General features: G+C 44.0%; 1 protein-coding gene and 2 long non-coding RNA genes across 4 annotated transcripts; 1 reads left to right on the plus strand and 2 right to left on the minus strand.

The window, feature by feature from the left end:
* Window positions 1-32,961: 32,961 nt before the first annotated feature.
* On the minus strand, window positions 32,962-35,219 carry LOC123426679. 2 transcript variants are annotated; one of them, XR_006622293.1, is made up of 3 exons: window positions 35,129-35,219; window positions 34,570-35,037; window positions 32,962-33,461 (listed from the first exon to the last, which is right to left on the minus strand). It is a non-coding gene; the product is annotated as an uncharacterized LOC123426679 (long non-coding RNA). The 2 variants fall into 2 exon arrangements; XR_006622292.1 differs by lacking the exon at window positions 34,570-35,037 and having other exon boundaries at window positions 35,129-35,218.
* On the plus strand, window positions 34,905-35,866 carry LOC123426677 (protein GL2-INTERACTING REPRESSOR 1). The gene is made up of 2 exons (XM_045110545.1): window positions 34,905-34,991; window positions 35,118-35,866. The coding sequence occupies exon 2, from the start codon at window positions 35,137-35,139 to the stop codon at window positions 35,482-35,484; it is 348 nt and encodes a 115-aa protein (XP_044966480.1). The 5' UTR covers window positions 34,905-34,991; window positions 35,118-35,136; the 3' UTR covers window positions 35,485-35,866.
* On the minus strand, window positions 35,331-38,801 carry LOC123426678. The gene is made up of 3 exons (XR_006622291.1): window positions 38,579-38,801; window positions 36,463-38,243; window positions 35,331-35,418 (listed from the first exon to the last, which is right to left on the minus strand). It is a non-coding gene; the product is annotated as an uncharacterized LOC123426678 (long non-coding RNA).
* Window positions 38,802-72,089: the final 33,288 nt, after the last annotated feature.

Here is a 72,089-nt window from a genome sequence, read left to right on the forward strand (position 1 = left end):
TCGACGAAGGCGGTTCTTGTAGAAGGTTAAATAGAAACTTGCATATCACCGTTGTGGTTTTGCGTAGGTAAGAAGTGTTCTTGCTAGATACCCATAGCAACCGCGTAAAACATGCAACAACAAATTAGAGGACGTCTAACTTATTTTTGCAGGGTATGATGTGATATGATATGGCCAAAGAGATGATGTAGTATATTTGATGTATGAGATAATCATGTTGTAATAGTTAATATCAAATTGCATGTCGATGCATACGGCAACCGGCAGGAGCCATAGGGTTTTCTTTAATTATTGTATGACATGTGTGTCAATCATTAAGCGCTATGTAATGCTTTACTTTATCGCTAAATGGTAGTAACAGTAGTAGAAGCATGGTTGGCGTGACAACCCTGACGGCAACATGATGATGGAGATCATGGTGTCATGCCGGTGACGATGGAGATCATGTCGGTGCTTTGGAGATGGAGATCAAAAGCACAAGTTCATGGCCATATCATGTCACTTATGATTTGCATGTGATGTTAATCCTTTTATGCACCTTATTTTGCTTAGGACGATGCTAGCATTATAAGGTGATCCCTCGTTAAAATTTCAAGAAAAAATTGTGTTCTCCCCGAGTGTGCACCATTGTGAAAGCTTGTCGTTTCGAAGCACCACGTGATGATCGGGTGTGATAGACTCTAAGTTCGCATACAACGAGTGCAAGGCAGTTTTGCACATGCGGAACACTCCGGTTAAACTTGACAAGCCTAGCATGTACAGACATGGCCTCGGAGCACAAGCGATAGAAAGGTCGGACATGAGTCATATAGTAGATATGATCAACATACAGATGTTGACCATTGAAACCATCTCATCTCACGAGATGATCGGACTTGGGTTGGTGAATTTGGATCATGTAACACTCGAATGACTTCAGGGATGTCAATTTGAGTGGGAGTATTTAGTGATATGATTAACTAAATTCATTATCTTGAACAATAGTGTTAGTGCATATATCTCCATATGTGGTTTTGGTAATTGATGACAATTCCTATGGACTAATGGTTGCCTTAAGTTATATTTATAGGATTTGTCCATAGGCACTTCTTGAAGTCCATCTGTTGGGTTCAAGGAGTTTATATGATGACCAAGGTGGTATTCAAGGTATTATCCAAAGAATGGTCATAGAGACACAAGGTTGATCAAGATCGTCAGACAAAGAGTAAATCAAGATGATCAACACATAAAGCATACAAGATGTACCGAGAGGGATCAAGTGATCCCATGGTATGGTAAGCAGTGTCCAGTATGTATTTGTGTACTAACCCATGGTCTTTGTGAGAGTTCTATGTGGGGGTTAGGTGTGTTTCCATGGGCTTGCGTCTAGAGGAAGATCTCATACAACCCATGAAGGATGACGTCAAGTGGTGATCGTCATCAAGATTGTGGTGTGCAAGTTCAAGAGGATCAGCACGAATATATCGTGCTTGAAGCTTGCAGTCCATTGTGGTGGCAATGGACTTGTGAAGATATGCTGAAGAGTGGCTCACCCATAGTAAGTATGGGGGAGAAATCAACTAGTCTTCATCAAGACAACGCAATCAAGAAAGGTGGTCCATCTTGAGGAAGCCAAGATCATCATCATCTAGCTCAAGAGGACGAGGTGCAAGGTATAGGTTTGCCATTGATAGGTTTTCTGTTTAGGATAGATTGATGTACTATCAAGGGGGGCTCTCCAGTGAGTAGCTTGATCGTATCGTTCGTTGAGAGCTCAAACCATTTGCATCCTTGCATCATACTTCTTGGTTCTTGTTTGGTGTTTCTCTTTGTGAGTTTTAGAGCTTATGGTCATCTTCGTGACAAGCTCGAGTTCATCGAAAACGGAGTCCATATGCATCTACTATGATGTTTTCGATGTTGGAGTTTTTGCCGGTTCTTCATTCATAGAGGACTCACATCTCTATATCATTGGCATGTTCATATCAGCATGGTCTTAAGATTTCCAACAAGCTTGGGTTTGCTCGATTCAGAGCTCGTATGCGAAAGTTATGGCTGTTTCAGTGGCGAGCGGTAGTACCGTTGGACCTAGCGGTAGTACCACTGGACCTAGCGGTAGTACCGCTAGAGTTGGCGGTAGTACCGCTGGCCCTAGCGGTAGTACTGCGAGAGCTGGCGGTAGTACCGCTGTCCCAGCGGTAGTACCGCCCCTGGTCAGCGGTAGTACCGCTCCAAGATTTTAGTACCGTCATCTTTGCGGTTGTACTGCGTCGGACATTTTTGTGAAGACTTTCTCGGCGGTGGTTGGCCCGGTAGTATCTTTGCGCTACCATGGGCTCAGCGGTAGTACCGCTACAGCCAGCGGTAGTACCGCTGGAGGGTCAGCGGTAGTACCGCTGCAGCCAGCAGTAGTAGCGCCGGAGGGTCAGCGGTAGTACCGCTCGAGCCAGCGGTAGTACCGCTGGGCTCGAGCTGTAAGTGGGGGTAACGGTCGGATTCCTTCCCCCACTATATAAAGGGGGTCTTCTTCCCCCTTGGTCTTATCCATCCGTTGAGGTCTTGTTCTACCTCCATTGTTGACATTCTTAGAGCTTGCTAACTCTCAATCCCTCCAATGGTTCTTGCTTGTTCTTGAGGGAAAAGAGAGAGGAGATCTAGATCCACATCTCCACCAATCACTTTCTCCTCTATGTGAGGGGATCACCTTGGATCTAGATCTTGGAGTTCTTTGTGAGCTCCTTGTTCTTCCTCTCATATTTCTCCATAGCTTTTGTTGTTGTGGAGGGATTTGAGTGTGAGGGACTTGGCCACTTCGTGTGTTCTTGCCATTGCATTAGTTGCATCGGTTTGAGTTCTCCACGGTGATACGTGGAAGTGAGAAGTTGAGAAGCTTACTACCTTTGGTACTTAGTACCCTAGATATTGTTCTTCGTGGATGCTTTGGCATCCTAGAAGCTTGGTGGTGTCTCGGAGCTCAATCATTGTGGTGTGAAGCTCCGGGCAAGCGTCGGGGCCTCCAATTAGGTTGTGGAGATTGCCCCGAGAAATTTGTACGGGTACCGGTAACCGCCCCCAAGGGTTGCCACGTGTACGGGTTTGGTGAACGCCCCCAAGGGTTGCCATTTATACGGGTTCGGTGACCGCCCTCAAGGGTCCCTTAGTGGAATCACGGCATCTTGCATTGTGCGAGGGCGTGAGGAGATTACGGTGGCCTTAGTGGCATCTTGGGGAGCATTGTGCCTCCACACCGCTCCAACGGAGATTAGCATCCGCAAGGGTGTGAACTTCGGGATACATCATCGTCTCCGCGTGCCTCGGTTATCTCTTACCCGAACCCTTCACTTATGCACTTTACTTTGTGATAGCCATATTGTTTATTGTCATATATCTTGCTATCACTTAGTTGTTTATCTTGCTTAGCATAAGTTGTTGGTGCACATAGGTGAGCCTAGTTGTTGTAGGTTTTGTGCTTGACAAATTAAACGTTAGTTTTATTCCGCATTTGTTCAGGCCTAAACCGTAATTATTTTAAAGCGCCTATTCACCCCCCCCCCTCTAGGCGACATCCACGTCCTTTCAAATAGTCTAAGTAATCTTTGCAAATTATGTTGTAGATCAATGGATCACGCAGTAGCACCCCTGAATTTCAATGTATTCCTAGAGAAAGCCAAGCTGAAAGATGATGGAAGTAACTTTGTAGACTAGGACCGTAATATGAGGATTGTCCTCACGGTTTCCCAAAAGGCTTATGTCCTTGATGCACCGCTTGGTGAGGCACCCCCCCCCCCCAGTGTCGTATGAAGACGTTGTCAACATCTAGCACGCGCGTTCTGATGACTACTCAATAGTTTAGTGTGCAATCTTGTATGGCTTAGAACCGGGACTTCAAATACATTTTGAACACATGGAGCATATGCAATGTTCCAGGAGTTGAAGTTTATTTTTGAAAATAATGCCCGGATCGAGAGGTTGAAACCTCCAAGTTCTATGCTTGCAAGATGGAGAAGAACAGACATGTCAGTGGTCACATACTCAAAATGTCTGGGTATTCCAACTGTCTGGCTGAGTTGGGAATTGTTCTCCCGCCATAGGCGATCACTGGGAGAGTTCTTCAATCACTAACACCTAGCTACAAAAGCTTTGTGATGAACTATAACATGCAAGGGATGAATAAATCAGTCGCCGAGCTGTTTGTGATGCTGAAAGTCGCTGAGTCAGAAATTCAGAAGGAGCATCAAGTGTTGATGGTCAATAAAACCACTAGTTTCAAAAAGAATGGCAAGGGCAAGAAGGGTAACTCCAAGAAGAGTGGCAAAGCAGTTGCCTCTCCCGTGAAGAAACACAAGGCTGCACCCAAGCCGGAAACTGAGTGCTTTCCTTGCAAGGGGACTGGCCACTGGAAGCGGAACTGCCCCAAGTATCTAGCCAACAAGAAGGCAGCCAACACCAAACAAGGTATATATGATATACATGTTATTGATGTGTACCTTACCAACTCTTGTTGTAGTGCGTGGGTATTTGATACCGGTTCGGTTGCGCAAAGTTGCAACTCAAAACAGGAACTGCGGAATAGAAGGAGGTTGGCAAAGGACGAAGTGACGATGCACGTGGGAAATGGTTCCAAGGTTGATGTGATCGCCGTCGGCACGCTCTCTCTTCGATTACCATCGGGATTAGTGATGAACCTGAATAATTGTTATTTAGTGCATGTGTTGAGCATGAACATTATATTTGGATCTTGTTTAATGTGAGACGGTTACTCATTTAAATCATAGAATAATGTTTGTTCTATTTATATGAGTAATATCTCTTATGGTCATGCACCCAATGTGAGGGGTTTGTTCTTATTGAATCTCTATAGTGATAACACACAGGTTCATAACATCGATGCCAAAAGATGTAAAGTTAATAATGATAGTACCACTTTCTTGTGGCACTGCCACTTAGGTCATATTGGTGTAAATCGCATGAAGAAGCTCCATGTTGATGGACTTTTGGAGTCACTTGATTTTGAATCACTTGACACATGTGAACCATGCCTCATGGTCAAGATGACTAAGACCCCGTTCTCCAGAATAATGGAGCGGGCAAGTGACTTATTGGAAATCATACATACTAATGTGTGCGGTCCGATGAGCATTGAGGCATGCGGTGGATATAGTTATTTTCTCACCTTCACTGATGACTTAAGTAGATATGGGTATATTTACTTAATGAAACACAAGTCTGAAACATTTGAAAAATTCAAGCAATTTCAGAGTGAAGTTGAGAATCATCGTAACAAGAAGATTAAATTCCTATGATCTGATCGAGGAGGAAAATATCTGAGTTATGGGTTTGGCACTCACCTAAGACAATGTGGAGTTGTTTCACAGTTGACACCGCTTGGAACACCATAGCGTAATGGTGTGTCCGAATGTCGTAATCGTACTTTATTTGATATGGTGCGTGCTATGATGTCTCTTGCCGATTTGTCGTTATCATTTTGGGGTTATGCGTTAGACACAAATGCATTCACTTTAAATAGGGCACCATCTAAATCCGTTGAGACGATGTCGTATGAACTATGGTTTGGCAAGAAACCAAAGTTGTCATTTATTAAAGTTTGGGGATGCGATGCTTATGTCAAAAAGCTTCAGCCAGAAAAGCTCGAACCCAAAGCGGATAAATGCATGTTCGTACGATACCCAAAAGAGACAGTTGGGTATACCTTCTATCTCAGATCTGAAGGCAAAGTGTTTGTCGCTAAAAACGGAACATTTCTTGAGAAAGAGTTTCTATCGAGAGAATTGAGTGGGAGGAAGATAGAACTCATGAGGTTGTTGAACCTTTATTCAACCAGAGAGTAGCGCAACGCAGAAAGATGTTTCTATGGATCCTACATAAATTGAAGAGGAAGCTAATGATGATGATCATGGAGCTTCGGATCAAGTTGCTATCAAACCTCATAGGTCGACAAGTGCACGCACTACTCCTGAGTGGTACGGTAACCCTGTCTTAACAGTCATGTTTTTGGAAAACAATGAACCTACGAGCTATGGAGAAGCGGTGGTGGGCCCGGATTCCAACAAATGGTTAGAGGCCATGAAATCTGAAATAGGATCCATGTATGAAAACAAAGTGTGGACTTTGGAAGTATTACCTGAAGGCCAAAAGGCCATTCAATTGATCTTTAAGAAGAAGACGGACGCGGACGGTAATGTCACCGTATATAAAGCTCGACTTGTGGCAAAAGTTTTTTCACAAGTTCAAGGAGTTGACTATGATGAGACTTTCTCACCCATAGCGATGCTTAAGTTCGTCAGAAACATGTTGGCAATAGCTACATTTTTTGATTGTGAAATTTGGCAGATGGATGTCAAAACAGCGTTCCTTACCGGTTTCCGTAAGTAAGAGTTGTATATGATGCATCTGGAAGGTTTTGTCGATCGAGAGGATGCTGACAAAGTGTGCAAGCTCTAGGGATCCATTTATGGACTGGTGCAAGCATCTAGGAGTTGGAACCAGCGCTTTGATGAAGTGATCAAAGTGTTTGTGTTTATAAAAGTTTGTGGAGAAACTTGTATTTACAAAAAAGTGATTGGGAGCTCTATAGAGTTTCTAATATTATATGTGGATGACATATTGTTGATTCGAAACAATATAGAATTTTTGGGAAGCATAAAAGAATATTTGAACAAAAGTTTTTCAATGAAGGACCTAGGAGAAGCTGATTTCATATTAGGCATCAAGATATATAGAGATAGATCGAGACGCTTAATAGGACTTTCACAGAGCACATGCCTTGACAAAGTTTTGAAGAAGTTCAAAATGGATCAGTCCAAGAAAAAGTTCTTGCCTGTATTGCAAGGTGTGAAGTTGAGTAAGACTCAATGCCCAGTGACTGCAGAAGGTAAAGAAAAGATGAGTGCCGTCCCCTATTCTTCTGCCATAGACTCTATCATGTATGCAACGTTGTGCACAAGACCTGATGCCAGCCTTGCCATAAGTATGGCGGGAAGGTTTCAAAGTGATCCGGTAATGGAACACTAGATAGCGGTCAAGAATATCCTGAAGTATCTGAAAAGGACTAAGGAAATGTTTCTCATTTATGGAGGTGATCAAGAGCTCGTCGTAAATGGTTACGACAATGCAAGCTTTGACACTGATCGAGATGACTCTAAGTCTCAAACCGGATACGTATTTATTCTCAACGGGGCAGCAGTAAGCTGGTGTAGTTCCAAGTAAAGCGTGGTAGCTGATTCTACATGTGAAGCGGAGTACATAGCTACCTCGAAGGCAGCTAAAGAAGGTGTCTGGATGAAGGAGTTCACGACGGATCTTGGAGTTGTGCCGAGTGCACTGGATCCAGTGACTCTGTTCTGTGACAACACTGGTGGCATTGTTGTGGCCAAGGAACCAAGGTTTCACAAGAGGACCAGACACATAAAGTGATGCTTCAATTCCATCTACGGTTACATCAAGGAGGAGGACATAAATATTTGCAAAGTGCACACGGATATGAATGTCGCAGACCCATTGACTAAGCCTCTTCCATGAGCGAAACATTATCAACACCAGAACTGTACGGGTGTTAGATTCATTACTATGTAAATCGCACAGTGATGTGAGCTAGATTATTGACTCTAGTGCAAGTGGGAGACTGTTGGAAATATGCCCTAAAGTCAATAATAAAGTGGTTATTATTATATTTCCTGGTTCATGATAATCATTTATTATCCATGCTAGAATTGTATTGATTGGAAACTCAAATACATGTGTGGATACATAGACAACACACTGTCCCTAGTGAGCCTCTAATGGACTAGCTCGTTGATCAAAGATGGTCCACGTTTCCTAGCCATAGACATGAGTTTTCATTTGATAATGGGATTACATCAATTAGGAGAATGATGTGTTGGACAAGACTCAAACTATGAATGTAGCATATGATCGTGTCAGTTTATTGCTATTGTTTTCTGCATATCAAGTATCTATTCCTATGACCATGATATCATGTGAATCACTGACACCGGAGGAGTACCTTGTGTGTATCAAACATCACAATGTAACTGGGTGACTATAAAGGTGCTCTAGAGGTATCTGTGAGGGTGTCTGTTGAGTTGGCATGGATCAAGACTGGGATTTGTTACTCCGTGTGGCGGAGAGGTATCTCAAGGCCCACTCGGTAATACAACATCTAAATAAGCTTGCAAGCTATGTGACTAAAGAGTTAGACACGGGATCTTGTATTACGTAACGAGTAAAGAGACTTGCCGATAACGAGATTGAACTAGGTATAGAGATACCGACGATCGAATCTAGGGCAAGTAACATACCGATGGACAAAGGGAATTGTATAGGGATTGATTGAATCCTTGACATCATGGTTCGACCAATAAACATCTTCGTAGAATATGTAGGAGCCAATATGGGCATCCAGGTCACGCTATTGGTTATTGACCGGAGAGTGTCTCAGTCATGTCTACATAGTTCTTGAACCCGGAGGGTCTGCACACTTAAGGTTCGGTGATGATTTGGTATTAATGAGTTATGTGTGATGGTAACCAGAAGTTGTTCGGAGTCCCGGATGAGATCCTAGACATCACGAGGAGCTCCGGAATGACTGGGGGTAAAGATTGATATGTAGGAAGTTGGTATTCAAGGTTCGGAAAGGTTCCAGAACATGCCAGTTTTGTGATGGGGGTGGCGGAAGTGTTCCGGGGGTCCACCTGCCCCGGAGGGGCCCATGGGTTGTGAGAGGGTGCGCACCAGCCCCTCATGGGCTGGCCGCCCCTCCCACCAAGGCCCATCCAGCAGGAGGTGGAGGGCTAAGCCCACAAGGGGTCACCCACCCTTGCCTTGGGTGGCAAGGCACCCCTAGGGCTGCCGTCCCACCCCTTGGCCGCCGCCCCCCTTGAGGGGGGAACCCTATGACGAACCGATCCCCTCCTCTCCACTTATATATATGAGAGGGGAGGGAGGGCTGCAACACCTTAAGCCACGACACAGCCTCTCCCTCTCCCTCTAGATCAGTTTCTCCTCTAGATTTCCAGTAGTGCTTGGCAAAGCCTTGCCGGGACAACTACACCACCACCGGTGTCATGCTGTCATGCTACGGGGAACTCATCTACCACTCCAGCCTTGATAACCCACAAGTGTAGGGGATCGCAACAGTTTTCGAGGGTAGAGTATTCAACCCAAATTTATTGATTCGACACAAGGGGCAGCGAAAGAAGATTCTCAAGTATTAGCAGCTGAGTTGTCAATTCAACCACACCTGAAAGATTAGTTTCTGCAAGCAAAGTATCAATACCAAAGTACTATGATAGCAACGGTGCCAGAAAAAGATCTGTTAACGGCAGACTATTCCTAACTTGTTGTATCAATGGCGCCAGTAAATAGCACGTTGACGGGGGACTATTCTTCCCTGGCAACGGCTCCAGAAAAGTCTTGCAACAAGTAACAGCAAAGTAGCAGGTAACAGCAGTAGTGACAGCAGTAGCAAGTAATAGCAGTAGTGACAGCAGTAGCAAGGAACAACAGTAGTGACAGCAACAGCAGAGTAACAGTAGTAGCGACAAAGTAACGTAGCAAGGACCAGTAGTAAAAGACTCGTAGGCAGTGGATCGGTGATGGATGGGTATGACGGATGTGATTCATCATGTAACAGCTATACCACGGAGAGATAAGTGACTAGCTCCCGTTCGTCAATCTAATGTAGGCATGTATTCCGTATGTAGTCATACGTGCTTAGGGAAAAGAACTTGCATGACATCTATTTTCCATCCCTCCCGTGGCAGCGGGGTCCTAATGGAAACTATGGTATATTAAAGTTCTCCTTTTAATAAAGAACCGTACCAACGCATTAACACTTAGTGAATACATGAACTCCTCATACTATGGTCATCTCCGGGAGTGGTTCCGGCTATTGTCACTCCGGGGTTGCCGGGTCATAACACATAGTAGGTGACTACAACTTGCAAGATAGGATCAAGAACACACATATATTGGCGACAACATAATAGGTTCAGATCTGAAATCATGGCACTCGGGCCCTATTGACAAGCATTAAGCATGGCAAAGTAGTAGCAACATCAATCTCAGAACATAGTGGATACTAGGGATCAATCCCCGTCAAAACTAACTCGATTACATTATAGATCTCATCCAACCCATCACCATCCAGCAAGCCTACGATGAGATTACTCACGAACGGTGAAGAGCATCATGGAATTGGCGATGAAGGAAGGTTGGTGATGACGATGGCGACGATCTCCCCTCTCCGGAGCCCAGAACGGACTCCAGATCTGCCCTCCAGATGAAGAACAGGAGGTGGCGGCGCCTCCGTATCGTAAAACGCGATGAAATCTTCTCCTTGATTTTTTTCCGGACGAAACGAACTAAATAGAGCTAGATTTGGAGGCGGTGGAGCGTTGTGGGCCCCATAAGCCTGCCAGGCGCGGCCAGGGGGGTGCCTGGTGGGCTTGTGGGCTCACAGCTCCACTTCCTCCGCTGATTCTCACGCTAGTATTTTCAGGTCATTCCGAGAACTTCTATTTCTGCACAAAAACAACACCATGACAATTCTGCTGAAAACAACGTTAGTCCGGGTTAGTTCCATTCAAATCATGCAAATTAGAGTCCAAAACAAGGGCAAAAGAGTTCGGAAAAGTAGATACGACGGAGACGTATCAACTCCCCCAAGCTTAAAGCCTTGCTTGTCCTCAAGCAATTCAGTTAACAAACTGAAAGAGACAAAAGAAAAACTTTTACGAACTCTGTTTGATCTTGTTGTTGCAACTATGTCTAATTCATAACCAGAATTTCAGCAAGATCACAAGCAAACCACAAAAGCAAATGACATCTAGGTCTCACGGTAAACTCATATCAATGGCATAATCAACTAGCGAGCAAATAATAATAAGTCTCAAACGTCAACACCTCAATCAAAACAACATGAAGCAGTACGAACATATGGTATCTCGCTAGCTCTTTCTCGGACCGCAAAACATAAATGCAGAGCACCTTCAAAGACCAAGGGCTGACTAAACATTGTAATTCATGGCAAAGAAGATCCAGTCACAGTCATACTCAACACAGTTAAAAGCAAAGCATAAAAATGACAGAGGTGCTCTCTAATTGGTGCTTTTATAAGAGGAGGATGACTCAACAGGAACATAAATAGACAGGCCCTTCGCAGAGGGAAGCATTGATTTGCAGAGGTTCCAGAGCTCAAGCTTTGAAAACAGAGATAATAATTTTGGGTGGCATGCTTTCATTGTCAACGCAATGACTAAGAGTTCTCACCATCTTCCATGCTACACATGCTATAGGCAGTTCCCAAACAGAAAAGTAAAGTTTTGACTCCCCCACCACCAATCAATCACACTCCACGGCTAGCCGAATCCTCGGGTACCGTACATACCAACATCAATCCTGGGGGAGTTTTGTTTGCAATTATCTTTTCGATTTGAGCATGGAACTGGGAATTCCAATTACCAGCCCCTTTCTCGTGAATGATAGTGAATCAACACATATCGAGGATAACACGCCTAGCATGGAAGATACCGATAGCCCCATGTCACCACATGAGCGGTTCGGGCATGCAAAACAGATTATTTCTTGAAGGTTTAGAGAATGGCACATGCAAATTTACTTGGAACGGCAGGTAGATACCGCACATAGGTAGGTATGGTGGACTCATATGGAACAACTTTGGGTTTATAGAAGTGGATGCACAACTAGTATTCCCGCTTAGTACAAGTGAAGACTAGCAAAAGACTGGGAAGCGACCAACTAGAGAGCGACAACAGTCATCAAAATGCATTGAGATCAACTAATATTGAGTGCAAGCATGAGTAGGACATAAATCACCATGAACATGAATATCATAGAGGCTATGTTGATTTTTTTTCAACTACATGCATGAACATGCGCCAAGTCAAGCCACTTGAATCATTCAAAGGAGGATACCATCCTATCATACTACATCATAGTCATCTCAACATTCATGTGGGCAACCAAGACAAACCATTATAAGCTCCTAGCTAAGTAAGCATGGCATAAGAAACTATGATCTCTAAGTTGTCATTGCAAACATGTTTCTCTCACAACAAAGCTAAATCAGGCACGATGAGCTAGTCATATTTACAAAAACAAAATAGATCGAGTTCATACCAGCTTTTCCAGGCTCAGTCACTTCATCATATATCGTCATTATTGCCTTTCACTTGCACAACCAAATGATGTGAACAATAATAAGAGTGCTTGTGCATTGGACTACGCTGGAATCTGCAAGCAAACACAAAGGAGAAGACAAAGTAATATGGCTCTATGAAAGCTAAACAGGTATGCATGCAAGAGCCACTAAACATTGTAACCATTATCTTCTACCTTGACCCAAAGAAAAAGAAAACTATCTACACGGGAAATCTCCCAACAAACAAAAGAAGAAAAGAAAATATTTTTGGTTTTTCTCAAACTAGACAGACACACGAAAAGAAAACGAGAAAAAGAAAATAAACTAGCATGGATGATACAGTGGCAAAGTGTGAACACCAACTAACAAAGTGAAAGCATAAGCGAGAATGTAAAGTCGGTGAAAACACGTACTCCCCCAAGCTTAGGCTTTTGGCCTAAGTTGGTCTACTCCCAAGGAGGGAAATAACCAGCTTCGGGGTACTCCGGAGTGGACTGAGGATGCCACTGCTGTGTGAGCTCCTCTGGCTCCCACTGATAAATTGGCGTCTGGTACTCGACTGGTGGCTCGGGCACGGGCACCTATGGTTGGGCTAAGCCCCAATATGCATAGATGTCCGAGGGCATAATAATGTACCTGCCTGCATGAAGATTGAACAAAGAAGGAGCAGGCAAAGTAATAGTCTCACGAGTACCCTCACTAAATACCAGGTTATAAATCATCCTTCTATTTATATCTCTATCAAGAAAGTCATGGCGAACCATGCTATCATAATCTAGATATCTCTCGAGAAGAAGAATCTCTTCTTCCTCCTCCAGTCTAATAGGTATCTCAAAGTTTCTAGCAAGACGAGTAGCATAGATACCTCCATAGACAACACCTTTAGAACGGTTCAGGTTCAACCGTTGAGCTACTATAGCGCCCAAGCTATAAGTTTTATCGTTATAAAGGGCTTCGCGCAAGACCACAAGATCTGGGGAACTAAGGGACCCAGCTTTCCCACGGCCAATCAAACATTTTCCCATGAATAATGAGAAGTACCAAAGCACGGGAAAATGTATGCTAGCAGCTCTAGAGCAAGACACTCCTCTCTCCTCTCCTACCGCAATTGTATCGATGAAAGCTTCCAAGTCCCGTGGACGAGGTTCATGAATATCCCCAACAAAAGGCAATTTGCAAACATTGCAAAAATCCTGGAGTGACATGCGCTGGGGGATATCATAAAGTTTGAACTCAACCATAGGAGGATTCTTCCTCGGATAGAAGTTAAAGCTTTGTACGAAGATATTAGTGAGGAGGAGGTATTGCGGACACTTATCTTCAACGAAGGTGGTAAGGCCTGCATTCTCCACCAAGTGATAAAAGTCCTCATAAATTCCAGCGGCGCATAAGAACACGTCGCTTGGCCACTCGCACACTCGAACTTCTGCGACTCGAGGGACCAGATACTTGGGCTTCTTCTCACTCCCATCATCCTTGGGGTCACGGCTTGACGAGCCTCTTAAGAACCTCCTCATCTTTTCCCTTTTCTATCTCTGAAATTTTCTAAAAATTTTAGTGATTCTAAGGAAAAGTGAATAAAGCTCAACAAAACTCATAGCAACTACTCCCACAAGTGCCTAGAGGCCATATTACGCATCAAAACTACTTGGGACCAGCTAAAATCAGCATGCAAAGCTCAAGAACATGGTCACCAAGGCAGCAAAAATACACGGAGTATAAGGCACTAGAGCAAAAACTAATTGGACCAATGGAGGAATCACTTACCAAGGAGTAATTTCCCCAAAACAGTTCGGAGAATGGTGATTTGAGCAAAGAGATCGAAAATCCCAGCAATAGGAACAAGAACACGGGTTTGAGCTGCAAAACGATTTTTTCTGGAGGTAGGAGAACCAGATGAGAGCAAGAATGAGTGGACGGGGTGCCTGTGGGCCCCACAAGCCTGGGTGGCGCGGCCAGGGGGTGCCCGCGCCGTCAGCGCTTGTGGCCCACTGGTGCAGCCCCCACACAAGCTCTTTGTCTCAGTATTTTTCAAAAAATCCAGAAAAAAAATCATACTTGATTTTCAGGATGTTCGGAGAACTTTTATTTTCGGGGTACTTTTCCACCGGACGCTAAAACAGAAAACAGGGAAAACTAAACTAAATCTATCATTTTTCTTCTAAGCAACCTAAAGTGAAAGCTTGGAACAGAGGTTTGTGACTCCTCGATTCATCCATCTCATGGTCATCGAAAGAAATCCGTCAATGGGGTTGATCAAGTCTCCTCGACAAACCTTTTCGAATCGCAAAAGAAGATGGAGAATTTTCGAATAGTCACTAGGTTACCTCAATGGGGATGTGTATCTCCCCAACAAGCAAATCATACTTCATCTTGACATGAAGAATAGGGCATTCCAAGCTCCCAATAAGAATCGATGAAGTATTTTCGATAGCATTGATGCAATGTACTCGATATTGTTTCTTCGAAAAGTGCACCGTATGCTCATTACCGTTGACACGGAAAGTGACATTGCCTTTGTTGCAATCTATAACAGCCCCTGCGGTGTTTAAAAAGGGTCTTCCGAGGATGACATCCATGGCATCGTCCTCAGGAATATCCAAGATAACAAAGTCTGTTAAGATAGTGACATTAGCAACCACAACAGGCACATCTTCGCAAATGCCGATAGTGAAAGCAGTTGATTTGTCGGCCATTTGCAGAGAGATTTCAGTGGGCGTCAATTTATCCAGTTCAAGCCTACGATAAAGAGAGAGAGGCATAACACTAACACCGGCTCCAAGGTCGCAGAACGCAGTTCTAACGTAGTTGCCTTTAATGGAGCAAGGTATAGTGGGCACACCGGGATCACCTAGTTTCTTAGGAGTTCCACCCTTGAAGGTATAATTAGAAAGCATGGTGGAAATCTCAACCTCAGGTCTCCTCCTCTTATTAGTCACAATATCTTTCATGTACTTAGCATACGGAGACATCTTGAGCATGTCTGTCAAATGCATTTGCAGAAAGACAGGTCTGATCATTTCAACGAATCGCTCAAAATCCTCATCATCCTTTTTCTTGGATGGTTTGGGAGGAAAGGGCATAGGTTTCTGAACCCATGGTTCCCTTTCTTTACCATGCTTCCTAGCAGCGAAGTCATTCTCATCGTATCTCTTAGTCTTAGGTTGTGCGTTATCAAGATCAACACTAGGTTCAATCTCCACATCCTTATCATTGCTAGGTTGAGCATATTCATGAACATCACTATTGATGTTATCATTAGGCTCATGTTCATCACCACATTGTGTTTCAGCATCAGAGACAGAGACATTGTTTGGACTCTCAGGTGTAGCAGCAACAGGGTTGCTAGCGTGCAGGTTCCTATCATATTTCTTCTTCTTTCTAGGATGACTAGGTGCATCAGTTCTAACTCCTTGAGAATCTTGTTCAATTCTCTTCGGATGACCCTCAGGATACAAAGGTTCCTCGGTCATTCTACCGCCTCTAGTGACGACTCTGATAGAATTGTCATTCAACTCATTGAGCAAGTCATTTTGAGCTTTAAGTACTTGTTCTACTTGAGTAGTAACCATAGAGGCATGTTTACTCAGAAGTTTAAGATCATTGACGTTTCTGTCCACACAAGCACTTAAATGACTAAGCATACGAGCATTCTTTTCCAATTGTCTGCTAACATAATCATTGAAACTCTGTTGTTTGGCAACGAAGTTATCAAATTCATCCATGCATAAGCTAGCAGGTTTATCAAAAGGAATATCACTCTCATCAAACCTACGCAGAGAATTACTTCTACTACCTGTATCGGGTTATCAAGACCATGGATCTCTTTGATAGGTGGTAGATTTTTGACATCTTCAGATTTAATGCCTTTCTCTCGCATAGATTTCTTGGCTTCTTGCATATCTTCGGGACTGAGGAATAGAATACCTCTTTTCTTCGGAGTTGGCTTAGGAGGTGGTTCGGGAATAGTCCAAGCATTCTCATTGCACAAGATGTTATTCAATAGAATCTCAGCTTGTTCTATAGTTCGTTCCCTAAAAACACTACCGGCACAACTATCTAGGTGGTCTTTAGAAGCATCGGTAAGTCCATTATAGAAGATATCAAGTATTTCATTCTTCTCAAGAGGGTGATCAGGCAAAACATTCAGCAGCTGGATGAGCCTCCCCCAAGCTTGTGGGAGACTCTCTTCTTCAGCTTGAGCAAAGTTGTATATTTCCTGCAAGGCAGCTTGCTTATTATGGGCAGGGAAATATTTTTCAGAGAAGTAGTAGACCATATCCTGGGGGCTACGCACACAACCAGGAGCAATAGAAGTGAACCAGGTCTTAGCATCATCCTTTAGCAAGAAAGGAAACAACTTGAGGATATAGTAGTGGCGGATCTTTTCCTCACTAGTGAATAGGGTGGCTATATCGTGCAGTTTGGTAAGATGTGTTGGAAATATGCCCTAGAGGCAATAATAAATTAGTTATTATTATATTTCTTAGTTCATGATAATCGTTTATTATCCATGCTATAATTGTATTGATTGGAAACACAATACTTGTGTGGATACATAGACAAAACACTGTCCCTAGTAAGCCTCTAGTTGACTAGCTCGTTGATCAAAGATGGTCAAGGTTTCCTGGCCATAGGTAAGTGTTGTCACTTGATAATGGGATCACATCATTAGGAGAATCATGTGATGGACTAGACCCAAACTAATAGACGTAGCATGTTGATCGTGTCATTTTGTTGCTACTGTTTTCTGCGTGTCAAGTATTTATTCCTATGACCATGAGATCATATAACTCACTGACACCGGAGGAATGCTTTGTGTGTATCAAACGTCGCAACGTAACTGGGTGACTATAAAGATGCTCTACAGGTATCTCCGAAGGTGTTAGTTGAGTTAGTATGGATCAAGACTGGGATTTGTCACTCCGTGTGAACGGAGAGGTATCTCGGGGCCCACTCGGTAATACAACATCACACACAAGCCTTGCAAGCAATGTAACTTAGTGTAAGTTGCGGGATCTTGTATTACGGAACGAGTAAAGAGACTTGCCAGTAAACGAGATTGAAATAGGTATACGGATACTGACGATCGAATCTCGGGCAAGTAACATACCGAAGGACAAAGGGAATGACATACGGGATTATATGAATCCTTGGCACTGAGGTTCAAACGATAAGATCTTCGTAGAATATGTAGGATCCAATATGGGCATCCAGGTCCCGCTATTGGATATTGACCGAGGAGTCTCTCGGGTCATGTCTACATAGTTCTCGAACCCGCAGGGTCTGCACACTTAAGGTTCGACGTTGTTTTATGCGTATTTGAGTTATATGGTTGGTTACCGAATGTTGTTCGGAGTCCCGGATGAGATCACGGACGTCACGAGGGTTTCCGGAATGGTCCGGAAACGAAGATTGATATATAGGATGACCTCATTTGGTTACCGGAAGGTTTTCGTGCATTACCGGAAAAGTTTCGGGCTCATCGGTAGTGTACCGGGAGTGCCGGGAGGGGTGCCGGGGACCATCGGGAGGGGTGTCACGCCCCAAGGGGTCTCATGGGCTATGGGAAGAGATAAACCAGCCCCTAGTGGGCTGGAATAAGTTCCCACTAAGGCCCATAAGGTTTGAGAAGGAAAAAACACAAGGTGGAAAGAGTTTCCAAGTGGGAAGGTGGAATCCTACTCCAAGTAGGATTGGAGTAGGACTCCTCCACCTCCAATTTCGGCCAAACCTTTAGGTTTTGAGGCTGCCTCCTCCCCTCCCTCCCACCTATATATACGGAGGTTTTAGGGCTGATTTGAGACGACTTTCTCACGGCTGCCCGACCACATACCTCCATAGTTTTTCCTCTAGATCGCGTTTCTGCGGAGCTCGGGCGGAGCCCTGCTGAGACAAGATCATCACCAACCTCCGGAGCGCCGTCACGCTGCCGGAGAACTCTTCTACCTCTCCGTCTCTCTTGCTGGATCAAGAAGGCCGAGATCATCGTCGAGCTGTACGTGTGCTGAACGCGGAGGTGCCGTCCGTTCGGTACTAGATCGTGGGACTGATCGCGGGATTGTTCGCGGGGCGGATCGAGGGACGTGAGGACGTTCCACTACATCAACCGCGTTCTCTAACGCTTCTGTTGTACGATCTACAAGGGTACGTAGATCACTCATCCCCTCTCGTAGATGGACATCACCATGATAGGTCTTCGTGCGCGTAGGAAAATTTTTGTTTCCCATGCGACGTTCCCCAACAGTGGCATCATGAGCTAGGTTCATGCGTAGATGTCTTCTCGAGTAGAACACAAAAGGTTTTGTGGGCGGTGATGTGCGTTTTGCTGCCCTCCTTAGTCTTTTCTTGATTCCGCGGTATTGTTGGATTGAAGCGGCTTGGACCGACATTACTCGTACGCTTACGAGAGACTAGTTTCATCGTTACGAGTAACCCCCTTTGCTCAAAGATGACTGGCAAGTGTCGGTTTCTCCAACTTTAGTTGAATCGGATTTGACCGAGGAGGTCCTTGGATGAGGTTAAATAGCAACTCATATATCTCCGTTGTGGTGTTTGCGTAAGTAAGATGCGATCCTACTAGATACCCTTGGTCACCACGTAAAACATGCAACAACAAAATTAGAGGACGTCTAACTTGTTTTTGCAGGGTATGATTGTGATGTGATGTGGCCAACGATGTGATGTGATATATTGGATGTATGAGATGATCATGTTGTAATAGAAATATCGACTTGCACGTCGATGGTACGGCAACCGGCAGGAGCCATAGGGTTGTCTTTATACTAACATATGTGCTTGCAGATGCGTTTACTATTTTGCTAGGCTGTAGCTTTAGTAGTGATAGCATAAGTAGCACGACAACCACGATGGCAACACGTTGATGGATGATCATGGTGTGGCGCCGGTGACAAGAAGATCGTGCCGGTGCTTTGGTGATGGAGATCAAGAAGCACGTGATGATGGCCATATCATGTCACTTATGAATTGCATGTGATGTTAATCCTTTTATGCACCTTATTTTGCTTAGAACGACGGTAGCATTATGAGGTGATCTCTCACTAAAATTTCAAGACGAAATTGTGTTCTCCCCGACTGTGCACCGTTGCGACAGTTCTTCGTTTCGAGACACCACGTGATGATCGGGTGTGATAGACTCAACGTTCACATACAACGGGTGCAAAACAGTTGCGCACGCGGAACACTCGGGTTAAGCTTGACGAGCCTAGCATGTGCAGACATGGCCTCGGAACACATGAGACCGAAAGGTCGAGCATGAATCGTATAGTTGATATGATTAGCATAGAGATGCTTACCACTGAAACTATTCTCGACTCACGTGATGATCGGACTTGAGATAGTGGATTTGGATCATGTACCACTCAAATGACTAGAGAGATGTACTTTTTGAGTGGGAGTTCTTAAGTAATATGATTAATTGAACTAATTGTCATGAACATAGTCTAATGGTCTTTGCGAATTACGATGTAGCTTGCGCTATAGCTCTACTGTTTTTATATGTTCCTAGAGAAAATTTAGTTGAAAGTTGATAGTAGCAAACTTTGAAGAGGATTGTCCTCATTGCTGCGCAGAAGGCTTATGTCCTTAATGCACCACTCGGTGTGCTGCACCTTGAGCGTCGTCTGCGGATGCTGTGAACATCCGACATACACGTTTCTGATGACTACACGATAGTTCAGTGCAAAATACTAAATGGCTTAGAAGCAAGGCACCGAAGACGTTTTGAAACGTCACGGAACATAAGTGATGTTCTAAAGAGATGAAATTGTGATTTCATGCTCGTGCCCTTGTTGAGAGGTACGAGACCTCCGACAAGATTCTTTGTCCACAAAGTAAAGGAGAAAAGCTCAATCATTGAGCGTGTGCTCAGATTGTCTGAGTACGACAATCACTTGAATCAAGTGGGAGTTAATCTTCCAGATGAGATAGTGATGGTTCTCCAAAGTCACTGCCACCAAGCTGAGAGAGCTTCGTGATGAACTATAACATATCAAGGATAGATACAATGATCCTTGAGCGATTCGCGATGTGTGACACTGCGAAAGTAGAAATCAAGAAGGAGCATCAATAGTTGATGGTTTGTAAAACCACTAAGTTTCAAGAAAGGCAAGGGCTAGAAGGGATACTTCGTGAAACGGCAAAACAGTTGCTGCACTAATGAAGAGACCCAAGATTAAACCCAAACCCGAGACTAAGTGCTTCTGTAATGAGGGGAACAGTCACTAAAGGCAGAGCAAATCTAGATACTTGGTAGATAAGAAGGCTGGCAAAAGTCGAAAGAAGTATATTTGATATACATGATGTTGATGTGTACTTTACTAGTACTCCTAGTAGCATGAGGGTATTGGATACCGGTTCGGTTGCTAAGTGATTAGTAACATGAAATGAAAGCTGCGGCATAAACGGAGACTGGCTAAAGACGAGGTGACGATACGTGTTGGAAGTGTTTCCAAGGTTGATATGATCAAACGTCGCACGCTCCCTCTACCATCGGGATTGGTGTTAAACCTAAATAATTGTTATTTGGTGCTTGCGTTAAGCATGAACATGATTGGATCGTGTTTATTGCAATACGATTATTCATTTAAAGAGAATAATGGTTACTCTATTTTCTAGAATAATCACCTTCAATGGTTTATCGAATCTCGAGCGTAGTGTTACACATGTTCATGATATTGGTGCCAAAAGATACGAGGTAATGATGATAGTACCACTTACTTCTGGCACTGCCGCTTGAGTCATGTTGGTATAAAATGCATGAAGAGGCTCCATGCTGATGGATCTTTATACTCACTTGATTTTAAATCACTAGTGACATGCAAATCATACCACATGAGCAAGGCCTTGTTTTCATTGAGATGAAATAAGATAGTAACTTGTTGGAAGTGATGCATTTTGATGTATGCAGTCCAATCGGTGCTGAGGCACGCAGTGGATATCATTATGTTCTCACTTCAATGACGATTTGAGTAGATACTAGAGTATTTGCTTAATGAATCACAAGTCTGAAATATTGAAAAGTTCAATTCTGTTTCGGAGTGAAGTTCGCCGTAACAAGAGGTTAAACTGTCTACGATATGATCATAGAAATGAATATCTGAGTTACGAGTTTTGGTACGTAGTTAAGACAATGTGGAAATTGTTTCGCTGTTCATGCCACCTAGAACATCATAGTGTGATGATGTGTGTGAATGTCATAGCCACGCATTATTTGGTATGGTGCATGCTATGATGTCTCTTATCGAATTACCACTATCGTTTATGGGTTATGCATTAGAGACAACCGCACTCACTTTAAATAGGGCACCGCGTATTTCCGTTGAGATGACACAGTATAGACTGAGGTTTAGAGAAATCTAAACTGTCGTTTCTTGAAAGTTTGGGGTTTCGACACTTATGTGAAAAAGTTTCAGTCTGATAAGCTCGAACCCAAAGCGGATAAATGCATCTTCATAGGATATCCAAAACAGTTGGGTACATCTCCTATCTCAGATCCGAAAGCAAAGTGTTTGTTTCTAGAAACGGATCCTTTCTCGAGGAAAGGTTTCTCTCGAAAGAATTGAGTGGGAGAGTGGTAGAACTTGATGAGGTTATTGAACCATCACTTCAACCAGTGTGTAGCAGGGCGCAGGAAGTTGTTCCTGTGGCGCCTACACCGATCGAAATGGAAGTTGATGATGGTGATCATCGAGCATCAGATCAAGTTACTACAAGCCTCGTAGGTTGACAAGGTCGCGTACTACTACAGAGTGGTACGGTAACCCTGTCTTGGAGGTCATGTTGTTGAGCAACAGTGAACCTACGAGTTATGGAGAAAGCGATGGTGGGCCCAGATTCCGACAAATGGCTGGAAGCCATGAAATCCGAGAGAGGATCCATGTATGAAAACAAAGTGTAGACTTTGGAAGAACTACTTGATGGTCAGAAGACTATTGAGTAAAGATGGGTCTTTAAAAGAAGACAGACGATGATGGTGATAAGTCACTATTAAGAAAAGCTCGACTTGTCGCAAAGATGTTTTCGACAAGATCAAACAGTTGACTATGATGAGACTTTCTCACTCGTAGCGATGCTAAAGGTCTGTTAGAATTATGTTAGTTGTTGATGCATTATTTATGAAATATTGCACGTAGGATGTCAAAACATTGTTTTCTCGACGGTTTCCTTGAGCAAACATTGTATGTGATACAACCAGAAGGTTTTGTTGATCCTAAAGATACTAGCAAGTATGCAAGCTCCAGCGATCCTTCAATGGACTGGTGCAAGCATCTCGGAGTTGGAATATATATACTTTGATGAGATGATCAAAGATTTTGGGTGTGTACAAGGTTTATGAGAAACTTGTATTTCCAAAGAAGTGAGTGGGAGCACTATAGAATTTCTGATAGGTATATGTGGTTGACATATTGTGGATCAGAAGTAATGTAGAATTTCTGTAGAGCATACAAGGTTGTTTGAAAGAAGTTTTCAAAGGAGTACCTGGATTATGCTACTTGAAGGTTGAGCATCAAAGATCTATGGAGATAGATCGAAAGAGCTTAATAGAAGTTTCAACAAGATGCATGCCTTGACAAGTTTTTGAAAGAGTTCAAAATAGACCAGCAAAGAAGGAGTTCTTGGTTGCGTTGTGAGGTGTGAATTTGAGTAAGACTCAAAACCCGACCACGGCAGAATAAAGAGAATAGATGAAGGTCGTCTTCTATGCCTTAGCCGTAGAATCTAAAGTATGCCATGCTGTGTACCGCACCTGAAGTGTGCCTTGACTCAAAGTATGTTGAGAGGTACAGAGAGTGATCCATGTTTGAATCACTAGCAGCGGTCAAAATTTATCCTTAGTAACAAATGGACTAAGGAATTTTTCTCGATTATGGAGGTGGTTAAAGAGTTCGTCGTAAAGGGTAACGTCGATGCAAGCTTTGACACTAATCTGAATAACTATGAGTAGTGAAACGGATTCATATAGTAGAGTAGATATTTGGAGCATTTCCGAATAGCACGTAGTAGCAGCATCTATAAGATGACATAAAAATTTGTAAAGAACACACGGATCTGAAAGTTTCAGAACCGTTGACTGAAAACTCTCTCACGAGCAAGACGTGATCAGACCCCAGAACTATATGGGTGTTGGATTCGTTGGAATCACATGGTGATGTGAACTAGATTATTGACTCTAGTGCAAGTGGGAGACTGTTGGAAATATGCCCTAGAGGCAATAATAAATTAGTTATTATTATATTTCTTAGTTCATGATAATCGTTTATTATCCATGCTATAATTGTATTGATTGGAAACACAATACTTGTGTGGATACATAGACAAAACACTGTCCCTAGTAAGCCTCTAGTTGACTAGCTCGTTGATCAAAGATGGTCAAGGTTTCCTGGCCATAGGTAAGTGTTGTCACTTGATAACGGGATCACATCATTAGGAGAATCATGTGATGGACTAGACCCAAACTAATAGACGTAGCATGTTGATCGTGTCATTTTGTTGCTACTGTTTTCTGCGTGTCAAGTATTTATTCCTATGACCATGAGATCATATAACTCACTGACACCGGAGGAATGCTTTGTGTGTATCAAACGTCGCAACGTAACTGGGTGACTATAAAGATGCTCTACAGGTATCTCCGAAGGTGTTAGTTGAGTTAGTATGGATCAAGACTGGGATTTGTCACTCCGTGTGAACGGAGAGGTATCTCGGGGCCCACTCGGTAATACAACATCACACACAAGCCTTGCAAGCAATGTAACTTAGTGTAAGTTGCGGGATCTTGTATTACGGAACGAGTAAAGAGACTTGCCAGTAAACGAGATTGAAATAGGTATACGGATACTGACGATCGAATCTCGGGCAAGTAACATACCGAAGGACAAAGGGAATGACATACGGGATTATATGAATCCTTGGCACTGAGGTTCAAACGATAAGATCTTCGTAGAATATGTAGGATCCAATATGGGCATCCAGGTCCCGCTATTGGATATTGACCGAGGAGTCTCTCGGGTCATGTCTACATAGTTCTCGAACCCGCAGGGTCTGCACACTTAAGGTTCGACGTTGTTTTATGCGTATTTGAGTTATATGGTTGGTTACCGAATGTTGTTCGGAGTCCCGGATGAGATCACGGACGTCACGAGGGTTTCCGGAATGGTCCGGAAACGAAGATTGATATATAGGATGACCTCATTTGGTTACCGGAAGGTTTTCGTGCATTACCGGAAAAGTTTCGGGCTCATCGGTAGTGTACCGGGAGTGCCGGGAGGGGTGCCGGGGACCATCGGGAGGGGTGTCACGCCCCAAGGGGTCTCATGGGCTATGGGAAGAGATAAACCAGCCCCTAGTGGGCTGGAATAAGTTCCCACTAAGGCCCATAAGGTTTGAGAAGGAAAAAACACAAGGTGGAAAGAGTTTCCAAGTGGGAAGGTGGAATCCTACTCCAAGTAGGATTGGAGTAGGACTCCTCCACCTCCAATTTCGGCCAAACCTTTAGGTTTTGAGGCTGCCTCCTCCCCTCCCTCCCACCTATATATACGGAGGTTTTAGGGCTGATTTGAGACGACTTTCTCACGGCTGCCCGACCACATACCTCCATAGTTTTTCCTCTAGATCGCGTTTCTGCGGAGCTCGGGCGGAGCCCTGCTGAGACAAGATCATCACCAACCTCCGGAGCGCCGTCACGCTGCCGGAGAACTCTTCTACCTCTCCGTCTCTCTTGCTGGATCAAGAAGGCCGAGATCATCGTCGAGCTGTACGTGTGCTGAACGCGGAGGTGCCGTCCGTTCGGTACTAGATCGTGGGACTGATCGCGGGATTGTTCGCGGGGCGGATCGAGGGACGTGAGGACGTTCCACTACATCAACCGCGTTCTCTAACGCTTCTGCTGTACGATCTACAAGGGTACGTAGATCACTCATCCCCTCTCGTAGATGGACATCACCATGATAGGTCTTCGTGCGCGTAGGAAAATTTTTGTTTCCCATGCGACGTTCCCCAACAAGATGGGCTACAACCGTTTCAGACTCATAACCGTGAAAAGGATTAGATTCGACCAGAGTGATTAACTCAGGGTCGACAGAGAATTCATAATCCTTATCGGTCACAAAGATAGGCGAAGTAGCAAACTTCGGGTCGTATTTCATCCTAGCTATCCTTACGCGCAAGAAAATTCTCAGCTATCTCTCCCTCCATAACATAACGCTCAGGCATAACAGGCAATTCAGGCATATCAGGAGAGCTAGTTCTAGCATGCAAAATAGCAGGTTCTACTTCAATGGCATCAGCAGTTTCAGAAGTATCATCACATCTAGCAGCAACTCTAGCAATTTGTGCATCAAGGAATGCACCTAGTGGCAAAGTAGTATCAAGCATAGCATCATCAGGCATAGTATCAAGCATAGCATCATCAGGCATAGTATCAAGCATAGCATCATCAGGCATAGTATCAAGCATCGCATCATCAGGCATAGTATCAAGCATAGCATCAACATGCATAGTATCAAGCATAGCATCATCATAAGCATCATGGGCAGCAGAAGTAGCATCATCAAGCACAGGCGACATATCAAGATTTCTAGCAGGAGGTGATGTCGCAAACTTACTCATAACTGAAGGTGAATCAAGTGCAGAGCTAGATGGCAGTTCCTTACCTGTCCTCGTAGTGTAAGGCAATATTTCAGTTCTTGGATCTTTCGGATTCCTCATAGTGACCAGCAGACGTAAATCCGAAGTGACTTGGAGAATATAATTGTGCTTCCCCGGCAACGGCGCCAGAAAATAGTCTTGATAACCCACAAGTGTAGGGGATCGCAACAGTTTTCGAGGGTAGAGTATTCAACCCAAATTTATTGATTCGACAGAAGGGGGAGCGAAAGAATATTCTCAAGTATTAGCAGCTCAGTTGTCAATTCAACCACACCTGAAAGATTAGTGTCTGCAAGCAAAGTATCAGTAGCAAAGTGGTATGATAGCAACGGTGCCAGAAAAAGATCTGTTGACGGCACACTATTCCTAACTTGTTGTATCAATGGCGCCAGTAAATAGCACGTTGACGGGGGACTATTCTTACCTGTCAACGGCTCCAGAAAAGTCTTGCAACAAGTAACAGCAAAGTAGCAAGTAACAGCAGTAGTGACAGCAGTAGCAAGTAATAGTAGTAGTGACAGCAGTAGCAAGGAACAGCAATAGTGACAGCAGCAGCAGAGTAACAGCAGTAGCAACAGTAGTAGCGACAAAGTAACGTAGCAAGGACCAGTAGTAAAAGACTCGTAGGTAGTGGATCGGTGATGGATGAGTATGACGGATGTGATTCATCATGTAACAGCTATAACACGAAGAGATAAGTGACTAGCTCCCGTTCGTCAATCTAATGTAGGCATGTATTCTGTATGTAGTCATACGTGCTTAGGGAAAAAAACTTGCATGACATCTATTGTCCATCCCTCCCGTGGCAGCGGGGTCCTAATGGAAACTACGGGATATTAAGATTATCCTTTTAATAATGAACCGGACCAACGCATTAACACTTGGTGAATACATGAACTCCTCATACTATGGTCATCTCCGGGAGTGGTTCCGGCTATTGTCACTCCGGGGTTGTCGGGTCATAACACATAGTAGGTGACTACAACTTGCAAGATAGGATTCAAAACACAGATATATTGGCGACAACATAATAGGTTCAGATATGAAATCATGGCACTCGGGCCCTAGTGACAAGCATTAAGCATGGAAAAGTAGTAGCAACATCAATCTCAGAACATAGTGGATACTAGGGATAATCCCCGTCAAAACTAACTCGATTACATGATAGATCTCATCCAACTCATCACCGTCCAGCAAGACTACGATGAGATTACTCACGAACGATGAAGAGCATCATGGAATTGGCGATGGAGGACGGTTGATGATGACGATGGCGACGATTTTCCCTCTCCGGAGCCCAAAACGGACTCCAGATCTACACTCCAGATGAAGAACAGGGGGTGGCGGCACCTCCGTATCGTAAAACACGATGAATCCTTCTCTCTGATTTTTTCCGGGCGAGAGGGAATAAATAGAGCTGAGTTTGGAGGCGGTGGCGCCACGTGGGCCCCACAAGCCCTCACGGCGCGGCCAGGGGGGTGGTCGCGGCCCCTGGGCTTGTGGCCCACTCGCACACCCCCTCCGGTGGATCTTTGCGCACGTATTTTTCATTAATTCCAGAAAAATTCTCTGTAAATTTTCAGGACATTCCGAGAAGTTTTATTTCTGCACAAAACCAACACCATGGCAATTCTGGTGAAAACAGCGTGAGTCCGGGTTAGTTCCATTCAAATCATGCAAATTAGAGTCCAAAACAAGGGCAAAAGGGTTCGGAAAAGTAGATACAACGGAGACGTATCAACCCTCGCTTGCTGTATTGAGGAGGCGGAGACGTCATCGAGTTGTACATGTGCTGAATGCGGAGGTGTCGTCCGTTCGGCGCTTGATCGGGAGTTCGCGGGATGGATCATGGTTGGATCGTGAAGATGATCCACTACATTAATCGCGTTCTTTAACATTTCCGCTAAGCGAACTACAAGGGTATGTATATACAATCTCTCCTCTCATAGATGTGCATCTCCTAGATTGATCTTGGTGAGCGTAGGAATTTTTTTGTTTCCCATGCAATGTTCCCCAATGGAGCTGCCATATCCACCTTGGAAAGGCTTCTTTTTAATGCCTCGAGCTGGTTGCCGAAGTCAACATTGACCTCGCTATCCTTGGTGTCACTGTTGCATCATCTATTGTGGTGCTTATTGTTTTTGTTGTGTCGAGGTTTCCTGTTAAAGCCGCGCACCTCATACATGTTGGGTTTGCCATTACATTTATTCTTCCGAGGTAACCAATTGTCTTTACCAACGCATAATCTTGTCATTATCTATGTAAGGCCTACCATAGTTCTCAGCTTCTCATGCCCAATTTCTCTGGCCAGCCATTCATCACTAAAGTTATGTTTGAAAGCTTGCTTCTACATTTGGGCAGTCCACTATCTGGTTCTTCTTTGTCAAGAAGCGATTCCAGAATTTACGGACTGATTCCCCCAGCTTTTGCACAACTAAGCCATGTCGTCGACATCTAGAGGCCTGATGTAGGTGCCCTAGAAGTTGGCCCAGAACTCGTCCTCAAGTTCAACCCATACACCAATGGAGTTTTCGGGTAAGCATTAAGCCAACGTCGAGTTGATCCCTTTAATTTTAGTGGTAAGTACTTGATGGCGTGAAAGTCGTAACCGCGTGACATATACACTTCCATGAGGAAATCATCAATCCATGTAGGAGGGTATGTTGCTCCATCATATTGCTTGATGCTTATGGGTTTAAAACCCTCGGGAAACTGGTGCTACATTACCTCGTTGATGAAGCACTAGGGGTGAGAAGCTCCTTGGGCCCTTGCGATAGCGTGGCATGCATCTGATATGGAGATGTTGAGATCATGGGTGTAATCACACACATCGTCGTTCTTTACCAACCAGGCCATATGTTCGGCGTGTCCAACAGTTGGGTGTTCCCTGGATTTGTTAATTGGCTGAGGTGGGTTTTCCTGTATAAAATGTCTTTTACCTCTAGGGTCAGTCCTTGGTGGGTTGTTCCCTCCTTTGCGTCTAGGCGCCTCAGAATCTTGGTTTGTCGGTCATATATCTGAGGAGATTGACCTCTCACGGGGCAATCAAGGTTCTCGACCCAGACTTGCTTTGATAGTGCATTGTCCTTTGCTTCTGCACCATGTAGATATCATAGGTGGAGGTCGTGGCCCACTTTCCTATATGATTATTGGCTGGTGGTAGAGATGTGTCTGACATTTTTCCATCGTCTTCATCCATGTCGGTTACCTCCTCGGAGGCGCTCGACAAGACGCCAGTTAAGTCCTCGATGTTGGCGATTAGATTAGTACTGGGTTGGCCAAAAATTTCAGCTTTTTGGGATTTTCCAAGATCTGATCGTAAACCAAATTCTAATCACCAAAGATGATGAGCTTCTGAATTTAATCTAATGTCTCGTTCAGAAGCATACTTTTGCTTTCATCCATGGCCCGACCAAAGGACGGGTACAGTGGGAGATTCCCCAAGATCCGATCTAACATGACCTTGGGGCCTTCTTCGATTTGGCCAGGTGCCTAGTCCATAGTGGTAGCGCTCGTCTCCAGACTTGAAGTTGGATACATGGTCGGTACCATATCATGGTCAAGGTCTGAGATTGATTATGAGGCTTGGCATAGTGTGTCACTTCAGTCTTCAGCTTGTTCTAACACCCAACCCGAAAATGTAAGTTCATTGCAGTGATCCGCGGTGTATTCCACGTTTCGAAATCTGATGATCCATCCTGAAGTGAATGTCTCGATCTAGTCAAGGTTGCGAGTTGCATCCGCATGAAGAGTTATGTTGCCGAAGACAAAAGGTTGTCCCGGGAAGAAGGTTGAACCACAACTGATGTTGTCGTCAATCCAAAGGAGGGACATCAAGTCGCTTCAACTACGTAGTGGGACCTGTAGGGGCCACTAGTTTTGGAGCAAAATCCGGAGGATCTCGGGTAGGGGGGTCCCGATCTAGTAGTCTTGGCTAGATGGTAACAAGTACACAAGGGACACAAGATTTAGAGCCTCTCTAAGAGACCCCGTATAATGCCCGACCCGCAAAATAACCACCAAAACACAGGTCAGCACGAAAAAAAATCGCCCGATCAGACCCTCTATCGGGCCTCGACCTGTAAAAATATTTGTGGGGCACGGAAAAAGTTTGCCCTCAACCTTTAGATTCACAGGGTGGGAGGCCGACCCGAGCTCGCATCCTATCTGCGGCGACATTTGGCACGAGGGAAATTTTCGTGCGGCCGTTCCCGCTTTCCACCCCCTTCGCCGCCATTGCCCCGCCTCCACCCACTCCGGTCCATCTTCCTTGGCCATTCTTCGCCGCCATGGAAGCCTCCCAGCCGTCCCACATCATCGTGGTTGTCGTACATGCGCAATCCCCTGTTGCCGAAATCATCGCCGGCCATGTCGCCCCCACCGTTGCTCAAGGCACCACCGTGCATGTCCACAAGCAGAGGGCAATGTGGTCGTCCAGGGCAGAAATCCGCTGGCCCCGTTGCGAAGGCTCGCAGGCCCGGCGGCGCAGCCGCTATGCGATTTGCCCGGCCGCCGTCGGAGAAGAAGGGCAAGGTTTCGGGGGTGAAGCGCAAGAAGGTTCATACGAAAAGGTCGGCGGTTTCATCCTCTCCCTCCGCCCCGGCAAAAGGTATCCCGATTATACCCTTTAACGGCCTTGCTTCCACCACAAGTGAGGTGTTCGACGAAATGGCCGGTTCAAACGATGCCACTTCCGAGTTCGTCAACTTGTTTGACACCAACACCGTCGACACCGATCAAGCCCCGATCATTGATTTCGATTACAATGAAATGGATGGTGGCGTGGATGGTCATGGTGGTGAAGATGAGGTGGAGGAGATAGACGAGGGGCCGTATGACCAAGCGCAAGCCAAAAAGCGGAAATCGAAGAACTACTCGTTGTTCGAAGATCAAATCTTGATCAAGGCTTGGAGTGTGGTGTCTCTTGATGTCTGCACTGGCACATCTCAAACCGCCAAGAGGTATTGGCAAAGGGTCGAAGATCAATGCTTACGCATGATGGCAAAGTATCCTAATAGGACTCCATGCACCTTTCAGTCATTCCAAGGTCAATGGGACGTGATAAAGACGATTTGTAGCCGTTGGACTGCTTGCTTGGAACAAGTTCGCAATGCTCCTCCAAGTGGAACCGTGGAATCCAACTATGTGAGTTCGTTTTCACATCCCAAGTTGTGCAAATCATTTGTAGCATTTGTAGCATCTCAATCATTTGATATTGTTTTCATTGTGTAGGACAAAATTGCCCAACAAAGATACAAAGACATGGAAGCTTTCTAAGGCAAAAAAATTAAACTAGAGAAATTTTGGAAATTGCAAAAAAAAGTGTGGGAAGTGGGAGTTGATTGAGAAAGAATCTTCAGAAGAGAGGTTCACTTACGACCATGGATGATGATGAAGATGATGATGGCCCACAAAACTTGAACAAGCCCGATGTAGACAAGAAGTCAAGGGAGAAGATCAAGAGGGAATGCGAGACATCGAGCTTGCGGGACAAGATAGACGCCATGGTGCAATCGAATGAGTTGATGTTGGTGAAGACATTGGAGGAAAAGAAAGAGTTGGCGGAGAAGAAGGCACGAGAGAGGCAAGAAAAGTGGCAATTTCTCAAGGACGAGGGGTTGCACAAGGTGGACATTGAGGAAAGAAGAGTTTTTGCCAATGATACCAAAGCCATGGCGAAGCTTCTTGACGAGGAGAACAAGATTATAACACTGAACCGCGATGACATGGATGACATCACCAAAGAATGGCATTGTATGGGAGAGACATTTTGGAGAGGAGGATGTTAGCGGTGGCCGGTGGGCGTTTTGGTGTCGGTGATGTTTTCCCATCAGGAGTTGGAACTAGTGTCGCCGATGATTTCAGTGCGTTCGGCTATGCTTTCGTTGCTGGAGTTGGAACAAGTGTCGGTGATGAACTCGGAGGCGGCGATGGCACCGATGGCGGTGGTGCGGAGTGAAGATCATGGCGGCGGGTGAAAAGCGACCAAGATGATGATGGGCGTGGTCGTTGCTTTTGCATGAAGTCCTTTTGCGTTTGTCGTAAAAAAAAACTATGATTTTATTTGCGCGCGAACTATGTTTTATTCTTCGAATTTGAACTCAACCGTCGGAATCGCTGTCAAATTGGTTGATCTGGGGTTTTCGGTTTGCGGGCCGAAGCGGGATGCGGCCGAGCAGGCCTCGTGTAGTCAACCCTTAAAACAACATATTTACGGGTCGGCTACGCAGGGTCTGCTTGGCCGGGGCATGCTTCGGCCCGCAAAACCATTTTTTCGCGAACTGTAAACGAGTTTTGCAGGTCGGTGTTTTACGAGGTCTGCTAGAGATGCTCTTATCCAGGTTTAGTCCCTCTCAAAGAGGTAAAACCATACATCATGCTTTGTTTGTATTGATTGTGGATGGTGTATAATGTACAAGTGATCTACCACAAGATTGGATGTTAATGAATTTTCCCTCTACGGCCCTGGTCCCTTGGTTTATATAGACAGGGGGTTCCTAAGGTTTACACATGGTCGGTCATATCCAAGAGGCAAACGTTCTAAGGATTATCTCTGCATCTTAGCGTATACGTCAATTCTTCGAGTCATTCCATCTTGAAGCTTCTAGTCCAGACGAACGAGGCCCATCATGAATAGGATAATGGGGGTACTCTGTCCAACCCAAGGAATGGGCAACCGACATGCCGAGCAACCCCTAATCCAGGACTCCATCAATACGGCCATGCAACCTTCGACATGGAGAAAGGAGGCGAATTGATGGAGGGGGTGTGGAGAATACGGTCTAGAGAGACTCACAAGCAGATACGATTGACTCATCGTGGGCGGTGCCTGGGACCCATAGGCAGGAAGGGCTTGGGACGACGTGGCATAACCAGAGACGAAGAATCACGTCGCGCGATGTACGGCTTTGACACCTATATCCACGGTCTGAATACATATCTCCAAGACTGCAACTTGGAAGCAAATGGGAAACATAACTACTCCCTTTGTTCCTAAATATAGGTCTTTTAAAAAAATCATTAGGAGACTAAGTCCGAAGTAAAATGAATAAACCTACACTCTAAAGTATGTATCCGTATGTAGTCTTTTAATGGAATCTCTAAAAAAACTTATATTTAGGAACGGAGGAAGTATATGATTAAACTTTAATACTGATAAATAACAAAAGGTGGAACCATCTGCAAAATTGTATGAAACCACACAGAGAGGGAGGGGGAACATACAAAACCACAATAACGACGAACACGTGACATCATTCAATCAGGAGCTTTCTTTTACTTCCAGGCCACTAATTAAGCTCCTTAGATCCCTCCATGAAATTAAAGAAGAGCACATGCGTTTGGCTCCAACGCCGACTAATCACAGTTTTGTACGTGCAAGAAACATTTTAAACCATATCCTGTACTAAGTAACCTAGTGCCACAGTTATGAGCTCGGCTTGAGGTCAAACCTCCCCTGTTTCCGTAGTTGAGCCAGAGTTGCCTTCAACTCTTGGCCTCTTTAGCTCCAAATCTTAAACACACCGGCGATGAATCATGGCGAATGATGGCGAAATATTATACGCTTCGATAAGCTGAATTGATCTTTGATCCCGAGGCCGATAGCATTGGCTCTGGATCCCAAAGCCATCCATTACTGCTTCCATTTGACAAAAAAGAGGCATTAATGGTATAATTATAATTAGTCCTAACTAAGGCAAAAAGAAAAGGAGAAAAACAGATGGCTCTCTCTTAACCATGTAGAGAAGCAGCATCAGCAGCAGCATTGACCAAACCAATTGCAACACACAAACCAAAACAACTTTAAGTGAGTTGTATGCCACCCCGTCATTAATCAAGGTGGGTGATATGGAAGCAATCTTGGGGGGATTACATTAGTGGGTTACGACTAGTTATGACTTAACCATGTTTCAATCTTTTCTTAAATGCAAGGATGCAACATCTCTAGAATAAGCAACAAGTCAACCCTCAGAGTTAATATCTGCTGTCAGCAATTAAGCACTGCGAGCTGGAACACAAGCAAGCAAAGGAGCTGAGATTTTCAAAGCGGGCGGTGACATTAGAACAAGAGCGGGAGGTGGTGGAGGCTGCTCTTATGTGCATGAAACAAAGTGGCATTAATGTATTGCTTATCTCTTCGTCATTGTATGAGGATGCGCACCGCATGGGTGCATACATAGGCCTTGCGTTTGCACCATTTAAAGACCTAAAAATTGCATAGCAGCAGCATATCTTCAAGGACCCCATTTATTCAATTAGCAAAAACCAATGGCTCAACATTCAAGTCTATTTAGTGTACTCTCTGCTTTCTTTTTTCTGCTACTAGTACTTATGATGTGCATTTGAGAGACTGTGCCAAATAAATTCCATTCAAGATCACATTCAAGTGGTGAAATCAATTGGGGGCCAGTCAAAAATTAAGCTTTCGAAGCAATTAGAAGGACATGTATTGATGAGCTTCAACTTTCAACAATACACACCCAATAATAACTGCCATAATTACAAGATGTGTCTACATCTTCCATAACCACTGTCTATATGCAGTAGGCAAGCCATTTGCAAAGTTTTAGAACTGAATCACTATATGTGTTTTAACTTTAATAAACCACTCTAATAGTATGTGAACTCTACTAGTATGAAAAGAAGAAGAAAAAAGTGTGTGGATTAGAGACTTTAACATCAGTGTTAAGCTTTCATCAGGGTAAAGAGGAAAGCAAAGCAAAACTCTAGCTGTAACCACATACCCAGGCTCGGCTTTCGCCTGTTAAATAGCCAACCTTGTGTGCATGACCAGCCCTCTCACCTCGCACTTCTCTTCCACCCAACAAAGCACAAATTATTCAACCCATCCCTTGCCACTCTCCAACCATGATTTGGTGGGTAATAAAATGCCTGTACTACATACATGAGAGAGAGAGAGAGAGAGGGGGAAGTAGTAGTAGTATGCCTCTCACTGTTGCATTAAACAAAACTAATTGACCTCTCCCCATCCATCTCCCTCCCCACTATAAATACCCGCCATCTCCATTCCAACTACACCAACGCAGCACGCTCCTAGCATTCCAACTCTCGGGCTTCTCTCGCTCCAGAGCAGAGCAGAGCATCCCCTCCCCTGTCGCTCTCACTTTCATCTGCGAGGCTCCTGCTTCTCGGACCCGACGCAAAAGTAAGCTCCCTCCCTATATGCATCCATCGCCAGTGATCTTTAATCCCTACCGGGTTGCAGCAATCGATCAATAGTACCTTTCAGAGCATATGCTAATCCATCAGTTCCATGTTTTGATGTGTGCAGACAGGGGATACCTCTGAGGATGAGCCGCAGCAACAGGAAGAGCTCATCAAAGGGCCTTGACCTGAAGCTCAACCTCTCTCTGCCTGCAAGAGGGGACTCCTCCAACAGGGCGATGGCTGACGAGGAGTCGTCCCCGAGCTCATGCCTGTCGTCGGAGAACGAGCATGGCCTGCAGTGGTCCAACAGCCCCGAGGCGACGTCCATGGTGCTCGCTGCCTGCCCTCGCTGCTTCATCTACGTCATGCTCCCCCAGGATGACCCTCGGTGCCCCCAGTGCAAGAGCCCCGTGCTCCTTGACTTCCTGCAAGACAATAGCAACAATAACAACAACACCAACAGCAACAGCAGGAAGAGCAGGAGGGGGTGAAAGAAGAATGAGGAGGAGAGGCTCCATTCGGCAGCACCGACATCAAGAAAAAGCGTTTATATGAAGTCCTAGGTCCACTAGTTCTCTTTCGTTTGGTCATTTCTTCAGTGTAACCATGATATGTCAGTATTAAAATTGTGAGACTGGCATGTATCCATGTGCTGGTGTCACGATTTTGACATATCATGGATACACTGTGGACTATATCCCCTCTCCTGAGTTCTTCTTCAGTGGTTCTAATGAAGTAGTTTGTTAGGCATAGGACCAGACTTCTTCTCTTCTGTTTCTTACTTTCAAGACAAGAAAAGTTTACCCCTGAAAATCTCAAGTTGCGCCGGATGAGTATTATTCTGAAACATCTATGACAGACAAGCTTCTGCGACTTCGCGCCATGAACACTCATCTGTTCATTCCTTTGTATCCAGACAAGTTAGTATGCAAATCCACCATACAAAGTGGAGAAAGTGCAAGAAGAACAGTCAACCCTGGAAATGGAGTGTTAGGAATTTGTCACCACAGATTAGTTGAACTAACCAATTGGCACTACAACTCCCACGCCTCAAAATAATGAGGACTCTACCTACTATCCTTGAAAAAGACATCACGTAATTAAAAAGGTGATGAAATTTCAAATTGGAGAGAGAGATGGTATTTGAAACAATCGAACAGTCTACGGTGTGACGCCATGCAATGAATACCGATTGATTTCAGCATCCATCACTCTATCTCTTGCCATTATACTTCCATCTGAATACGTGCATTGTGACGCAGCACGCCAGCAACCCAATTTAATGTCGCTTTGGTCAACTTTGCAAGCCGATTGATTTATGTTTACTCAATAAAGACATCTCAGTTTAAGTCCACATCATCATAATCAGATACGGAGACCAGCCATGCTACTTGTTTGCTTGAATCACGTCAGAAAAGGAAAAGAAAAACAGACATGAAATAAAAAAGCATGTGCTTTGTTAAGCTTACCTTGATTGTGTTGATTGGAATGGTAAGCATGTCACTTTCATTTCATCTTTCAAAGAAAAGACCAGTGTATCAGGATGTGTCCTCGTGTAGTTCAACGACAAGGCAACAGAAAAGGAAATGACCCCATTACTTCCAAAGGAAAGTAAATGACACACAACATGGGAAAGGAAGGAAGATAAATAAATACCCAGGCCAAATTTTGTTATGTTATGTGAGGCTGCTATAGTTGATGGATGTGTGAGATTTTATGTTCTTTCCTTGTCCTGGATAACTACAAACACATGATCCAAACAAAGTTGGCATTTCCTGCAACATAATCAAACACTTTCAGTAAAAAAAATCAGAAGATTGTAGAACCAGTTAGTGGGACAGGAATTTGGTGAACATGGTTCCACGCACACCCCTTATGAATAGTAAATTAAAAAAAATACTAAGAAAATCTGAAAAAAATTGTAACATAGATAGTCGACCGGTATACTCGCGTATGAAGTTTCAGGAAGAAATGACATCGCTGTTTGATGTATGGTAAGGTCCTGACTGTATTTTCTTCACTAAGTGTACCACAGGCGTCATTTCTTCAGGAAACTTAACACGTGAGTGGAATGGGCGACCAAGTTTGATATCCCACAATTTCAGATTTTTTTGAATTTTTCTAGTATTTTTATGAATTTACTATTCATGTGTGCGCGCATGCAACCATGTTCACCTGTGTATTTTCGCACTTAGTGTGCATATTTTAGCAACCTAGTAACGTGAAACAGATAAAAGAAAATACTACTACCCCCCTGCAGTTCAGTTAAAAAAATATTACCCCGGACATACTCATGGGCACTGGTGTATAGGAACTTAACAAATCAGAAGTAAACTATCTACAATTAGAGTACAATAGCATGCCTTCAACTGTTGGGTACAGGGATCTTCTTAACTCCAAAAAACAAGGTCTGCAAAAAAGAACTCCATAGAACAACCAGCATTCGAGATACAGAAGTTCCAAGCACTGGTATGTGTATACGAAGTACATGATTGCCAAGGGTCAGACCACATATTAATGCTCAATGAAGCCTTTTGTCCTAGTGTAATGTGTGTGTTTTATTTTATATAAGGTGAGAAGAATGAAGGGTAGACCATGGCCTCCTGTCCGGGTAGCAGTTATATGGATGAAAAATGATCATGACTGATACAAACAATACTGAAAAGATCAGAAATAAGCTATGCAGCACTTCTGCTGTTCTTGACAATCTTAATAGCTTTGTTCGTGGCGCATCACTTAAAAAATACTTTGGCAAATAAGTTGATGGGTGATATTTCTGAACCAATATGTTCCAAGATAAGATGATTTACCTGTTCCTTTCAACCAGCTAATAGGTTAAATATGTTCACCAGTAGTGGATTCCCCTTACAACGAATGCATTAGCAGAATAATATACTACCAATATCGATCTTCTTGGATAATTCTGTGCCTAAGTTCATAGTTGTTCAAGGTTATTTAGCTGCATTTATGGGTGAAGCTGTCACAGTCTACACCTGCAAGAGTATCTCTAGCTGTGGTAACAACACACTATGGAAGAATCATGCCAATGCCAATGAATGACCTGATAATTGAAAAGCCCTCGTACTGGATTGGATAAAGAAATTCAGCACTACCATGTACAGGGGGATACGTGGCATCCAATTTCCCTGGTTTACGCTGACATATTCAACGGAACAAAAATATCCAGAAGCAGAACGCTAGTAGAAATATTCACCATAGTGATGATCCATTAACCATCAGTGTTCCCAATCTGCAACCAAAACAAAGTTTCACAAGTTATTGTTGGATCAAAATGAGCCGTTCAGGCGCTGAAGAAACAAGCAGTGCCATTGCGCCAGTCCATCACCCTGCCTGCGGAATCCAGAGGACACCGTCACATGAAAAAAAGGTTAAAAATGCGGTATGAAATCGAAGAGGTGCTAGGGTTTAGTCCAACAGAAAAGCCCCAATCACGCGCAGACGGTGCCTACAAAATAGGGGAACGAGGGGAGCTCGGAGCCCCCAAATTAGGGTTGCATTTGCAGCAAACGAAAACGAAATCCAGGCGCGCCTTCAGATTAAATTTCAGGGAGAAACGAATGAGACCTGGCTGGACCGCGCCTCGGATCGATACCCCTGCACCTGCACGCCGCGCTAACTGAAACGGAGTTTGGAGCGCGGCGGAAGCGGTGCGCCTTGGTACCAATGGCCAAGCACCGGACTTGCTTGAGTTGCTTCGATTCTTCAGATTTCAAAGAAGGCGGAACGGGAAGAAGCGCCGGCCGGAGAGCGACGCGGGCAGTGCACTGTGCACGCTCGGGTTCAGGTTCCCTTTGACCTGAACCTGAATACTGTATTTTTTTACAGGTCAGCAGTCGCTTTGTTCTTGCTTCCCTTTGACCCGTTTGACCAAAAATTTAAAAAATAGGTGCGCAAATTTTACACTTGACCCGTTTGACAAATTTTACAAGTAAAGATAATTTGATTTTGAATAAAACTTATATGCAGACTAAAAAGGACCGGAGGAAGTACGGACGACGTTTATTTTAGGGGGTTTTGGAAGCTCCTATACGACGCGTTCAACTGCCGTGGAAACGCACAGGGCGACTCAGACCTGGGCTGGGCTAATAGCGATTTTACTGTAGCGCCAGATCGAAAATACAGTAAAAAAATACATGCGAGCAAATGGTTCTGTAGCTACTGCATTTTTAAAAGACGAACCATTTAAAAAAATCGATTCATTTGAAATTGAATATTTTTCTAAAAACATGATGAATCTTTCAAATATGCGAACATTTTTTCATAAAACATTGAACACTTTTTGATTTCTGGAACATTTTTCCGACCTTTTCATTATTTTTTAAAAATAGGAAACATTGTTTCGAAAGCGCGCACATTTTTCAGAAATACGAGCATTTGCAACCATTTTTTCAAATTCCAGAACATTTTTTCAAAGTCCGGAATATTTCTCAAATTCTGAAACATTTTTATGAAAAATGTGAAACATTTTTATAAAATTACGGAGCATCTTTTCAAATTCCGGAATATTTTTAAAAATTCCGGAACATTTCGTCAAAATTTTGGAATATTTTTTCAATTCCAGAACATTTTTATGAAAATACGAAACCTTTTTATAAAATTCTGGCACATTTTTCAAATTCAGAAACATTATTTAAAATTCCAGCACAATTTTCAAATTCCGGAACATTTTTCCAAATTATGAAACATTTTCTTAAATTCTGTAATAAATTTCTAAAAAATACAGCACATTTTTATAAAATTCCAGAACATTTTTTCAAATTCCGGAACATTTTTGCAATTCCGGAATGTTTCTTCAAAATTCTGGAACATTTTTCTGAAAATCCGAAACATTTTATAAAAAATCCGGAACATTTTACAAAATTCCAGAACATTTTTTCGAATTCCGGTACCTTTTTGCAATTCCGGAATGTTTCTTCAAAATTCTGGAACATTTTTTCATATTCCAGAACATTTTTCTGAAAATACGAAACCTTTTTATAAAAATTCCGGAACATTGTTTGAAATTCTGGAACATTTTGTCAAATTCCAGAATATTGTTTATAAATCTGGAACATTTTTTCAAATTACGAAACATTGTTTCGATTTCCGGAACATTTTTTCAAATTCCAAAACTTTTTTTCAAATTCTGGAACATTTATTAAAAATATGAAACAATTTTTTCAAATTCTGGAACATTTTTACAAATTTTGAAACATTTTTTGAAAATTTGGAACATTTTTTAAACAAAAACTGAAAAATAGAAATAGAAAAAAATAAAGGAAATTTTTTTTTAATATCCAGAACATTTTTTAAAACAGAAACAGAAAAGAAAAATGGAAAAAGAAAACAAAAAACAGGTTCAGTGAACCTTCTAGAAGTTTCCGAAAACCGGAAAAAAAAATTGAAATCCTCTAGAAGGTTCCCAAAACCGGGATCACTTAAACATGTTAACGGGCCGGCCCATGTAAAATCGCTCATGTGGTTTTCCTGTGCGTTTGCCCAACAGTTTAACGGAAAGAGCGTTAAATAGGATATTCCGGGTTTTTGGACTGTAGCTGGCCAAACGGCCGTGCTTCGTGGCCAGGCCAGAAACACGTCTGTAACACACACATCATGTAACGAGAGTAATTAGTTGAAGAGCATTCCTTCGAAAGCCTTCCAACGATTACTCACATGTACCTTCACTTCAAGCGTTCTCAACCATCGTGAGGTTTCATGTTCTGAGAGATTTCTTCGGAGAAAAATCGTATGCGTTTTCGGCTTTTTAGATTAGGGGCTTTTGGGGGAATTTCCAAACGAGCAATTTCAACGAAATCTTTTTCGGTCTTTTTTATATTTTGATTTTTCATCGATCTTTCTTAACTTTTGGACGAAAACAAAATTCTAAAAAAATTTGTAGAAAAAACTTGTTTTCCTTTTTATTGCGAGAGGCATGGTCGTGTCTCTCGGAAAAGGAAACAAACACGTTTTTCTGAGTTATTTCGTGATAGTACGGCTTCGCTTCCGCGAGGCACGACCTTGTCTCTCATAAATGGAAAACATGTTTTTTTGCGAGAGGCACAGTTTTGCCTTCCCGAAAGGCACGGTCATGCCTCACGGAAAGGAAAAAAAATGTGTTTTTTGTTTTTCTTTTCTTTCTAGTGCGGGTGGCATGGTTTTTTGGTCCATTTTTTTGCCTGGTTTTCTCGTGAAAAAAAATTCGCCAAAACCTATCAAGATGATTCTAGTTTTGAAGATCTCGACGCGAGGAACCCAACGGTGAAAACGGTTCGAGATTTCTCGAAATAGCCTTTCGCTCCGATATATATAATAACCATATGATACAACATGAAGCCGCTGCTCTGACAAACAACACAACCACGTTCAAAAGAAAAGAAAGAGAAAACAATGCTAACACCAGCGGATTAACAAAAACAACAATGACTCGCAACCGTTGCGTTCCTTCTCATGTATTCCCACCACGGTCCAAGCACTCTGATTCATCGTGTACCAAGCAGCACCTCCAAGAAGGATAGTGATGACAATGACACTGCTGCCTAGACAGATCCTAGGGTTTCCCCTGATACGCTCCGATGAGTGGGGAGGAGGTACATCCGACACCCTTCAGGAAGGAAGGATGACACTCTCAAGCGTCACTGTGTCAGTGTCGAATGACAAGGATTTCTCCCGGGCCCCAAAACACCACCTTCGGAACAATCATAGGCGCTCCACCAAGCATGCCATCCACCAACATACGCCACCACGGTCTTGCAGTCACCATTGGCATCTCACCATGGCCAATGTAGGAAGGTCGGTCAGTCTAAGGTTAACCACCCGTAGACAAGGTCCGATAGGAGGACAACCATGCACGAGGGAACCACCTTCACCGTCCAAGACGGTCGTTGTCCGGACACGACGAAGAGAGCACACCGAGACGTTGGAACCGGAGGGCGGCATCAGCGCAGCCACATGACGGACATCCTCCACCGTCATCGGCGGGTGCCGACCGGACACAGCAGGACGAACACACCAGGCCAAACAGGCCCGACCGAGCCCCGGGGCTCGTAAAGTCTCCGCCGCCATGTTGCTGCACTGTAACGACTAAGATGCGGTCCTTTCTGATTTGGGGAACGGGCCCCCGAACTGGAAAGAAGTGCATCTAAGCATTTCGCAAACATGGTAACATAGCACATACATAAAAATAGAGGAATGACAATAAGGGATTCAACTGTCATCTCGTAAATATATCAGAGTTACACCACGCATCCAAACAAGGTAGTTCTGCTACGAACTACAAAACATGAGAAATGACTATGCTACCCTGCATGCTTGCCCATGATCACGACCACGCCTCAGTCTTCTGGATAGTTCACGTACAAGCGGTCGCTCTCCTCATCGTACTGCCACGCCAGCTACGTGCCATCGGGATCACCTGTCTCGGGGGGGGGGGGGGTACCTGAACCTGTTGGTGTTGTCAAGGAATCTGTGAGCCACGGGGACTCAGCAATCTATGACCTCGGTGCCAGATCTAGTCAAGTTATTAGGTTGGAAATGTGGAGTATTTAGGTTGCAACATCCTAAGCTTTATATGGTGTCTAACTTACGTAGAATGTATTGAAGGTGGTCTATACTAGCGATCGAAGATTAACTGATCACTAAGTGATCCTGAACACCTACTTACGTCAGTCATAACCCCACTATGTTCCCGATCGAAGAGAGATCTTCGAAGGGGACAGTCACAGTTACACACACAGTTGGCAATTTTATTAGCTTATGTTTAAGTTATCTATTACCGGATGTTAACAAACATTCCAAGTTGCCACATAACCGGGGGCATGGCTTTCCGAAAGATTAAACCCTGCAGGGGTGCTCCAACTAGTCCATCACAAACGTACACGGGCCGCAAAGTAATCCTCTATCATGAATCTCGTGATCTCGTCGGATTCCTTAGAGGAAAACCTCAACTCTGGGGAGAACCAAAGCTTCACCGGGATTCCTATACGCAAGATATATCGCTAAGGTAAGACAAGACTAGCAGGACCTCCCGACGTGTCGACGACCCTGATAAGAGCCACGTATCTCAGTCTCAGGACACGCCGAATGAGCACAGCGTATAGTGGCCTGATAGACATCTCCCGAGTTGCCCCGGGTTGGCCCCGCACACGACTCTAGTTTGGACCAACACTCATGAGGAGCACTCGCCCGGGTTGTTGATTAAAGATCCTCGGGTGATCATTCCCTATGCAGATTATTATTAAGTAATTAGCAAATTAACACCAATGTTGGGTCCTGTCAGACAAGTCTTAACACTACGCGATTTATCGAGGGGGTCCCCATAACAACCCCGAACGTGTTCGGAGCGATCAATATGGAATCAAACACCGGTAGCCGGTAACTAGGGCGGCAATAACAGAACAAAGCACCCGGCAAAAGGTTAAGCCTTCCGTTATTTACCAAGTATATAGGTGCATTAATTAAATAACAGAATTAACATAATGATATCAAACTCATGTTATCACATGATACAATTGCACCTGCAACTAGCAACGCTAACATTAGAAGCTTAGCAAAGCCTACTTAACCATTCAAGATTTGCTCGGAAGGGATAAGTGTTTGGGTTTCATGGCATATCAGGAGGCAATTATTTCAGTGGTAGGCAGCGAGCATACGAGAAAGGAAACGTAATCTAGCATAACAAGTCTAGAGATGGAATCAAGGCCATATCATCTTGCCTGTGATATTCTCAGCTTGGAACTACTCTTGTTCGTCCTGCACGTACTCTCCCGAATCCACGTACTCGTTCTCCAATCCCGGTGCTACCCAACATAAAAATAGCATCCAATGAATAACAGCACCTCAAGATGCAACAAGCACATGATGCATGAGATGAATATGAGCATGCATCACTATTCTACTCACTAGCACAAGCATGAGAAGTAAATACATGTTCCTGGACAGAACTGCATTCTAATCTATCTTGACATGCATGAGAATGAAATGATCAGATGCGTCTCGTGAAAACGATGCAAAAGCATATAAAGAACGTCACCAACGGAGCTACGGATCAACGGGAAACAACGAAATAAGATATGAAGTGCTACGTGTCAAATACATCACAACACACCCAAATGGCATAACTCTGGAATTTCCAGGTTGCCAAGACATAAAACAAACCAACATGGATGGGGTGGTGCCAAGAATATCACCACACCATCAACTATGCACTCACAAACATCAAAATACCAAAACTACACAATCTGCCATAAACAGCATCATACCCTTTTGAGAGCTACATGCAAGTCACCTACAACCACCCAAATATGCCAAATAAGATATGTGGCAGTAGCTATCCAAGATTAATACAAGCACAAGCAAAAATATCACACAAAGGAGTTCCACACAGAAAGTTTCACAGCTGCTAACTTGCCCAAAAATATCAGATTTCAGGGACTTAGTGAAAATTACAGATTCTCACTATCTGTTTATGCTCTGAAGCATTTTGGCAGCACCCAAAACAATATCTACAGGACTCCAAATGGAATGAAAATTTATAGGGAGCTAGACAAACACATAAGATTCAACTCTCCAGTTGAAAGCTAAGGCTGAATCACAACACATTGACCTGCACAAGCTCATCAACACGAGAAGAAAATATAAACATATTCTCAGACTTGGTGAAAATCTCATATTTTCACTAATCTGGAATTTCAGCCACATGCCTACTTTGATTGGGCACAACTTGCACATATGGATTCCTAAGCATGAAACAAAACCAATATGTGGTAGAGGGGGTCACCCTCTACTGCCACAACCAAGAATCAAACCCTTGGGTCCACCACATCTTATGGAACCAAGCTCCAAACATAGAACAAATCTGAAATATGTCATCTCCAGAAAATGTTCCAATGGAAAAACTGATCTCACCAATGGATTCCTGGGATGATTCTACCCCAAAAACATATATAAACCTATGCACTAGTATAGAACAATTGGGCACAAACTAGAGAAGAAAACCTACATAGAATCACATAGAGATGAATAGGCATCATCACATGTGATTCCACTAGCTCATCACCTACACATGAATATACACACACTCACAAGGAAGTATACACACTCACACATATGGACATGTGTTGGTGCACCTTGCTTTAGTAGGTGGGGTGAACCCACATACACCCACACAACTACACACACACACACACACTCACATGCATCACAACTAACATGCTCATAATCACCTACACTTGCTAGAATCACCACCACTAGCTACACACACATCATGACAAGAGATCCTACATATCACAAGGTAGGTGAGGGGGAAAACCCACACACACACTCACATCACATATTGCACAAGAGGTGCACAAGCATAACATCCTTGGTGCTTGCACCACACTCATGCACATGAACTCTTGTTCACGTGTGTGAGATGCATACACACACATCTTCCACAATGCACCACTTGCATGTGTGCTTCCACACACACACCACAACACCATCATCTACAATCTACTCTTCTAACACCTACACATACATACACTCACATGTATAGGCTAGAGCACACCATCAACTAGATCACAACTAACTTCATCTAACTTGCATGGCACAAGCATCACAAGTTGTGTTTTTCACCACACCATCACATGACACTACATATCACTACACATATGAAATCTCCTCAAGCTAGCAAAAATAAAATACACCACAAAAGATGGAAACAAACTAGCATAAAAAACATGACTCACATGCACCTGCAACCACTGTTGCTAGCAATAAAAATACACAACAAAAGAGAAAACGGGAAAAAATATAAGGGCTTGGGGGGGTTCGAACCCAAGCCTCTCTGAACCTGTTCTGCTGTTGTTGCCACCCTGCTACTGCCACTGCTTCGACAAAGAAGGGTATGCTAACCTGGATATCTCTCTGCAGCAGCTATTCTACTGGCGAAACAGAAAAAATAAACAAAGGGGGGGGGGGGTGCACCAACTGGGATTCGAACCCTGCACCTGACAGAACACACACAACAGGGACGCGCCGCTAACCACTAGGACTCTCATCGGGATCTGACAGAGAGAAGGAGGTATGGTAGGTATACTGACATACCACTCTGCTCTACCCACAGCTAGACGTCGGCGACAGGGAGGCCGCCGGGGCTAACTCTCTCTACGGCTGCCACTACGACGAGGGGAACCACCACTGCTTCCGCTGCGCTGCTACCACGAGGGGGGAGGAAGCCCCTGCTATGCACATACTTCTACCTAGCAACCACACAGATCACGCATCCATGCAACAGGCCGATTCTCTCTCGGGACAGAGGTGTTCCGGTGAGACCTAGGCTGATCCAAGCGAGGAGGAAGGAGGGAGGAGAGATTAGCTCACCTCGGGGGAGGAAGAAGAGGGACCGATCAGAGGAGGAGTCCGACTGGAGGGGAAGAAGATGATCTGAAGGAGATCCTGCTGTAGACCGAAGCAGAGAACAAGTGCACCGGGACCGAGGCGATGACGAGCTCCTGCCCGTCGGTGAGGTCGCTCCTCGACCTCAGCGACGACGGGAATGGAGCGCGGGGAGCATCCCCGAGCTCCTGGACATGGCGGCGGCGCCGGACATCGACGGGAGTAGGGTAGACGCCGGCGAGGACCTTCTCTCCCTCACTGCCCTAGCTACAGAGACTCACCTTGGGGAGGAGAAAGAGAGATGGGGAATGGAGTGGCGGCAGCGGATGGGAGAGAGGGGAACCCTAGGGATGAGGGGGCACGGACTCCCACACTTTATGGGGGGGGGCTCGACGTCTGCGCTTCACGTTGGCTCGCGCGCTCTCTGTGCTACCTGACGGAAAGCAGGCGTGTTGGGTGGAACGGCGTCAGGAGGAGGAGGGACGCACTGCTGGGCCACCGCGCGAGGGAGCTGACAGAGATGGGCCGCCGGAGGAGAAATGGGCCAAGGCTGGCGACAGAAAGAGAGAAAGGCTCTGTGAGGGGTTCCTATTTTCTAAATAAGCCAGAGAAGGTTTAAATTCAAAGCAAATCTGAAGGGGAATAAAAATAAAACAAATACACCCTGGTCATAAGGGAATTATGATCAATTTGAATAAAATAGAAAAGATTTATTTGGGGCAACTAGATATTTTCAAAACAACATTTATTTTATCTGTTTGGGAATATTTGCACCTCTTGAAACACCTTTTCAAAACAACACTTCCACAACTCAAAACCATCACAACATATACTAAACCATGGGCATTTTTTTAAAACAGAGAAGAGGCAAAAATATTTGGGCTTGAGATAAATAGGAGGGAGAGGGTTTTGAAGGCTATGCAAACCACATCTATTCCTACTATCACATGCAATCTACTAGAGTTGCACCACACCACACATTTCACAAAACCACACCATCACACAAGATAACACATCACCTCATATGACCACAAAGCAACAACACAAGACAAGGGGCATGAAATGATATGGCATGCATGCATGCAAAGGAAGAGTGAACAAAGTAACAACACATGAAATCATAAGCATAGGATAGCTCCCATATCATTGACAAGTTGAGAAGGTTCCAAAAAAGGAAGGTTACACACTTGGGGCATTACATGCACGTAGGCCGTCACCCGCGTAACCCTCATGAGCAGCCGAGAAGCTCAATCAGGCATGGACAAGCCTGTGAAGCTGCCATCGCTATGCTGCAACGGTGCGGCATCAATGATGCCATCCCCGTCGCGAGTCGCGCCGCATGCCAAGCGGAGGCAACAAGGCAGGCCCGGCCAGACTCACATCGGGCCCGAGGGGCCCAGATCTTGGCCTGCAGGGCCGGAGCGCCACGACCGCCGCCTGGCCACCAACGCCAGCACCTCCACCACCAAGACCACCCACGTCACACCAGGGGGAAGCCCCGTCGACGCGCCGGGCTGCTGCCGCTGAGGAGCACCACCTGGACCCGAGCTGCACCGGGCCACCCAAGCCAGGAGGGGGAGGGCCGGAGGTCCGCCGCCATCGGGGCCGCACAACCAAGGGCCGACGCGACACACCGGCGACGACGGGAGGAAGGAGGGAAGGAGGGCGAGGAGGCGGGCGGGGGGGGGGGGGCACGGGTCGCGGAAAGAGAGGGGAGGAAAGGTCCACGGCGGAGTCCTTCTGCTCCGACAACTCAACGGTTCGAGATTTGAATGCACATTTTAGGAGATAAAATAGTTTAAAAATACTGGTCTAAAAAAGAGCAAACTCCAAGATTACGACAAGTACCACATATAGTTCACTGCTTGTCGCAACCCGAGAAGATGAGAGTGGTCTTTAAAAAAATACTTTCAATTAGTAATTTTGTCACGCAACTCAACAGGGTGTGCCAGGCTCGCAGCATGACTTGAGCCATGCCTAGCGTGTGAGGCGAGGCCCGCGTTTTAGCACGACCCTATTTTTCTATTGGTTTTTTATTTTTAAACGCCCAAAAGATCAAAAATAGGCCCAAAGCAACCCACAAGGCTGAATAACACACGAGTTGGCCAGCACACGGAAAACTCCTATTGGGCGATGTATGCGCCCGTTGGAGAAGTGGCCCCTAGGGCGCCTAGCAGTGAGCCACGTCCCATTACGAAAATTCGCTGCCGTTAGCTTTCTTTTGGCTCGTTGGTTTTTTTCGGCCGAGCTGTGCTATTGGTTTAGGAAAAAGACCAAGTCTGGATTTTTACAATTTTGAATATGCTGTACAAATAAAAAAGTTCATAGATCTATTAAGAAAATGAAAAAAGGGTTCATCTATTTTTTTTTTAAACACAAATCTGAACAAAGTTTATCAATTTTGAAAAAAGTTCATTGATTTAAAAAAAGATCAGTGATTTTGAAAAACGTTCATATATTTTTTTAAAAGCTACTGGATTTTTTAAAAAAGTTCATCAATTTAGAAGTAGTTCATAATTTTTTTTAAAAGTTCACAGGATTTAAAAAAAGTTCATCTAGTTTGAAAAAAAGTTCATCAATTTTAAAAAAAAATTCATCAGTTTTCTAAAAATAAGTTCATTCAATTTAGAAATAAAACTCGTCCGGCAAAGAAAAGAAAAATGAAAAAATAGGAAAAAAAGATATAAGAAGAAAAAGGTGGAAAGATGAAACTGAGCATGCGAGGTTAATGCAGCCTGTTGGTTAGTGTAACGAGCGCACCGTGCCTTCAGCAGCGAGGTCGCTGGTTCGAATATGAGTGGTTGCTCAATTTTGCTTTTATAAACAGAAAAAATAAAGATAAAATGAACTGAGCCCAACTATCCCTGCTGCAGGCCGGTTTACAAAAAACAGAAAGAAATCGACGTCTGCAGCGGTAAAATAGGTTCTTTTTCCTTGACTGTACCTGAGGCCTCGGGGTGATATATCAATTCCCATTTTTTGCAATAGAAAACTAGGAATTTCTTTTGAATGATTTATACTAAAACCAGTATCCATACATCATCCCCCCCCCCCCCAAAAAAGCCACCCATACATCATAGCTATATATAACTGGCCTTGAGGGGATATATTCTTTGCAATACAAATTAGTAACGAGCGCACCGTGCCTTCAGCAGCTAGGTCGCTGGTTCGAATATGAGTGGTTGCTCAATTTTGCTTTTATAAACAGATAAAATAAAGATAAAATGGACTGAGCCCAACTAACCCTGCTGCAGGCCGGTTTACAAAAACAGAAAGAAATCGACGTGTGCAGCGGTAAAATAGGTTCTTTTTCCTTAACTGTACCTGGGCCTCGGGGTGATATATCAATTCCCATTTTTTGCAATAGAAAACTAGGAAATTTCTTTTGAATGATTTATACTAAAACCAGTATCCATACATCATCTCCCCCCCCCCCCCAAAAAAAGCTACCCATACATCATAGCTATATATAACTGGCCTTGAGGGGATATATTCTTTGCAATACAAATTAGTAATGAACGCACCGTGCCTTCAGCAACGAGGTCGCTGGTTCGAATATGAGTGGTTGCTCAATTTTTCTTTTATAAACAGAAAAAATAAAGGTAAAATGGGCTGAGCCCAACTAACTCTGCTGCAGGCCGGTTTATAAAAACAGAAAGAAATCGACGTGTGCAGCGGTAAAATAGGTTCTTTTTCCTTGACTGTACCTGGGCCTCGGGGTGATAAATAAATTCCCATTTTTTGCAATAGAAAACTAGAAATTTCTTTTGAATGATTTATACTAAAACCAACTATCCATACATCATCCCCCCCCCCAAAGAAAAGCTACCCATACATCATAGCTATATAAAGGCCTTGAGGGGATATATTCTTTGCAATACAAATTAGTAATTTCACCCTAGTCACGAGTGACTCATACTAAAACCAGCTATCCATAGTGGTTGCTCAATTTTGCTTTTATAAACAGAAAAAATAAAGATAAAATGGACTGAGCCCAACTAACGCTGCTGCAGGCCGGTTTACAAAAACAGAAAGAAATCGACGTCTGCAGCGGTAAAATAGGTTCTTTTTCCTTGACCGTACCTGGGCCTCGGGGTGATATTTTAATTCCTATTTTTTGCAATAGAAAACTAGAAATTTCTTTTGAATGATTTATACTAAAACCAGCTATCCATACATCATCTCCCCCCCCCCCCCCCCCCCCAAAAAAAGCTACCCATACATCATAGCTATATATAGCTGGCCTTGAGGGGATATATTCTTTGCAATACAAATTAGTAATTTCACTCTAGTCACGAGTGACTCATACTAAAACCAGCTATCCATACTACATAGCAATAAAAGTAACTGAACCAAAAATAAATTATGAAAGAAAGTACTAATTTCTATTGCAAATAATATGTGTAGTTTGATCCTCACAAAAGAAATTATATATTGGTAGTTTTATATCACCACCGTACACTTAATTTCAAATACACTTTCCACTTCTTTTGCAGGGAGTGTTCCATCGAGTATGCGCGTGAAAAAAAAATTCTTACGAACGTGAGTTTCTATGTATTTGTGTAAGTGTTGCATCAAACACAATTTGGAAGTGGTACCAGACAAAATGATAGGTGGCACGCTTTGGCCCCTCTATAGAATATCGATTCCTCGTCACAATAATTTGGTTATGTAATAATTAATTCCTACTTCCACCAATATGTGGTGTCAATTCCCTATGGTGGTACAACGGTGGGCGTCGCCCTTCGCATGTAGCTACTGGGATCGTGAAAACTAGTGGCGATAACACATTGGCATCAATGGTGCTGCGTCCACCCGGTCTCGAAGCTCTGAGGTGAAAATCTAGGTCTGAACCAAGTTGGAGGTTCCTGGCAGATTTTATTGGGTTGTTACTTTATTAAAGGCATTGCTTGAACTGATTTTTCAGGGTGAAAATTAAAAATTATGTGTTGTATTTCAATCTGGCGACGGTGACACTTAAGTGCCGATGCCTTCTTGATGGCGTTGTTTTTTGAAAAACTGCGTCGCTCGTGTGGTGTCATGAGATGATGGTGCAGATACGGTTAGAGTTCGTCATTGTGGATTTGATCGTATTGGTCCTTTTTTTCTCGTCTACATATAGTTTTGGTTTTATATGACTTTGCTAGTTATCGACATGTTTTTGTGCATGTATTTGTATTTTTTGTGTGTATCCATGGACATAAGATTTGTGGTACGGTGCGGGCACACAACGACGTTTTTCTTTTAGCTTCTGATTTTTGAACTTTTATATCTTCCGTACAAAATGCCCAAATTAACTTTTGTTTTCACATTCGTGTTTCTGTTGATGAGAGCTTACATATGAGATGCATTTTGAATAGGCTTTGATGCGTTTTTAAAAGTTTGGTAAGTTTCAACTTCCGAAACATAATACGAGCAACCAATAAAATCAGGAGTTTCGGATTCTACGACTGATAAAAATGTTTTAACCACTGAAACTTGGTATGAACAACCGACAAAAATGTAAGTTTCAAAAACTGTGGCCGACAAAAAAACAGAAGTTTCAGAACCTGCGACCGACAAAAACTGAAGTTTAAAAAATCAAAACTTAAAATTCACTATGCTCTCGTGCAGGAGCGAGGTACTTTCCGATGCGAGCGGGCGGCTAGGGCAGGTGCATGCTTCCGCACCTGCATCAGCATGCCCTGTGAATTTTTGTGTATTTATATAGAGGAGTATATGTCCAAATTATTTGTATCCTCTTGTTGCTTTCTCTTAACTCAATAAAATTTACTCTTTACTGTAAGAAAAACGGAAAATGATTGTCGGCAAGATAAGCTAGCACAGCTACGCGAGTGGTTTCTTTCAAGGAAAAACAGTCCACCTAATTGGCATCTTTAGCTGCTATTAGTAGCATCGTTAGTTTAATCCAACTTGTCGGGTCAATTTCTTGTCCCATCGTGCAGCTCCCTATGATCCTGTCTCTCGATTTGGTCTTGCACGGGCCGGCTCTAAATTCCAGCCGATCACTGTCTTATAGGGAATTAAACATGCTCGAACGTGGTGATCTATGAGAACCCCGAACCCTAGGGCGATTCTGCTACGAGCCTACGGTGAAAACAAGCGACGAGGAGGTCAACCTTGCATGTGCAGAGAAACGATGCTCTGAAAAACTGTTTGAAAGAACAAACTGTTGCCATGTCAGACAAGGAGCTTCTGTTCCCCGTCGCTCGCCATAACTCAGCACCACCAACAACAAATAATGTACTCCCTGCTCAGATACTGCCGCAATGCAATACACACCGTACAGTGGTCTCGGTTATTGGCCAAGTTTTGTTTGCTCATTGCAGAATGTCAAAAGGACACAGGCATAATTAACATGAACAGGGATGACACCTTCCGGATATTAAGACGAGCACTGAAAGGAAACAAGGAGATTGCATCCAGGCACGACCAGAAGAACTGGAAGAAAGCTGTAGAGCAATTTTTTTTCGAAAAGAGAGAGGCTACTTAGAGCCATCTCTGTCGGTTTATGATCGCCAGCGCCTTTCTTATCGTTTTGTCAATGGGACGTAACAGTTCCTCAAGCCCTGAAAAGAGCAAGCACGCCCCCCCTTTAAGCGCGAGCATTTCGGATAAACCCTAGTACGATCCACTTTTCTGTAGAACCAGCTTGTTGTATATTGCAAGCCGTGCTAGTGAACAGGGGAGACTCGCAGCTCTTCGGGGAGACATCCTCATATGACACGCTGCGAGCATTCAGGGCCTTTGCCCATATGACACTTTTTTGGTCGCTTTTCAGGTTGCGATAATGGAAGAGTACAAACCCAACCGTCAGTGTGGGAGGGAAATTTTAGCTTCTTCATTCTCACGTCGTGTGTAGGATTTGAAGCAGCCTATCCTTCCGCTCATGGGCGTCGGACAATTGGTGTCACGCCTATGCACCGTGGCGGCTCGTCGGTAGTCGCCATGGACCACCACACACATAATCTCGTAGAGCTTGTGAGTTAATCACGTTGCCCTGTACACATAGAATTAGGAAAAAAAAGCCAAACTAAGTCCTAATAGTATTAGGATACGTAGTCCTAGTCTATTTTCGTAGTCCCTTATGGATGTGTATAAAAGGCACCCTAGGGATGATGCTTGTAACACCAGATCAGACAATAAAACAATACAAAGTATTACGACAGGTTCGACACGAGCCTGTGGCCATCAAAATTAGTTTCCTGTCTACAGTTTCGCTCGTAATCTTTACGTCGAGAGTCGCCGGCTAAATACACGTACAAGCCAGCTTCGGTTTTGTTTTTACAGGCAGAATCGATCAAGTAGTCTGCTTGTCCGTACGTGCAAGAGAGGATTTAGCGTTTCAAAGCCAACAATTGGTATCAGAGCCTCGACGATCTACGATCTACGATCTACGATGACAGATAGCGACGCTGAATCGGTCAAGTCCGGCAGCGGCGGTGCCAAGGCGAACAAGAACGGCGACAAGGTGAAGAAGGGCGGCAAGTCAGCAACCAGTAGTGGAGGGATGGGCGGCGCCAACTTCCAGGCGCATCGCAACATCCCCATCCAGTACCCGATGCTCACCGACATCAACTATGGCGTGTGGGTGGTGAAGATGAAGATTATTCTTCGAACCCTCCGAGTGTGGTAGGCAATCACGGACGACGACGTCGATGACGAGTCCGACGAAGGTGCCATGGCCACCATAGCCCAGTCCGTGCCGTATTCCGTGCTGATGACACTGGCGGAGTTCGAGACGGCAAGAGAGGTGTGGAACGCACTCAAGGAGATGAGGATCGGAGAAGATTGCGTCACCAAGGCTCGGGCACAAGTGCTGAAGCGCCAATTTCACAAGTTGTAGATGGAGGAAACTGAATCGATGAACGACTACGCCATGCGTCTTACTACTTTGGTGGGAGAGATCCGCGCGCTTGGTGCAAAGCTCGAGGAGACCGAGATTGTGGAGAAATTTTTCAGTTCGGTGACTGACAAATTCACGTACATCATCGGCACGCTCGAGCAGCTTTACGACATCGACGACATGACCATAACGGAGGCGATCGGACGCCTGCGGACGTGGGAAGAGAATGCTCATGGTTGTCGGAAAGGCAACGGAGGAGGTAGTGACCAACTCATGTACTCGCGTGCAGATTGGGAGTCCCCAAGTAGCAAAGGAAGGCGTGATGGCAACGAAGGCTCAAGCAACACAACGCGTGGCGGACAAATCAAAGAAGGTAAAGGAAAAGGCAAGCCACAAGGTCGTGGTAAGGCTGACCGATCTAAAGGGCGGAAGCAACGGAACTTGGATATGTCCGAGGTCAAGTGCTATAACTGCAACGAGATGGGTCACTTTGCAAAAGATTGTGCGGAGCCTGACAAGCGGGAGATCAAGGCAAATTTGGCAAAGCAGGAAGACGAAGGTCCAGGTCTTCTGATGGCCGAAGTTTGTGATCTCGCTGAAACGGTGGTTGTGTAACCAAGCCGGAAGGTGCTACTTCATGAGAAGAATGTGACACCTAAGTTATTCGGGGATCGTAACGTGTCGTGGTATCTCGACACGGGTGCCAGTAACCACATGACGGGATGCAAGGAGAAATTTCTCGAGCTGGAATATGATGCTGAAGGCTCGGTCAAGTTTGGTGATGGTTCAAATGTGGAGATTTGTGGGCAAGGATATGTCCTCTTCGAGGGTCTCATAGGTGAACATCGCATACTCACTGGAGTGTACTACATCCCACGGCTTCGCAACAACATCATTTCTATTGGGAAGCTTGACGAGAATGGATGCAAGGTGGGTATCGAGAACAGAGTTATGACGATCTTCGACAACCTCCGAAACGTGCTAGCTCGTGTTACTCGCACACGGAATAGGCTCTATATCCTCAACCTTGATCAATCTCAACCGGAGTGTTGGCTTGCCAAGAGTGATGATGATTCGTGGTTATGGCATGCTAGATTTGGACACGTTAACTTCTACGCCTTGAAGAAGATGTCAAAGATGGAGATGGTATCCGGGATGCCATTTATCGACCATGTTGATCGAGTATGTGATGGGTGCTTGGTTGGAAAACAACACCGCAGGCTGTTCCCTGCTCAGTCTACCTATCGTGCAAGTGATGCACTCGAGCTGCTCCATGGTGATCTATGTGGCCCTATCACCCAGGCAACTCACGCGGGAAACAAGTATTTCTTCCTTGTGGTAGACGACTACTCGAGATATATGTGGGCCGTTCTCCTACGATCTAAAGATGAGGCATTTGAAGCGTTCAAGAAGCTGAAGGCTGCAATGGAGATGGAACACAAGTTGAAGGTTCGCGCTCTACGGACAGATCGTGGCAGAGAGTTTACATCGAACGAATTCAACGATTACTGCGAGAAGATTGGCATAAAAAGGTTCCTCACGGCACCTTACACGCCGCAGCAGAACGGGGTCGTTGAAAGGCGCAATCGAACCGTCGTTGACATGGCAAGGAGTTTACTCAAGAGAAAGAACCTACCGTGGTCTTTTTGGGGAGAAGCTGTCTCGACGGCGGTCTATCTTCTCAACCGGGCTCCAATGAAGGCGGTGATCGGCAAGACTCCGTATGAAGCAATTTACGGATGTAAGCCGAATGTGTCTCATCTACGGACGTTCGGGTGTGTGGCACATGTGAAGACGGCAGAGCCGCATCTCTCAAAGCTTGCCGATCGTAGCACCAAGATGGTGTTCAATGGATATGAGAGGAGTTCCGGCACCAAGGCATACTGCTTCTACGGTCCACAAACCAAGCGTCTACGGATTTCACGCGACGTCGTGTTTGAAGAAAACCAAGCGTGGAATGGGAGCGCCGCAATCGACGATGCTCCAAACAGTAACATATTTACAGTTGAATTTCCAACTGACGATGATGCAGGAGAGGACGTCCAGGTGGTTGGAAGACGTCCAACCAAGGTGACCACAATGGTAGTGATCATCATGATGCCAACACCGACGACGACGCGCATAGGTCGCAAAGAGATTGCAACAACGATGCGCACGACACGGGCGGAGATCTCGACGACAACATCGACAACGAGGCGCATAGTGAAGACGACAATCAAGATGATGGTCACGGTCACGATGACTACGCCGATGACACGGATGTCGATGACACGCCCGGGTCTCACCCATCTTCCTCAAGTGCATCAACACCGGCACAATTTGTGTTTGCCTCCTTCGCAAGCCACAATGGATTCCTCAGGGCCTCGTCGCTACAAGACCCTCAAGAAAGTCTACAAGTACACAAAGCCAGTTACGCTCGAGTACTCCGGACTATGTCTGTTCGAAGTTGAGGAGCCGGCGAACTTCGTAGAGGCGAGCAAAAGTCCTAGCTGGACGCACGCCATGGATGAGGAGATGAAGGCGATTGAGAGCAATGGCATGTGGACTTTGGTAACCCGACCTACGAACCAAAAGGCTATTGGTTTGAAGTGGGTTTACAAGTTAAAGAAGGACACAGAGGCTGCCATTGTGAAGTACAAGGCAAGACTCGTTGCAAAGGGCTACGTACAACATCAAGGAGTTGACTATGATGAGGTGTTTGCACCGGTTGCTCAACTCGAGACGGTGAGAGTGATCCTAGCTTTGGCAGCAAAAGAGGACTGGAAGGTTCATCATATGGATGCTAAATCCGCTTTCCTCAATGGCGATCTCACAGAAGAAGTGTACGTAGAACAATCCCTCAGCTACGAGAAGAAAGACGAAGAAGGGAAAGTTTACAAGCTCAAGAAGGCACTTTATGAGTTGAAGCAAGCGCCAAGAGCTTGGAACTCAAAGTTAGACCAAAGTATGGTTGCGCTCAGGTTCAAAAGATGTGCCCTCGATGATCCAAAGGACAGTCTACAAAGCAACGAAGAAGAGGTGAAGATTGAAGACACGACCAAAAAGGAGTGTTGTCATCAAGCTACAGACGAGCTGACAATAGTAAAGACGGTCCATGAAATGCTGCAAGGGCCGGCAAAGGCCACGCCAATGATAACAATTATGAGAAGCAGCAATCGTGTTTGGGACCCAGGTCGGAAGTAAGGACATCATGATTAGGGGGTGAATGTGAGTTAATCACGTTGCCCTGTACACATAGGATTAGGAAAAAAAGCCAAACCGAGTCCTAGTAGTATTAGGATACCTAGTCCTAGTCTATTTCTGTAGTCCGTCGTGGATGTGTATAAAAGGCACCCTAGGGGTGGTGCTTGTAACACCAGATCAGATAGCAAAGCAATACAAAGTATTACGACAGGCTCGACACGAGCCTGTGGCCATCAAAATCAGTTTTCTGTCTACAGTTTCGCTCGTAATCTTTACGTCGAGAGTCGCCGGCTAAATACACGTACAAGCCTGCTTCGGTTTTGTTTTTATAGGCAGAATCGATGAAGCAGCCTGCTTGCTAGCTGGTCTAGCTAGCTTGCCCGTACGTGCAAGAGAGGATTTAGCGTTTCAAAGACAACAAAGCTTGTGTGTGAGCAGGCTGGGAGGACCCGCATGAGCAAACGGGTGGTGTCGGTCCAGTGAAACCCGGGGTATCACGGCTCGTCTATCGCTGTCTCAGAGGACGACACGTGGGCGCCGTGGGTGTGGCGGCCCTTTGCCTCCTGCGCACCGGCGCCCTGTAGGGGTGAGCGATTCAGTCCATCATCGTCATCGACAACCAGCAGTAATGGATGAAGGAACTTACTCATCGATGGCGATCCAACGCCTCTGCGTTAGGAGGGGCCTTGGGCGCTAGCTACCGTCACTTCTGGGGGAGGAGGGCAGTGCCGTAGGTTCCGTATGTGCCCCGGCGACGATGGCGCTCCTCTTCGGCGCCATGACGATGGAGAGCCGCAGTGAGGGCGGAGAAGAAGGTGAAGAGAAAGCGGTGAGTAGCGTATGCGTAAGGAAGGCGTACGACGGAAGGCAAGCAATGATGGTTTCGCCCGACCCGTGCAACCGTTTTCTAGGCGGGCACACGGTTCTTGAGGCGTGATACGTCTCAAACGTATCTATAATTTTTGATGGTTTCATGCGGTTATCTTGTCAACTTTGGATGTTTTATATAACTTTTATATCTTTTTTGGGACTAACTTATTAATTCAGTGCCAAGTGCCAATTCCTGTTTTTCTGTGTTTTTGACTCTTTTTAGCTCTGATTTTGGAACGGAGTCCAAACGGAATAAAATCCCCAAAATAAAATTTTCCAGAACAGAAGAAGATCGGGGGACTTGAGGGCCAAGGCAGGGGGCCCACAGGGAGCCCACAAGCCCTGTTGTCGCAGCCAGGGGGCGGCAACCAGGCTTGTGGCCTCCCTGGCGCTCCCCTGCCCTAGCTCTTTGGCCTATAAATTCCCTAAAATCCCAGAAAAAATCAGGACGTCCACGAAACCACTTTTCCGCCGCCGCAAGCTTCCGTTTCCGCGAGATCTCATCTGGAGACCCTTCCCGGTGCCCTACCGGAGGGGACTTTGGAGTTGGAGGGTTTCTACATCAACATCATCGCCTCTCCAATGACTCGTGAGTAGTCCACTTCAGACCTACGGGTCCGTAGTTAGTAGCTAGATGGCTTCTTCTCTCTCTTGGATCTTCAATACAAAGTTCTCCATGATCTTCACGGAGATCTATCCGATGTAATCCTCTTTGGCGGTGTGTTTGTCGAGATCCGATGAATTGTAGATTTGTGATCAGATTATCTATGAATTATATTTGAGTCTTTGCTGATTCTTATATGCATGATTTGATATCCTTGTAAGTCTCTCCGAGTCTTGGGTTTTGTTTGGCCAACTAGATCTATGATTCTTGCAATGGGAGAAGTGCTTGGTTTTGGGTTCATACCATGCGGTGACCTTTCCCAATGACAGAAGGGACAACAAGGCACGCATCGTGTTGTTGCCATCAAGGGTAACAAGATGGGCTTTCATCATAGATTTGAGATTGTTCATCTACATCATGTCATCTTGCTTAAGGCGTTACTCTGTTCTTATGAACTCAATACACTAGATGCATGCTGGATAGCGGTCGACGTGTGGAGTAATAGTAGTAGATGCAGAAAGTATCGGTCTACTTGTTTTGGACGTGATGTCTATAGATATGATCATTGCCATAGATAACGTCATGACTTTGCGCGGTTCTATCAATTGCTCGACAGTAATTCGTTCACCCACCGTCTACTTGCTTTCATGAGAGAAGCAACTAGTGAACACTACGCCCCCCAGGTCTATTCACAACTATCATCTCCACTTTCACTTTTACTTTGCTTTGTTTCCTTTTTGCTTTCAGTTCTCACTTTGCAAACAATCTATAAGGGATTGACAACCCCTTCATAGCGTTGGGTGCAAGCTCTTTGTGTTTGTGCAACTACTTGTGACTTGACGCGTTCCTCCTACTGGATTGATACCTTGGTTCTCAAAACTGAGGGAAATATCTACCGCCACTGTGCTACATCATCCTTTCCTCTTCAAGGGAACACCAACGCAAGGCTCCAAGGCCTCGGGGGAATCCTTTGCATATTTGCCAAGGAAATCCCTATAGGCGTAGCCAGCAGCAGAAGGATTCCTGGCGCCGTTGCCAGGGAAGGTCTTTTGTAGCCGTAGCAGAAGGATTTCTGGCGCCGTTGCCGGGGAGGATTGCTTGCCGAGGAGTATCAAGACAAGAATAATCTCCCGTCAACACGTCTATTTCTGGTGCCGTTGCCGGGGAGAGATCAAGTCAAGATCTATCCAAGTAAGTGTCACAAACTCATCTCTTGCATTCACCTTTTTTGCTAGTTTCCTCTCGTTTTCCTCTCCCCCACTTCATTTTTGCCGTTTTCATTTGCCTTTCTCCTTTGCCTTTTTCGTTTGCCTTTTTTTTCATTTTCCTTTTTCGTTCGCCCTTTTCTCTCGCTTGCTTTCTATTCGCTTGTGTGCCATGTGCCTTCAATTTGCTTGCATCTTCGCTTGCTGAAAATCTAGTGATATGGATCCTCATCCACTTTCTAATCTCTTTAAGAGATCCAATTATGTTGATCCAATTGCTAGTGAGTTGAGTGCACTTGACTATCTTTATGGACTTTTGCTTGAGATGCGTGAATCTGAAAATTGTGAGGAAGAAATTTGTGAAGTGATTCACGAGGGCTCCTTGGATGAAAAACATGATTGCAATGGTTTCACTATAAATTCTATTAGTGACAATCATGCTAAAAATATGCAAAACCCTAAGCTTGGGGATGCTAGTTTTGCTATGTCCACTACTTGTTGCAATGATCATGAGCGGGGCGATGATTTTTCTTATGATCTTGAAAATTTGTTTACGCCTCATGATGAGTATGATATTTGCAATAATATTGAAAGTGGGTTTGGAGAAGTCATGACTTTAGTTGATGATAATCCCACTATTTTTGAAGAGCGTCAACTTTGCATGCATGTGGATCATGAAAAGAATATCCTTTGTGATAGCTATATTTTTGAAAAATGATTATGATCCCACATGTAATTGCTATGAGAGAGGAAAATATTGTGGTAGAAACTTTCATGTTACCCAATTACCTCTCGTTATGTTGAGATTGCTCTTGTCCCTTTCTTCTTCCTTGCATATGATAACTATTGGTTGTCTTGACAATCTATTTCCCTATAAAATGCCTATTCATAGGAAGTATGTTAGACTTAGATGTGATTTTCACATGCTTTATGATGCTCTCGTTGTGCTTCAATTCTTGTCTTTTGTGTGAGCATCATTGAATCATTAATGCCTAGCTAGGGGCGTTAAACAATAGCGCTTGTTGGGAGGCAACTCAACGAATCTATCCTTTTTCTTTCTGTTGTGTGTTTTCCACACTTTCATAATTCTGTTATGATTGTATTTTTTGTGTTTCTTTTGCATTTGTGCCAAGTGAAACCGTTATGATTAGTCTTGGGGATGATCGTTTGATTATGCTGGAAAAGACAGAAACTTTCTGCTCACGAAAAGAATTTTCATTTTTTTATGTGAGAGATTTTGAGTTGATTCTTTTTGCTGCTGATTTCTACGCAAATTATTCAGACTGTCGTAAGTTTTCAGAATTTTTGAAGTACCAGAAGTATACGAAGTATACAGATTGCTACAGACTGGTCTGCTGTTAACAGATTCTGTTTTTGTTGAGTTGGTTGCTTATTTTGATGAAACTATGGATAGTATCGGGGGGGTATTAGCCATGGAAGATTGAAAATACAGTAACCCAACATCAACATAAGTAGAATTTAAGTTTGCTACAGTACCTAAGGAAGTGGTGGTTTGCTTTCTTATACTAATGATATCACGAGTTTCTGTTTAAGTTTCGTGTTGTGAAGTTTTCAAGTTTTGGGTGAAGTTCTTATGGACAAAGTGATAAAGAGTGGCAAGAGCTCAAGCTTGGGGATGCCCAAGGCACCCCAAGTTGATTCAAGGATGCCGTAAGAGCCTAAGCTTGGGGATGCCCCGGGAAGGCATCCCCTCTTTCGTCTTCAATCCATCGGTAACGTTACTTGGGGCTATATTTTTATTCACCACATGTTATGTGTTTTGCTTGGAGCGTCTTGTATCGTAGGAGTCTTTTATTTTTGTTGTGTCACAATCTTCCTTGCTGCACACCTAGAGAGAGACATGCACTCACCGTGATTTTGTCGAGCTTCACTTATATCCTTTGGTTAGACAATTCAGCTCACATGTGCTTCACTTATATCTTTTGAGCTAGTTGATTTTGCTTTGTGTGCTTCACTTATATCTTTTAGAGCACGGAAGCACGTGGCGTGGTAGTTGATCTATGCTATGAAAGTAGTCTCAAAAGGGGTAGTTATCCAAAGGGATATGAAAACTTCCACCTTCATGTGCATTGAATAGTTAGAGAAGTTTGATTCATCTCAATTAGTTTTGAGTTGTGGTTGTGGTAATATTGAAGTTATATTAGTAAGGTGTTGTGGATCTAGAAATACTTGTGTTGAAGTTAGTGATTCCCGTAGCATGCACGTATAGTGAACCGCCATGTGATGAATTCTGAGCATGATTAGTTTATTGATTGTCATCCTTTGTGTAGCGGTCGGGATCGCGCGATGGTTTATACCTACCAACCCTTCCCCTAGGAGTATGCGTTGAATGCTTTGTTTCAATTACTACTAAAACTTTTGCAACAAGTATATGAGTTCTTCATGACTAATGTTGAGTCCATGGTTTAGATGAACTTTCACCTTCCACCATCACTATCTTCTTTAGTGCCGTGAAAATTTTGCCGGTGCATAAAACTCACCATTAGCCTCGCTCAAAACAGCCATCATACCTACCTACTATGGCTTTTTCAAAGCTATTCCGAGATATATTGCGATAGAACTACCACAATGACATGTGCCACCACTTCTACATTGCCATTGCATGATCATAAGATAGCTAGCATGATGTTTCCATTGATGTCTATGCCATGCTAGATCATTGTCACGGTACACTACCGAAGGCATTCCATATAGAGTCATCATTGCTTTAAGTTTTGAGATGTAAGTGTGATGATCATCATTGATGGAGCATTGTCCCATGTGAGGAAATAAAAATAGGCCAGCGAAGCCCATTTACAAAAAGAGGCCAAAGATGCCCACCAAAAAAAGGCCAAAGAGCCCACCAAAAAAATGAGAGAAAAAGAGAGAATGGACAATGCTACTATCTTTCCACACTTGTGCTTATTAAGCACCATGATCTTCATGATTGAGAGTCTCTCGTTTTCTCACCACCATATAGCTAGTGGGAAATTTTCATTATATAACTTGGCTTGTATATTCCAATGATAGGCTTCCTCAAAATTGCCTTAGGTCTTCGTGAGCAAGCAAGTTGGATGCACACCCACTAGTTTTCTTTAAGAGCTTTCACATACTCTTAGCTCTAGTGCATCATTTGTATGGCAATCCCTACTCATTCACGTTGATATCTATTGATGAGCATCTCCATAGCTCGTTGATATGCCTAGTCAATGTGACCATCTTCTCCTTGTTTGCCTTGCAACCTCCACCACACTCCATTCCACTCATAGTGCTAAAACCATGGCTCACGCTCATGTATTGCGTGAGAGTTGAAAAAGTTTGAGAAAGTAAAGGTGTGAAAACAATTTCTTGGCCAATACCGAGGTTGTGCATGATTTAAATTCGTTGTGCAAGGATGATAGAGCATAGCCAGACTATATGATTTTGTAGGTATAACTTTCTTTTGGCCTTGTTATTTTGAAAGTTCATGATTACCTTGCTAGTTTGCTTGAAGTATTATTGTCTCCACGTCAATAGAAAACTATTGTTTTAAATCTAATGGATCTGAACATCACATCACATAAGAGGAGTTACAAAGGACATCTATGCTAGGTAGCATGAAAGCATCAAAAATTCATTCTTTATCACTTCCCTACTCGAGGACGAGCAGGAGTTAAGCTTGGGGATGCTTGATACGTCTCAAACATATCTATAATTTTTGATGGTTTCATGCTGTTATCTTGTCAGCTTTGGATGTTTTATATACCTTTTATATCTTTTTTGGGACTAACTTATTAATTCAGTGCCAAGTGCTAGTTCCTGTTTTTCTGTGTTTTTGACTCTTTTCAGATCTGATTTTGGAACGGAGTCCAAACGGAATAAAGTCCCCGAAATAAATTTTTCCAGAACAGAAGAAGATCGGGGGACTTGAGGGCCAAGGCAGGGGGCCCACAGGGAGCCCACAAGCCCTGTTGCCGTGGCTAGGGGGGCCCACGACAACCAGGCTTCTGGCCTCCCGGGCGCTCCCCTGCCCTAGCTCTTTGGCCTATAAATTCCCTAAAATCCCAGAAAAAATCAAGGCGTCCACGAAACCACTTTTCTGCCGCTGCAAGCTTCCGTTTCCGCGAGATCTCATCTGGAGACCCTTCCCGGTGCCCTGTCGGAGGGGACTTTGGAGTTGGAGGGCTTCTACATCAACATCATCGCCTCTCCAATGACTCGCGAGTAGTCCACTTCAGACCTACGGGTCCGTAGTTAGTATCTAGATGGCTTCTTCTCTCTCTTGGATCTTCAATACAAACTTCTCCATGATCTTCACGGAGATCTATCTGATGTAATCCTCTTTGGCGGTGTGTTTGTCGAGATCCAATGAATTGTGGATTTGTGATCAGATTATCTATGAATTACATTTGAGTCTTTGCTGATTTCTTATATGCATGATTTGATATCCTTGTAAGTCTCTCCGAGTCTTGGGTTTTGTTTGGCCAACTAGATCTATGATTCTTGCAACGGGAGAAGTGCTTGGTTTTGGGTTCATACCGTGCGGTGACCTTTCCCAGTGACAGAAGGGGCAGCAAGGCATGCATCGTGTTGTTGCTATCAAGGGTAACAAGATGGGCTTTCATCATAGATTTGAGATTGTTCATCTACATCATGTCATCTTGCTTAAGGCGTTACTCTGTTCTTATGAACTCAATACACTAGATGCATGCTGGATAGCGGTCGACGTGTGGAGTAATAGTAGTAGATGCAGAAAGTATCGGTCTACTTGTTTTGGACGTGATGCCTATAGATATGATCATTGCCATAGATAACGTCATGACTTTGCGCGGTTCTATCAATTGCTCGACAGTAATTCGTTCAGCCACCGTCTACTTGCTTTCATGAGAGAAGCAACTAGTGAACACTACGGCTCCCAGGTCTATCCACAACTATCATCTCCACTTTCACTTTTACTTTGCTTTGTTTCCTTTTTTGCTTTCAGTTCTCACTTTGCAAACAATCTATAAGGGATTGACAACCCCTTCATAGCATTGGGTGCAAGCTCTTTGTGTTTGTGCAACTACTTGTGACTTGACGCGATCCTCCTACTGGATCGATACCTTGGTTCTCAAAACTGAGGGAAATATCTACCGCCACTGTGCTACATCACCCTTTCCTCTTGAAGGGAACACCAACGCAAGGCTCCAAGGCCTCGGGGGAATCCTTTGCATATTTGCCAAGGAAATCCCTATAGGCGTAGCCAGCAGCAGAAGGATTCCTGGCGCCGTTGCCAGGGAAGGTCTTTTGTAGCCGTAGCAAGGCGTCAGGGGGTGTGGGAACATTTCGGCCCATCGTGGCTGACACACGCCGTCTCCTGGCACGGTAATTAATCGAGGCATGCGACCTTTCAACTCACACCATCTCATGCTTTACTTGTGGAACGTGTGCACAACGGGCCCAGGGGCTACTGCCGGTTCAGTGGGACCCGAGGTACCATGGCCCGTCTGCTACTGGCATGTAGGATGATGCTCGGGCCGGCCCAAGAGAGACGGCCATGTCCCGGCCGCTCCGGAGGGAGCCGCCTCGCGAGGGGCGTGTCTCGCCAGGCCCCCTCACTGTCAGTTCAGGCCCTCTTGAGGCCTTCAAGCATGAGGGCGCCCCATGAGGTTCCTCCCGTGAGGCGACCTCGTGAGTTTTAGTGTATGGCGCTCACATGGGTCACACGCTCGCGTGGAGGTGGACAACAGGTACCGCATCAGCCGTCACGGACATGGAGGTTTTCGTCCAAAAGCAGGTTGCAAAAGGTTATTGCTTCAGTGATAGAGGATTAGAACAGATCGATGTTGTAGGATCGAGGTCATCGCCGTGCCCACACACGCGTCATGAAGACTACTTTACCAGGTGATGACGAGGTGGTGTATATACTTCTCGCCCCTCATTGGATACCCCAAGTGGAAGGTGGAGATGTAGTCAGCAGCAAATTTCCCGTACACGGAGACTGTAAGGTTTATCGAACCAGGAGGACTCCTAGGCTCAACAAGTAGGTGTCTTCCACCCTCGCGCTAGCAGAAGTCATGGACCTGCACGCACAACAAATAACTTTGCTCCCAACGAGTACAGAGAGGTTGTCACTCTCTCCGGCCTTGTAGTTTGCAAAGGATCAAAACAAAAACGGGAAAGTAATAGTGATTGCAACACAAAAGTAAAGAAAGCGGTAAATGATGGAGGTGTAAGCAATGATGGTGATATGGACCGGAGTCACATGCCGTTCACTAGTGATGTCTCTCTCCCAAAATACGATAAACAACTATGCTAGGGTAAACAAATCACAGTTGGGCAACTGACAGAATTAGGATCGCACCGCAATGCTAATTATGCTCCTTGATAGTTAGACGTCCAATAGTAATGGGAAATACGCCGAGACAAGTAGACCATTTATTCATCAGCATCTGGTTACTAATCATCCACCTTGAGATATCTATCCAGAACATCTCTCTGGTATTAAGTTGCGAGTCCCACCCAAAGTGTAAACTCAAAGCAACGGACAACCGCATTAACAAACTATGCGTAAGGTAAACAATCCTTGCAACCGTGGTCACAAGCACCATTGTTTTCTCCCTGGTGGCAACAAGCACATCCCCTAGTCTCATGTTTCTGTCACTCAAGCTAGACATCGAGGAGCCCGAACCCACAATCGTGCATAACGCTCCCTCTTGGAGTTACGATCTACTACTTGGCCAAAGCAATAAAAAGCAACGGAGAACATGCATGAATCACTAAGGAACATAATATAAAAGGATAATAAAATATATAACTCATAACAATCTGAACATATCGGATCCCAACAAACCGAGCATAGAAATAGCAAGAGAATTACATAGATGCCTTGATCATGTAGGGCAGCTCACAAGGACTAACCATTGAAGCACAAGATTGGAGAGAAGACATCACATAGCTACTGGTCATGGACTCATGGTCCAAGGGAAACTACTCACGACACATCTGGGAGGCGTCCGTGGTGGTGGAGAAGCTCTCGGATATTAATCCTCCCTCCGACAGGGTGCCTGGAAGAGGTCTCCTGACGCTCCCGATCTCGGAAGCGCTGCGGCGGCGGGACGATGGAGAAATTCGCGATTCCAGATAGTCTGCGAGGGTTTTCTCACGGAACATTAAATATAGGCCAAATGAGGGCACCGGGGGAGGTGGGCCCCACCCAGGCGACCTCCTGGAACGACCTAGGGCCAGGCCGCCTGGGAGGCCCCTGGCCCCCCTCTGACCCTCCTTCAGTGATCCCGAAGCTTCTGTTTCGCTGATTTTTTTATATTTTTCTGATTTTTTTTCGGGCTTCAGAAAATTGGGAAAAAGCCCCTGCAAAAAAGACATCAATAGACAGAAATTGGCACTGGGTGCATTGAGTTAGTAGGTTAGTCCAAATATGTTCAAAATGATATAAAAGTGTGGCAAAACATGTAACAATGTCACCCAAAAGATCATGGAACAAGCAGAAATTATAGATACATTTGGGACGTATCAACATCCCCAAGCTTAATTTCTGCTTGTCCTCAAGTAGATAAATGATAACACAACATTTTCTATGGTGACATGCTAACACACATATACGAACTTCAAAGTAAAGCAAGTGAGATATGCAAATCAAGTCTAGACAATAACAAGCAAGAGTCTATATCTAGTATTGAGTTTAGCAAAATAAGAACATAAAGGTGCAAGAGCTCTCACTGTCCGTGACTCGAATGTCTCCAAATGGTGTTTGCGTGCAAGAAGTGGGAGATGGGTTCAGAGATAAAATATTTTTTAATTGAGAACTCAATCTACTAAACCTTACACTTAGTCTCCATTGAAATCTTATTTTTACTCATCCCCAAACCACTTGTGAGGCACAAGTCAAAATAATCCTCTCCCTTTCGATTTTGAGCACTCATCCAATGGATGAGCGTAAGAAAGATATGTTGGCACTTAGGATGTCAAATAGAATAATAATGGGGAAGGAAGACAAAAAGGTGTGAAAGGCTCACATCAATGAGGACAACAATAGGAGAGAGAAAGCCAAATGATAGATATGATGTGAGGAGTAGGGATTGCCATGTAACGGATGCACATATGAGCTAAGGTAAGCTCTCCGATGGAACTAGTGTGGGTGCATCCAACTTGTTTGCTCATGAAGACCTAGAGCTCATTTGAGGAGGCTCATCATTGGAATATGCAAACAAAGTTCTATAGTGTAAGGATCCCCACATAATTATGCATGAATTATAATCTCTATGTAGTACCAATATAGTAATGGAGTACGAGTGTGGATATTTCAAAAGGAATAGTAGTGTTGCCCCCTTCTCTTTTTTTCTCTTTTTTTGTGGCCTCTTTGGCTCTTTCTTTTATCTCTCATTTGTCCTCTTTGGGATCTTTTGTTTGTACTCTTTAGGATCTTTTCCTCACTTAAGGGAAACACTCTATGTTTTACATGAATAGAAAGAAAAATCATCACACTTTATAAGGAGTACTCAACATAAAGACAAGTGAAAACTATCATGATGTATGCAAATGTATGCCTCTGCCAGTGTAGCTGGATATGCAATGATACTAGCGCGTCATATAGAAGTAGTGAGGGCAAGGCCCAACTAGCATGCGACTCTATGATCAAGCAAAAGCATGCATGACATGAAGATCAAGTCATGAGATGATGGATGTTACATGGCAATGTATCTCGGAAAGGCTATGGAAATGCCTTAATAGGTAGGTATGGTGGCTATTTTGAGGAAAGATATGGTGAGGCTTATGTATGACAGAGCGTATCATGTCATGGGTTTGGATGTACCGGCGGAGTTTGCACGAACTCTCAATGTGAGAAAGGGCAATGCATGGTACCGAAGTGGCTAGCAAAATATGGATGGCGGAAGTGCCAACAATCGAATACTCACATTACTCCTAAGAACTCATACACTTATTATCGGTAACTCTCTATCTAGTTAGGAAATTCACAAAAAGACAAGTACCCCGAGTAGGAATGTTTGGAGGTTTGGTTATCCTTGTGCATCCTCGACTCATGGTAACGTGAGGGTACTCTATATATTCCAACCCCTCCAGAGGTTAGCGATCAATTTAGTAGCTAGAGTTCTCAACTAATTTTTAGTTTTTGAAAAACACATGGATTTACCAAAATAGGACACCTATCACTAATAGGCTCAAGCTCTTGGCAACAATAGTCCAAACATTACTCAAATCAATACCTCAAAACTATTGCAAGTTACTACTATACTTAAATAGCAACCTCAGTTACCTACTTATGCAAGACATACAACTCAGTGCAACAAGCCAACTCTCTAAACAAGATAAGCATGATAACTCAAGATAGTTCCAAAATCAACCTAAATAAAATCACTTAAGAAGATAAGCATGAAAGCTAAGAGCTAAGCATGACAATAGCTACGAAAAGATGAAGAACACACAAAAAGAATAAGCATGAAAACCTATGTTGTGTTCTAGAGCGGAATGGAGCGTGTCTCTCTCCCAAACAAGGTAGGCTAGGTTCCGATTTGTTATGAACAGCAAGCAAAACTAAAAAAAACTAAAAAGTAAATAGCGGGACGCTCCAAGCATAGCACATATCATATGAAGTGATAAGAATATAGTATGGGGATGGACGACTTGATGATTGTTGATAGAGAAGGGGATGCACGGGGGCATCCCCAAGCTTAGACGCTTGAGTCTCCTTTGAATATTTCTTTGGGTGCATGGGGCATCCACAAGCTTGAGAGTTTGACAATCCTTTATCTTCTTTCATCATCTCTCCCATCGCAATACTTGAAAACTCCCTTCATACAAAACTCATCATAAGTTGATTAGAGTAGTTAGTTCCCTTAATAAAATAATTCAATACCTGCTGGAAATAAAGATTCTCATGAAACTATACTGCTTCTCATGAATGCCAAAAGATTTTTGCAAATAAAAAGCAATCTTAGGATTCGCAAAACAATGAAAACACAAAACATGGCATAATCTATGAAAAGCAGAACAACAGGTAGTAAATAATTTATTCGGGGCACTTATGCAACTCAAATAAAAAAACTCAGGACAGATGCGAGAAATAAAAATATATAGATCATGCTGTCAAAAAAATCAGATAAAAAAGATGATCTGGTGATTTTTGGCGATTTGTTTCCGTCAAGGAGACATAATCTGTTTCTGGACAGTATGTCACAATTTTTGAACTTTCTTGCAATCGAAGGCTATAACTTGGCACAAAGCTTACAAATAAAGATACAATGATGTTGCTACAGTAGTAACACACATCAAGACCACTAAAACAGAAAGTAAAAACATATTGGGTTGCCTCCCAACAAGCACTTTCTTTTATGCCTTTGAGCTAGGCATAATGCAAGAAGATCAAGTGTTATCAACTCCAAAAGAATAGGTTCCCGTGTAACGGACTCATAAGGTAACTTAATATTCTTTCTAGGGAAGTGTTCCATTCCCTTTTTAAGAGTAAATTGGAATTTAATAATTCCCTCTTTCATGTCAATGATAGCACCAACGGTGCGGAGGAAAGGGCGTCCCAAAATAATTGGAGATGAAGGATCACATTCAATGTCCATAATTAGAAAATCAACGGGCACATACTTATCATTGGAAATAATAAGCACATCATCAATTCTCCCTAAAGGTTTCTTTATGGAAGAATCAACAAGACAAACACCAAAAGAACATGGATCATAAGGTTTCCAATCAAGCACATCATACATTCTTTTGGGCATAACGAAGGCACTAGCTCCAACATCACACAATGCAAAGCAAGAGATATTATTCAATTTAATTTTGACCATAGGATCCCAACCATCTTCTAGCTTCCTAGGAATATAAGTCTCTAGCTTGAGCTTCTCCTCCTTAGCTTTGATAAGAGCATTGGTAATATGCTCGCTGAAGGCAATATTGAGTGTACTAGTGTGGGAGTCTTTAGCCATTCTTTGCAAAAAGGAGATGACTTCGGAGAGACTACAATTGTCAAAATCAAGGTTACTACCATTAATTAAAGTGGTATTAATGTCATCTAAGCTCATTCTTTTGGTAGTATCTAAATTCATAGGACCTTCTTGTCCTGTAGTTGAGGTATTAGCATCACCATTAATAGGTCCACTTGGACTAGGAGTGCGATGGGTGCTAAAAGTTTTGAGATCCTCAACAACTTGTATAGTAGCAATTTTAGTGTGTGTAGGAAGGCTCTTAATTCTCTCTTCCTCCTCCTTTTCTCTAGCCCATCTCTCTTTAAGTTTGGCTAGCATTCTTATGTTCTCATTAATTTGGGCTTGGATAGCATTCATGGGTGTGGTGTTCCTTTCCTCAAGTGGGGAAGTTCTAATTTTAAGCATCTCTACATCATGAGCTATGTTGTCCACCTTCAAAGAGAGACTATCTAATTTCTCTAGTTTCTCTTCTACACTCTTGTCGAAGGCTTTTTGAGAAGTTATAAAATCTTTAAGCATGCTCTCTAATTCAGAAGTGGATTTTTATGCTAGGATAATTGTTGTTGTTCCCATAGCTGTTGGATGGGAACGGTCTAGGATTGCTACCAAAATTACTCCTATAAGCATTATTGTTGAAGTTGTTCCAAGAAATAAAATTAACATCCACTTGCTCTCTTTCTTGAGCAACCAAAGAATTTAAAGGAACATCATGAGGATCAATAGGAGTTTGCTTAGTAAGTAGAGTCATAATCATGTCAACCCTATCATTAATGGAGGAAATCTCCTCAATAGAGTTTACCTTCCTACCTGTTGGATCTCTCTCGGTGTGCCATTGAGAATAGTTTGTCATAATCTCATCCAATAGTTTTGTGGCAGCAACAAGTTTAGTTGACATAAAGGTTCCTCCCGTGGCCGAGTCTAACAGATTCCGCGAGGTAAAGTTCAATCCTGCATAAAAAGTTTGGATAACCATCCAAGTAGTCAAACCATGAGTAGGGAAATTCTTAACAAGATATTTCATACGTTCCCAAGCTTGAGCAACATGTTCATTATCCAGTTGCCTAAAATTCATAATGTT

This window comes from Hordeum vulgare, chromosome 2H (genome assembly GCF_904849725.1).
Source record: "Hordeum vulgare subsp. vulgare chromosome 2H, MorexV3_pseudomolecules_assembly, whole genome shotgun sequence".
Taxonomy (NCBI): domain Eukaryota; kingdom Viridiplantae; phylum Streptophyta; class Magnoliopsida; order Poales; family Poaceae; genus Hordeum; species Hordeum vulgare.

Excerpts from the sequence above, each read along its gene's own strand:
- LOC123426677 (XM_045110545.1), top strand. The coding sequence starts at position 35,137 with ATGAGCCGCAGCAACAGGAAGAGCTCATCAAAGGGCCTTGACCTGAAG.